This window comes from Ostrinia furnacalis, unplaced genomic scaffold (assembly GCF_004193835.3).
Source record: "Ostrinia furnacalis isolate ACB-3 unplaced genomic scaffold, ASM419383v2 OfSCF7119, whole genome shotgun sequence".
In the NCBI taxonomy this organism is placed as follows: domain Eukaryota; kingdom Metazoa; phylum Arthropoda; class Insecta; order Lepidoptera; family Crambidae; genus Ostrinia; species Ostrinia furnacalis.
This window is the reverse complement of record NW_021137358.1, coordinates 1-68,314: the sequence shown is the minus strand read 5'-3', so window position 1 is coordinate 68,314 and position 68,314 is coordinate 1. Positions and strand designations below refer to the sequence as shown.

At 36.8% G+C, this 68,314-nt stretch overlaps 10 protein-coding genes across 17 annotated transcripts in view; 7 read left to right on the top strand and 3 right to left on the bottom strand.

Annotated features, from left to right (window-relative positions):
- Positions 1-1,193, top strand: part of LOC114363418 (uncharacterized) — an 8,103-nt gene extending 6,910 nt beyond the window's left edge. For both annotated transcript variants that reach the window (XM_028319129.1, XM_028319128.1), the window contains exons 3-5: positions 58-93; positions 417-543; positions 973-1,193. In XM_028319129.1, coding sequence (XP_028174930.1) covers positions 58-93; positions 417-543; positions 973-1,097 — 288 coding nt within the window. In that variant the 3' untranslated portion in view covers positions 1,098-1,193. The remainder of the gene's footprint in view (positions 1-57; positions 94-416; positions 544-972) is intronic.
- Positions 1,194-2,177: 984 nt separating this feature from the next.
- Positions 2,178-3,269, bottom strand: AIMP3 (aaRS-interacting multifunctional protein 3). Its single transcript, XM_028319130.1, has 4 exons — positions 3,087-3,269; positions 2,818-3,006; positions 2,464-2,559; positions 2,178-2,385 (listed from the first exon to the last, which is right to left on the bottom strand). The coding sequence occupies exons 1-4, from the start codon at positions 3,171-3,173 to the stop codon at positions 2,236-2,238; spliced, it is 522 nt and encodes a 173-aa protein (XP_028174931.1). The 5' UTR covers positions 3,174-3,269; the 3' UTR covers positions 2,178-2,235.
- Positions 3,270-6,327: 3,058 nt separating this feature from the next.
- Positions 6,328-18,512, top strand: LOC114363433 (thiamine-repressible mitochondrial transport protein THI74). 2 transcript variants are annotated; one of them, XM_028319147.1, is made up of 10 exons: positions 6,328-6,708; positions 6,784-6,918; positions 7,211-7,276; positions 7,733-7,828; positions 8,216-8,368; positions 9,397-9,579; positions 10,420-10,567; positions 13,668-13,827; positions 15,961-16,179; positions 17,662-18,512. In XM_028319147.1, exons 1-10 carry the CDS (start codon positions 6,553-6,555, stop codon positions 17,729-17,731), a joined length of 1,386 nt encoding a protein of 461 aa, XP_028174948.1. In that variant the 5' UTR covers positions 6,328-6,552; the 3' UTR covers positions 17,732-18,512. The 2 variants fall into 2 exon arrangements, with proteins under 2 accessions (XP_028174948.1, XP_028174949.1); XM_028319148.1 differs by having other exon boundaries at positions 6,329-6,708; positions 7,736-7,828.
- Positions 18,513-22,729: 4,217 nt separating this feature from the next.
- On the top strand, positions 22,730-26,624 carry Nol8 (nucleolar protein 8). Of its 2 annotated transcripts, none has more exons than XM_028319134.1 (8): positions 22,730-23,015; positions 23,256-23,380; positions 23,470-23,787; positions 23,878-24,072; positions 24,164-24,393; positions 24,504-24,784; positions 24,955-25,200; positions 25,291-26,624. In XM_028319134.1, the coding sequence occupies exons 1-8, from the start codon at positions 22,826-22,828 to the stop codon at positions 25,464-25,466; spliced, it is 1,761 nt and encodes a 586-aa protein (XP_028174935.1). In that variant the 5' UTR covers positions 22,730-22,825; the 3' UTR covers positions 25,467-26,624. The 2 variants fall into 2 exon arrangements, with proteins under 2 accessions (XP_028174935.1, XP_028174936.1); XM_028319135.1 differs by having other exon boundaries at positions 24,958-25,200; positions 25,291-26,294.
- mRpS9 (mitochondrial ribosomal protein S9) lies at positions 25,507-26,896 on the bottom strand. The gene has a single exon (XM_028319136.1). It carries the CDS (start codon positions 26,761-26,763, stop codon positions 25,564-25,566), a length of 1,200 nt encoding a protein of 399 aa, XP_028174937.1. The 5' UTR covers positions 26,764-26,896; the 3' UTR covers positions 25,507-25,563.
- Positions 26,897-27,258: 362 nt separating this feature from the next.
- LOC114363421 (spindle pole body component 110) lies at positions 27,259-33,515 on the top strand. Its single transcript, XM_028319132.1, has 6 exons — positions 27,259-27,479; positions 27,605-27,899; positions 28,053-29,687; positions 29,771-29,920; positions 30,017-31,118; positions 32,681-33,515. Exons 1-6 carry the CDS (start codon positions 27,417-27,419, stop codon positions 32,685-32,687), a joined length of 3,252 nt encoding a protein of 1,083 aa, XP_028174933.1. The 5' UTR covers positions 27,259-27,416; the 3' UTR covers positions 32,688-33,515.
- Positions 33,143-40,890, bottom strand: Eb1 (microtubule-associated protein RP/EB family member 1). Of its 2 annotated transcripts, none has more exons than XM_028319137.1 (6): positions 40,749-40,890; positions 40,116-40,404; positions 38,424-38,655; positions 37,715-37,818; positions 35,344-35,499; positions 33,143-34,118 (listed from the first exon to the last, which is right to left on the bottom strand). In XM_028319137.1, exons 2-6 carry the CDS (start codon positions 40,380-40,382, stop codon positions 34,050-34,052), a joined length of 828 nt encoding a protein of 275 aa, XP_028174938.1. In that variant the 5' UTR covers positions 40,383-40,404; positions 40,749-40,890; the 3' UTR covers positions 33,143-34,049. The 2 variants fall into 2 exon arrangements, with proteins under 2 accessions (XP_028174938.1, XP_028174940.1); XM_028319139.1 differs by lacking the exon at positions 40,749-40,890 and adding an exon at positions 40,564-40,672.
- A 952-nt stretch (positions 40,891-41,842) lies between these two features.
- Positions 41,843-51,868, top strand: LOC114363411 (solute carrier family 46 member 3-like). The gene is made up of 7 exons (XM_028319119.1): positions 41,843-42,184; positions 42,295-42,555; positions 44,493-44,664; positions 45,171-45,348; positions 46,357-46,735; positions 48,309-48,549; positions 49,711-51,868. Exons 1-7 carry the CDS (start codon positions 42,025-42,027, stop codon positions 49,775-49,777), a joined length of 1,458 nt encoding a protein of 485 aa, XP_028174920.1. The 5' UTR covers positions 41,843-42,024; the 3' UTR covers positions 49,778-51,868.
- A 579-nt stretch (positions 51,869-52,447) lies between these two features.
- On the top strand, positions 52,448-61,174 carry LOC114363410 (proton-coupled folate transporter-like). 2 transcript variants are annotated; one of them, XM_028319118.1, is made up of 8 exons: positions 52,448-52,809; positions 53,228-53,506; positions 54,106-54,277; positions 55,543-55,720; positions 56,186-56,561; positions 58,336-58,576; positions 59,796-59,851; positions 60,424-60,702. In XM_028319118.1, exons 1-8 carry the CDS (start codon positions 52,695-52,697, stop codon positions 60,432-60,434), a joined length of 1,428 nt encoding a protein of 475 aa, XP_028174919.1. In that variant the 5' UTR covers positions 52,448-52,694; the 3' UTR covers positions 60,435-60,702. The 2 variants fall into 2 exon arrangements, with proteins under 2 accessions (XP_028174919.1, XP_028174917.1); XM_028319116.1 differs by lacking the exon at positions 60,424-60,702 and adding an exon at positions 60,709-61,174 and having other exon boundaries at positions 52,451-52,809.
- Positions 61,175-61,643: 469 nt separating this feature from the next.
- Positions 61,644-67,281, top strand: LOC114363437 (proton-coupled folate transporter-like). 3 transcript variants are annotated; one of them, XM_028319152.1, is made up of 6 exons: positions 61,644-61,832; positions 62,086-62,214; positions 62,893-63,087; positions 63,622-63,882; positions 66,245-66,419; positions 66,832-67,281. In XM_028319152.1, exons 3-6 carry the CDS (start codon positions 62,940-62,942, stop codon positions 67,085-67,087), a joined length of 840 nt encoding a protein of 279 aa, XP_028174953.1. In that variant the 5' UTR covers positions 61,644-61,832; positions 62,086-62,214; positions 62,893-62,939; the 3' UTR covers positions 67,088-67,281. The 3 variants fall into 3 exon arrangements, with proteins under 3 accessions (XP_028174953.1, XP_028174954.1, XP_028174955.1); XM_028319153.1 differs by lacking the exon at positions 62,086-62,214; XM_028319154.1 differs by lacking the exons at positions 61,644-61,832; positions 62,086-62,214 and having other exon boundaries at positions 62,817-63,087.
- Positions 67,282-68,314: the final 1,033 nt, after the last annotated feature.

Here is a 68,314-nt window from a genome sequence, read left to right as displayed (position 1 = left end):
TTTATTTAATTTTGCCTTGGAAAAACCGCTGATCGCAAAAATATTTTTTATTTACAGTGTCTGAGCCAATGCATATTTGCTAATCTGCAAGTGGTAAGTTATTAGCCTAAACCTACATTTTTTGCTTGTTCTAATCAATAAGTTTTCAAACTAGCTTTTGCCCGCGGCTTCACTCGCGTGAAATTTCGTTTGTCACAGATCGTCATAAATATGTAATATAATGTTATTCTGGGTTATAAACAATAATACTGTAAAGTATTATCAAAATCCGTTCAGTAGTTTTTGCGTGAAAGAGTAACAAACATCCAGACATCTAGACATCCAGACATCCAGACATCCAAACTTTCGCATTTTATAATATTAGTAGGATATTATTAGGAAGTAGGATTACTAATTAACAAGTATGGTGGTGACAGGTGGATTCTAGGGGAATCCCGCGGGAGGCAGAATTGTGGAATAAGGTCCAGTCGTCAGTGACGTCGCAGCAATCGCGGGCAGCTCTACGGGACCAGATAAGGGCTTGCTTCCAGGAGCTACAATCGGGTAAGCAAGACTTTATTTAGTAAATAATAAAAACTCACATACGTCTCCAAAGACCACTCACATACAATTGTGTCTCCAAAGACTAAGTGGTGGTACCCATGAGACCTAGTAGATCTGATTGGGGAATCTCTATTTAAGTAAATAAGAACAAAGGAAAATTTACATTACACATAGGGTCGCCGCACACGGGCTTCACGTCACATGCTACAAACGTCGCCACAAGAAGCTATAGGTATAGTAGCGACTACACAAATGTAGATAATATAGATTTTAATAGTCTTTACTTTTACTTAATCCGCTCAAAAGGTTTGTGAATTTTACACTAACACTGGTCTTCTAAGTTATGTACCTACTATAGGTACTTAAAGTTCTAAGAAGTAAGAACTAAGTTACTTATATTAAGTTTTTCAACTGAGTTTGTCCTTGCAGAGGCCGAAGACAACGGTTGTTCGTACTCCAACAAACTGGAACGGTGTCTGATGCTACGCTTTTCCGATCGCCTGAAGTCAGACGCCAGCAAGACTCAATCGAGCAACCAGAAAACAACAAACTAAAATGGGAAAAACTGGACTTAACTTGGAACACATTCAAACAAATGACATGAGTTACAACAATGGATGCTAATACGGTTAATTACTGACAAAAAATTATTTAAAAAATAGCTTTATAGAGTTTGTATGTTAGTCACTAGCGTTTACGATGCAAATCAGAATAAATCTGAACGTAAAATTGCCTTTAATTTTTCGGTAGGATTTCGGTCGAATAATCTATAGCAAGAATGTTTGTCTAACCGTATTAATTTTGCTACTAAGACGTAGGCAATAGTGAGACACGTACCTAGTAGCCCTTCAAGTCCAACGAATCGAGACACAATACCGCGGTCTCATGCGACCACCTAGGGTTCTAAGAGATATGTAAGACTTGGGAAAATATCTTACTGAATCATATTCACAAGGAATTTCCTACGTAGGTAGTTATTAAGTACCCTGGATTTAAGTTATTGGAGTAGGCATAATATTTAGTAGTTCCAAGACTTCCAAGAAATTAAAGTATTTATTTACTAAAAATTCTAGGTAACTCACAAAATCTCACAAGTACAAAATTACTGGATAGCCAGGATATGAGAAAGGTTGTGGATGATACACCAGAGGGCGCTCCAGACTTGCATTTTTTAATTCATGAGGATACAGCTGCTTAGGCAAAGGAATTGGAGACTTGGCTACCTGAAAATTGAGATATTTCAGCCACCTCTGTTAGACTTTGAATAGTAAAGAGAAATAAAATAGGTATTTTACCCACACAATCACAAACGAAAAACACTAACCAAATATAAAAAAACATGTTATCTTTCAATCAACTTTATGTTGTGTGTGCAACTTTTTTTACTGCGAATAAAATTGAGATTGAATACATAAAATAGCAATTATTTAAAATCAAATTTCCTAGCTTACATTGCTTTTCATTGCTGCCTTGCCTTTATCATTGATATAGGAATAGATTTCCTACCTACTATAAAATTGTTAAAAATATTTTTTAGTTTTGATGTTGCAATTTTATTAGTGTACAATGAAATATCCATAAAAGAAATACAAAAAGCTCACTGAAGCTTAGATGGGATCAACAAAACATAAATATAAATAATACAATTATTATTTAATAAATTAATGTCACATAATTTATAATTCAGTATATTCAATGCACCGCTGGTGCAAGCAGACACAATGTCAAAGTGTTCAATTGGAGAGGTGGTTTACTGGCACACACTCTTGGCTGAGCTTGAACGTGTTTGGACCATCGGCACAAATGCAGAAGAGATTCACGTTCCGACACTGATAAACGTTCCTGTAAATAAAAAATGGTTGAGAATTTTGCAGAAATTTTGTATCTTTCCCCATATAGTTATAATAGTTATATACATACCAGTATCGAATATAATACATAATAAGCTGCTATATCTGCTACTGTTAGGAACTGTCCAGTCAAATAAGTGTTTTTTTCTAGCGCCTTATTGATGTCCTGAAAACAAATTTGAAAAGGAAACTGAAAATTTTTGGAAGCATACATTTTTTAAAGTTAGTTCATTCCAGCCAAATGACGTCCATTGCTGGGAAAAATAGTGTGGGCAAGCCTCCCGCTAGGTGAACCGACGATCTAGTGAAGTTCGCGGGGGGTAGCTGGTCTCGGACAGCGCAGGACCGGTTGTTGTATAAATGCTTGGGGAAGGCCTTTGTCTAGCAGGTTTTATTTAAGTATAGTAAATAAAATAATAATAACCTGTAAGAAGTTTTTCGCGAACGTGGGGTTCGTGATCGCTTGGTTTGAATACATAGCAATGTGCTCCAACCATTGATAGCAGAGCAGCGTCTGATCTTGACTCATTGGACTTCCACTTTTTGATGCTAACCTCAACAAAATGCTAGCGAAACCTTCCACATTCTGCTTATCAAGAACCGTTGTTAGCACCTGCAAATGTGTAAGCTTTAATAATTTAGGACTTATAAAAATACAAAATTGAAAGTAATGAAAATAAAAAAATAGTAAACCTTATCGGTGTTATAACATATTGGGCCCACTGGTGTATTTAAATATTTTCCCACCAGTTTCACAACTTCAACGGTACATGCACACATATTTATTGATAAAATTGGCAGAAAAATATTGAAATTTCACACAAAGTTCAACTTCGTAAAATTAAATTACTCCTCATTGACCATCTGACAGCTGACTCTGTGTCTTTTTTTTTTTTTTTTCTGGCACGCACGGCTTGTGTGACTCCTGTGTCATTGACATTTCTATTCAATTCAATTTCATTCGTTCATTCATTCGATTTCATTGGCGCATTTTTTTTTCTTCTTCATGGTCAACCATAGTATAGTTCCAAAATACTGAACTGTCCTGTGCATGACATTGACAGTGGGGCGCTACCGTCAATACCGAATCGCTAGTTCCGATTTTTGCCATGTTGGAAACCATATAGTTGAACGATGGTAGCGCCCCCCTGTCATTGAGTTTGGCGGGACAGTTCAGCGTGGGTCATCTACAACAAAGGTAATGGTATACCTTGATTTTTTAGAATCCAGCAGAGATGTAAACAAACACTTTCATACACAATTACACCATAATCACTTACGTGTTCATAATATCATACACATTATTTAACAAGCCCATGAAACCAACTTTATTTTCACGTTTATACAAGTTTGAAATCAATCTTTGAAACAAATTATTTTAGCAAAATACGTGGACGATGAAAATTTGTGAGATTGTCAAATTGACTTGACGTTTAAAATCATGTGTTATCTCCATATTGTCTATGACTTGTCTCTGACACATCAGTGCCGTAACCTGTGAGTCATAGACAATAATCTGTAAATTTAATCGATATTATTGTAAGTATTCACTTATTCCGATTACTGATTAATTTTAAATAAAAAATATTATACGATACTTTGTTTAGTTTTCCAGCGATAACTTCGACAATATTGGAGATAACGTAAATTTATTCTTCTACTTTTAGTGTTTACTTTTTCGGAGTCAGTTTAAGTTTTAGTCGGTTTTATTTAAACGAAATTATTTTACTTTTTTATGCAATTATGCTTACGTATTGTTCCAAATGTTTATTTTTAAGAAAATAAACAACTTCTTTCAATGAGGGTTTTCGCGATTGAAACATCCGCCAGATGGCAATACGTAGACGCGAGGTCCAAATGCTGCATGATTGGTTATTTTTGACATGACCAAAATCCACCAATCACGCAGCAAGCAACAGAAGTTTAATAACTTTACGGAAATCATTGATTGTTTTACTGTCCAGTGTGTTTTTTGATTACATCTGTGTCATACAGTTTAAAAATAAAAATTCATAAAATTCATTTATTTTTGCAAATAGGCTTTAAAAAAGCGCTTTTACACGTCCCAATATTAACCCTACCACTGCTTCGGGACAATAAATGGGCCAGTGCTGAGAAGAAGCAGCGCAAGAAACTCAGTCACTATTGTCAGCCTCCTTTTCAAGGTTTTACAGTCTTTAAAATATACAAATTATAGTCATAAGTATTAATGCTTTGTTTCCTGTTCTCGAAAATTTCATAATCAGTTCACATTCAATGTTGCGACTTTGTTGCATATTTTTAGTATTTTGACGATCACCCGGCGATGATACGCAAGTACTACAACATTTCACTTCGCGATTAACGAGAGGTTTTGTCGCATCACTAGTTCACAGACTAAAAATATTTTTATGTCAGTTGGCCATATTTGATGACATTTCTGCTGATTTCTAAAAAATTAGACTGCCTTCCTTTCGTATACTAATTTATGCGTCAGTGTCAAGTCTGCGATTTTTATTCTTTGAAATTTTCGTAAAATGGCTGCCGCCGCGGTGACGCCTTGTAATTAACAAATTAAAATTAAATTAGTGTTTTAAAGTGCATAAATGTACAACTTAATGGTAAAAAGTCATTCCTTGATTTTTACTTAATATGTATCTGGAGTTATTTGAACAGTATTTTCGTCTATAGGATGGCATATTTCAAAAAACAAAACTGCACTCAAGCGTGTTGTCACAGCAACCGCTGAGCACATACTAATTGTATTTCGGTCCGTGGACCTATTTACATGCCAGAAACAGTCTAGTTGACATGTCTTCTCTAGTACGTAGTACATTATAACTCAATGGATTATCATGAGTTACGAGTCACCGCAATCATTTGACATTAGCAATGGGCTCATGAAACTTAGACAATTCGAATTTTCTGTCAAAATCATATTCATCATTCACTCATCGTATAAAATTACGATCAAATCGTTATCATATCGTTATCGTTTTATGAACTCCTTACACAATTAGAATTAGCCGTTTGACACATCATAACGTACGTTATGAACTGTCAAATGAATACGATTGCCTTAGACAATCGCACCACTGATTTGGTTAGTGAATTGGCTATTTCGAAGAATTCACAAGGAGATTTAAATCAGAAGATAGCAATACTACAATTCACACTAAAAAGAGAGGTAGGGCCGCAGAGAGCGAGATAGATATAAGTAGGTATTTGACTCAAGTTTTTGTTCCAACTCTGCCCTCCATTTTTATCTTTAGCTTCATGGGTAGTACGTGGTGTCCTGGAAGTGACATAAGATTCCACGCGTAAGTGTTTATTTCGTGATTTCCGACATTGGATCATTTTAAACTATTATGTTGCATTTTTTACTATAAAATTAAATATAAAATTAAAATAGATATTATTGCAATAAATCCCGTGAAGTGATAATTTTATTGGATCATTGTAAACATTTTTCACATTTTTTACAGTAATTTCTTCCTAAAACGTTTTACCAGTAATTACACTTATCATTTTTAATGATACCTATGTCAATAAATAAAGATTTTACATTGGTTTCATTGAATTTGAGCAATTTTATATTTTTTGTTTATTTAGAAAGAGCGAGTCTGCCCACAGAGAGCGAGATAGTGATACTTAGTTTGTGCTTCAAGTAGGTATTCGGAGTGTGGCCTCCATTTTTATCTGTAGCTTCATGTTAGCAGATACCGGTTATGAATTTTAATTAAAAAATTAACTTGTGCTGTTCCAAATTCTAATAGCGTTTTTTTGTATGCAGTAACATGCGAACGAACTTCTCAATGCGCAGTCTCAGGGTAGATGGCTCAAGTCAAGGAGCTAGCTAGATCCATAGAGTATAGTAACTAAATGACTAGAATCCAAAGCCACTAATGAAAATTTTAAAAAGTCTCAATGAGACCACAGATGAGACAGGGAATGAGACACCTGTCAGTCAATTGTCAAACTTAAAACTGTCAAATATTTTGTTACCATTTTTACGGTTCCTGTGCAAGTTTTACCATTTTCATGGTATAAATGCCAATGATTTAAGTGTTTTAATCGTTTAATAAAGCATTCTTAATAATATCTAATCAGTGCAAAAACATTGACATGCCACTGTTCGTATGAACAAAATTTAGCTCACTGGACTTCTTCATTCATCTTCATGTTGACTTTGTGCCATAACTATTTTCGTGTATTTCCTAATAATAAAAACAACAAGGAATCCACCCAGAATGTCAGCAAGAGAAAATTCGCTTTCGGTGTCTTTGTTTTATTTTTGGTGGTGGTTCTATGGGTCGCATCATCAGAACTGACAAAAGTAAGTAGAGGAGTTTCTATTTACGCTTTAATTCTTTGTTTACAGGTGATTACTATATGTTTTTATTTTTTACAGTTTATATATGTTGAAAAGAAATTGGACAGACCATTCCTTGTGACCTATGTGCGGAGTTCTATGTTATTTGTCTACCTATTGGTGCTGTGTTTTGCGCCTCCCACAAGGGACCCCTGTCGACCTGCCGACTACACTGTAAGTCTCAATTATTTAATGCTATAGAGCTCTTATAATATTAATAAAATTTATTAGCGAAAATACATGAATTGTCTATTAAAAAATATTTATGTACTGTACAAAAAACTAAAACCTCTGAGATTGTTATTTAAAAAAGTTCTATGGAAAGATTCACACTAAACTATGACAAAAAAATTGAGTGACTTAGAAGTAACTTATTAGGTTAGGTAATAATTTATTGCTTCATAAGGTATGTTCAAAAATGTGCCTGTTTATTCAGTAGGTACCTAACTTATTTTTGTAATTTCAGCAACTGTTAGAGCCGACAGCTGAAACAGACGATGAGAATTATTTCACCGAGTCTACTAATAGCTTGGTGAGTATACTTTAACTTTTTTTAAATACTCTGCGTTTTCTGGCAATTCCTTACATTATTTGTTATTATTTTATTGTGAGAGACACCAGTGTTGAATTGAAATACACCTAAATATCTATTTTTAAGAAATTAAATTGTATTGTGTGTTATTAAATTAAATCATTTATTTGCATTACATGTGTGGTTTGACCCTTGAAAAGGAGGCTGACAATAGTGACTGAGTTTCTTATGCTGCTTCTTCTCAGCATTGGCCCATTTATTGTCCCGAAGCAGTGGTAGGGTTAAAACTGGGACGTGTAAAGGTGCTTTTTAAAAGCCTGTTTGCAAAAATAAACGAGTTATGAGTTTTTTATGACATGTAGCAAATGGCATGATCACATGCACCCTGTTAGGGCACAGCAATAATAAAATAAACTTATACATTTTGCCTGTAATTAATAATATTTATCATTGTTGAAGGGGGACTCGACTTTTGTGCCCGTCAGAGCAGGGGAGACCACTGACAGTGACGATGCAGCGCCTAGAGCTGTTCGGTTCAACAAAGTGGCTGAGGTAACATTTATTATTTATGATTTATTCTAAGATAAATAAATCTTGTTTGTCATTATTTTATCTGGGTACTCTAATCTAAGGATATTTTTGCATGTATTTAAACATGTTGATTTCAGTTCATTAATATTACAATGAAGAAGTAAAAATCTATCTTCAATTTTTTTTATTGTTTTTTTTAAAGTGGTCATGACCATGTCCACCCTACAGTGCCAGCTTGTCGTTGAATTTTGGGACACGTTGTATATGTATTTATCTTGCCAGCGTCGATTGCAAAAACGAGGAAACAGGAATATTAGGAAAAGAAAAGGAAACGAAATTTGGAAATAATATTTATGATCAGGAAAATGATGAATTTACAGGAAATATTTATTATACACGTACATTTAGGTGCGAGTTATGTCCGCTGCGATGGCGGGCGAGGCGCTACTAGCGCGGCTATCGTGGGCGGCGTCAGTGCGCGCTACAGAATATGCGCAGCGCAGAGCAGCCGCCGCGGCTACACGGAGGCACCTCAAACTGGCTGTTTTGTTCTGTATACCAGTGAGTATTGAACTTGTCTCAAGAAAACAAAACACTATCAGTTGCGCTACTAGCGCGGCTATCGTGGGCGGCGTCAGTGCGCGCTACAGAGTATGCGCAGCGCAGAGCGGCTGCCGCGGCCACTCGCAGGCACCTCAAACTGGCTGTTTTGTTCTGTATACCAGTGAGTATTGAACTTGTCTCAAAGAAACAAAACACTATCAGTTGCGCTACTAGCGCGATTATAGTGGGCGGCGTCAGTGCGCTACAGAGTATGCGCAGCGCAGAGCGGCCGCCGCGGCCACTCGGAGGCACCTCAAGCTGGCTGTTTTGTTCTGTATACCAGTGAGTATTGAACTTGTCTCAAGGAAACAAAACACTATCAGTTGCGCTACTAGCGCGATTATCGTGGGCGGCGTCAGTGCGCGCTACAGAGTATGCGCAGCGCAGAGCAGCCGCCGCGGCCACACGGAGGCACCTCAAGCTGGCTGTTTTGTTCTGTATACCAGTGAGTATTGAACTTGTCTCAAGAAAACAAAACACTATCAGTTGCGCTACTAGCGCGGCTATTGTGGGCTGCTTCAGTGCGCGCTACAGAGTATGCGCAGCGCAGAGCAGCCGCCGCGGCCACACGAAGGCACCTCAAGCTGGCTGTTTTGTTCTGTATACCAGTGAGTATTGAACTTGTGCGTTTTATGTCAGGAGAGGCGATATTTGCATGTTTTTCATGGGCTGCGTCAAAACGCGCTACAGAATACTTGGACACAACAGAAGTTAGGCAGCTTTTTTAGGTTCTAATCTTTAGTCTCATAAAGACATAATTAGCATAAATACCTAATATCCAAAATATTATCATACTACTTTCCAAAAGTTTAGTGACTAAAAACTAATAATGTTATTAGACTATAAAACAATAGGTATGTAAAGGTTCCTTATCTATCCAGTATCCAGTTTACATATTGAGATAAGTCATGCCATTATATTTAAATCGATTAGCGTAACTGATTTGGCCTTGATCACACAATAACAATAGTATTTTATTGTTACAGTGGTTCATATCAAACTATTTGTACCGGCTGAGTATCTTGTACGGGCCGGCGAGTTCGGCCAATATCTACACTTCTACAACCGCATCACTAGCGCTGTCATTCGGCGCTGTGTTCGCACAAGCGCCCACTGACAGACTGTCGCTGTCAAAGTGCGTGTCAGTGCTGCTGACTGCCGCGGGACTGGTAAATTTGTTTAGCATCCATTTAAGGCTGAGTTGCACCAACTTACTTTAACCGTAACTATGAACCTTGGCGCCAGACCATCAATTTTTAGTTGGCCGATAGTTGGGCCCGATTTTAATTGTATGAAGAATCGGCCGATTGCAAATCGGTGTAATGTGCGCCTATACTGATTATCTGCCCTATTAAACTATCGGCCGACAAAAAGTTTGTGGTCTGCGCCTAGGCTAACAATGACCGATGTTTTTTGTATGGATTCTACCGATTTTTAATTTTTTTAAAGTTAAACAAACACAACAACTCAGCCTAATAGTGTATTTTGTTTTGTGATAGTATTTTCGTCAGACTAACAAAAATTGTTTTTAGTTGACATATAATTAGCGTTTAATACGTCTTTACTGTATTGCGGGAGCTCTAACACCTTTTTCGTATCTCCCTGTCACCGTCACTCGTATATGCATCTCGCTTTGAAAGAGGAGGATGGTTAAATTCTGAAGAGGTTAATTCTACGTGGCTGCTCCCTCCGTTTTGTAAAACGGTGCTAGACAATCTCGAAATTACGATTTCGGGATTGTCTGCCACAGACACACGTGGGACGTCTCCACAAGATGGACCGACGACATCATAAAGGTAGCAGGGAAGCTCAGGACGCAGGTCGCTACCAATCGATCAACATGGAAAGCATTGGGGGAGGCCTATGTTCAGCAGTGGACGTCCTATAGCTGAAATGATGATGATGAGAAGAGTAGAGTTAAAATTTTAGTTAGCAAGTGGCACTAATTTGGCCTCAGTTATGCTTTATTATAAAGTAAGGATATTCATACATCAATATCATTATTACAGGTAGTTTTGGGCATATCAGAGAGCCATACGAACAGCTGGAAGGCGGTGCTGGCTGCGCTGGGCTCAGCCGTGTTCTACGCCGTCCATTTGTTGCTCTTCCGACGGGAGCTCAGGAAAGGAGACGGGATCAATTCACCGCTACTTGTTGGTAAGTCTGTAATAGCTGTTATTTTACGCTAGAATTTATAAATACGTTGTTTGTGGGTGTAGTTGATTTGTCGTATTCGAATTCGCGCTTTGCAACGCTCCCCTCGCTTTGCAGAAAGTTTTCTTCGCGAAGGTATTTAATAAAATGAATGCTCAACGTCGTTAGCAATATGGTGTAATTTAGCTTGTCTCAAGAGTCGAGCACCATTTTGTTGACAAACGTCAGTGATCGGTACTGCGCCCATTAAGCCATAGGGCTGACTTCGGTAAAATGATGTGTGACGTGAGGAGCCAAACTGCAGAAAATGGCGGAGAAAATCTATACAGTGTGTCCGGGCATGTAGTGATCAAACTTTAAGGGCGTAATCTATGGACAATTTTATCGGTGAAAATACTTTAAATTTGGGGCTTGACCCATTTCTCGCATATTTACAAGGATTTAAGTATTTAATTTTAAGTTTTCACCTCTTCCTTCAAAAATAAGTGATAGCGTGGGTAGTTTAACATTAATAAGCAAAAATTTTATATCATGCGATAGCCAATAAAATTATCTATTAGTAGAAGTAGAAAACAGATACAAGTTTCATACATTTTAAGGATGTAAGAATGGATTTAATTAGAAATAAACATGAATTTTTTCACATCTTTTTCAGTTATTTCCCAACACAAGAAAAACCAGGTCGTTAAGGTATGTTTTATTTGCATTTTATTATTAGTATTTGAGCTATTCTACAAAACGAATGTAAATTTATTAGTCTACGTCTATTAGTTTCGACGTAATTATTGAACAAAGATACCTCTTCCCAGCGGTTTCCATAGGGCACGCGACATGCGAAAATGCACTGCCTGAAAGAATCACACAACCTATTCCGATTACTATGGAAACCGCTGGGAATGGGTATCTCTGTTTAACAATTACGTCGAAACTAATAGACGTAGACTAATAAATTTACATTCGTTTTGTAGAATAGCTCAAATACTAATAATAAAATGCAAATAAAACATACCTTAACGACCTGGTTTTTCTTGTGTTGGGAAATAACTGAAAAAGATGTGAAAAAAATCATGTTTATTTCTAATTAAATCCATTCTTACACCCTTAAAATGTATGAAACTTGTATCTGTTTTCTACTTCTACTAATAGATAATTTTATTGGCTATCGCATGATATAAAATTTTTGCTTATTAATGTTAAACTACCCACGCTATCACTTGTTTTTAAAGGAAGAGGTGAAAACTTAAAATTAAAACCTTAAATCCTTGTAAATATGTGAGAAATGGGTCAAGCCCCAAATTTAAAGTATTTTCACCGATAAAATTGTCCATAGATTACGCCCTTAAAGTTTGATCACTACATGCCCGGACACACTGTATATATAAAAATGAAACCCGTTTCGCGTTGTCACGGCATCACGTGTGAACGGCTGAACCGATTTCGATAATTCTTTTTTTTAAATGTTTGTGGAAGTCCAAGGATGGTTCTTACGGAAAAAAATATTAAGAAAATCTCTACGCTAAGGCGGTACGAAGTTCGCCGGGTCAGCTAGTACATGAATAAGCATGAATTATATTATGTGATTATATTATTATTCAGGCAGTTAAAATACTGCACAGTATTAATTACACCACCGTTTTTACATACATAGTTTAGTCTTTACAATGCAAATGGGTGAAGAATACACGTGCGTGCGTCAATGCTCGCTCGTGATTGTCCTGTAGGTTAAATATCTAAGGAGGTGCCGTCGCGCGTATTTTGTTTTCCACGCAAACTCGCTGAGATGAACAAGCCTGGTTTTAGTGTGGTTCATGGACAAGTTCCAAGAGTATTGTTTTTCTCATCAGGTCTAGTGGGGTGCGCGAGCGGCTGCCTCGTGTGGCTGCTAGGCGCATTCAATTACAGGCGCTAGTTTCCATTAATTTTTCGCAGTCGCGTTGCAACACTCCTTACCCCCGCGCATTGATTGATTGATATGGAGACGCGCACGAAACGGGCGGGGCGATTGCAATGCAATATTATTTCTCATCGCCGCCGCCGCGGCGGTATCTGCACTAAGCAAGTTTAGACAAGTTCCGAGAGTTCTGTTTTGCTCATCAGGTCTAGTGGGATGCGCGAGCGGCTGCCTCGTGTGGCTGCTGGTCGCTTTCAATTACAGCTGGTGCTAGTTTCCATTCGCCCCTCCGAGTCGTGTCGCCCTGCCAATTGCTCGGCCGTCGCCAGTTTCGTGCCCGCAGACTTAGTCCCAAGACAAAAAAGTAAAAAGTATTTATTTCTATAGTCTGGTCCGGGAGCACGTAGAATTTTGTCCAATGACCCCAAGCTACCCATCCTTATCGCTCGCGCGTAATTATGTTGCTATCGCACTCGCACACTCACTGCGGGCGCCCGTCGCACAGTATAATTACGCGCGAGCGATAAGGATGGGTAGCTTGGGATCATTGGACAAAATTCTACGTGCTCCCGGATCAGACTATAAAAGATGTCACATGTACAATTTTAATCTGGCGGTATCTGCACCAAGCAAGTTTAAACAAGTTCCAAGAGTATTGTTTTTCTCATCAGGTTTAGTGGGGTGCGCGAGCGGCTGCCTCGTGTGACTGCTAGGCGCGTTCAATGAGGGTTTTCGCGATTGAAAAATCCACCAGATGGCAATACGCGAGGTCCAAATGCTGCATGATTGGTTATTTTTGACATGACATTGACAGATATGTCAAAATTCACCAATCATCCTGAGATTGATAAACAACTAAAAATTGTAAAATAAAATTATAGTTAAAAAAACTACTACGTACGTAGTACAACTGCATCCCAACTAATATTATAAATGCGAAAGTAACTCTGTCTGTCTGTCTGTCTGTTACGCTTTTCCGCTTAAACCTCGCAACCGATTTTGATGAAATTTGGCATAGAGATAGTTTGAGTCCCGGGAAAGAACATAGGATAGTTTTTATCCCGGTTTTTGAAACAGGGACGCGCGCGATAAAGTTTTTCTGTGACAGACAAAATTCCACGCGGGCGAAGCCGCGGGCGGAAAGCTAGTTTCAGAATAAAGCTTGTTTTTATAAAAAAGTTTTTTTTTTAATTATAATTTTATTCTCATCAGGTCTAGTGGGGTGCGCGAGCGGCTGCCTCGTGTGGCTTTTAGGCGCGGCGCTGGCGGCGGGCGGGGCGGAGCGAGCGGAGCTACCGCCGGCGCGGCTGTGGAGCTGGCTGCTGCTCGACGCCGCGCTCGGCCCGCTGCTGCTCGAGTCGCTGTGGCTGCTGTGAGTGTGCTGATCTGTGACTTCCTATTAGGCCGAGGCCGCACTCATAGTCTCGTTTCTTCTCTATTTTTTCCTGAACATTCCAGATTCTCCAGAAAAGTGTGAAAGAGAAGCTATTTTGTGGAAGTGAGAGATCAGACAATGCAAGAAAGAGGCCTACCGAGTAAGCGAGAGAGCCTGACGGTTTTCGCTACGGTATTGCCTTTTTGACGAAAATTTCATGTTCATTTTCTTAATTACGAAACAGATTAATTAGTTAATTTGAACTAATTGACATGATGTTGCTAACATTAATCTTGACTATTCTTGACGTCGCTAACACATAGCGATAACATTCGGGCGACAACCGAGCGAAGTTCTTGCGACTATGCAAAATAGGACCGTATACGGGAATACTCGGCTACACACGTCGCGATAGCTCGAATCTTCGGGTTATCGCGATGAGTGCGGCCTGGGCCTTAGTGAACTGCCACACTGGCGGATTGCAAGCGTTTTCAAAGCGGAGCGGCGACGCCGCTGCTCCGTGGTGGAGACGTTGAGAATCCGCGGCGTTGTCGTCCGTGGCGTGAGTTTTTTCCCTGGCTAGTTCATACAAAACTAGGGAATGCAAAACCGGTTAATCGGAAACCGAAAAATCGGAAAAACCGCTCTTTTTCGACGAATTCTAAAACCGGTTTTAAAAATCGAAACCCGGATTTAAATCGGTTTTTCTATCTGTATACACGTAACAAATTCCATAAATAAGCAATATCATTTTAATATAATATAACCTGGGTATTTTGATATTTGACGAATATTTGGTTATTTTACAATTTATAACTTGGCAACATTGTCACTTGGTTACTCCGTCGTTTACCTTTGAACGGGGAATCCCCGATAATAATACTCGTACCGCCCGCGCCCGCCACCTGACATGACCCACCCCGCGATTCAGATAGTTGGTGATTATTGCAGTGAATAATTAACCTAATGTGTGAGTGAATTGAACAGTTTTTATTTCTGAATTGTTTTGAACATTGAATCTCATTTATTTGCGATATCTGCAGAAGCTTATTACTGTAAAACTTAGTGTATTGAAATTTGACAGAAATACCACCTAACGTTCACAAATAAAGCTTTTTACATTTTATTCTACTTTTTAATTTAAGATATTGCTTATATCAATCGTAATTGTAAACAAATACTAATCGTAATTATTGTAANGAAGGGATCCCGATCACATCCCCAAGCAGGCTCTGGATTGGAACCCCCAAGGAAAACGCAAACGTGGTCGCCCCAAGCAAACTTGGCGGCGCACTGCAGCAGACGAGGCGAAGAAGATCGGCAAGACTTGGAGCGAGATCAAACACATAGCTCAAGACCGAACGCGATGGAGGACTGTTGTGGACGCCCTCTGCCCTCTGCCTCTGCCTCTGCCTCTGGACGATCTAGGGGACATGGGACCATAAATAAGTCAAGTCATTATTCATTATGTGCCTATAATGCCTAATGAATAAGCTAAATTTATCAAAACTGTTATAACCCTCTCTTAAATAATGTAATCTAACACAAAACGGACAGGACGTAACAAATCGCTGTATGTAACTACTAGTTGATTGAAAAAAAAAATAGAACGATAATAACCGATTAAAAACCGAAAACCGGTTTTTTTTCTTGGAAACCGAAAAAAAAATCGGTTTTTGATAAACTTTCGGTTTTGCATACCCTATACAAAACGTCACAATTTGCACAATATCACGTTCACAGATAAAATAATTGGAGAAGAATGCCTTTTGACTAACTTGCAGAGAAGAAACACGACTTTTAGCACTATTCATAAGTATTAACACACGTAGAACGTTGATTAAAGCGTAGTGTTGTAACAGCTTCCCTAAACTTATACCTGACTAGCTTTCCGCCCGCGGCTTCGCGCGCGTGGACCCCTGAACCCCATTTTTTTCCAAAATAAAATGTAGCTTATGTTACTCGTGGATAATGTAGCTTTCGAATGGTGAAAGAATTTTTAAAAACGGTCCAGTATTTTTGAGCATATTCATTACAAACAAACAAACAAAATTTTCCTCTTTATAATATTAGTGTAGATGTAGATAGGAAAGTGATCAGCCTAGTAACGAAAGGCGCGTTTGTCAACAGTGGCCGGTCGTTCACCAGCACAGTGACAGCAACCAGCATGCTGGGCCTAGTTCTGCCGCTGGCGGTGTGCGTGGAGGCCTATAGCGGGCGCGGCTCCGTCTGGGCCGGCGCGGCGGCGGCTCTGGCGGCCGCTGGCTGGGCGGCAGCGGTGTTGGAACTACCGCGGCCGAGGCCTGTGAGCTGGCTGACGAACCGGTTGCGGGCCGCAGAGGGATTCTCGTAAGTTAGATACTTATGATGAATAGTGTACAGTGGACGCGGCTCCGTCTGGGCCGGTGGCTTTGGCGGCCACGGGCTGGGCAGCGGCGGTGTTAGAACTACAGCGGCCAAGACCTGTGAGCTGGCTTACGAACCGGTTGCGAGCCGCAGAAGGGTTCTCGTAAGTATCTATGGTGATTAGTATACAGCGGGCGCGGCGGCGGCGTTGGCGGCTGCTGGCTGGGCGGCGGCGGTGTTGGAACTACCGCGGCCGAGACCTGTGAGCTGGCTGACCAGCCGGTTGCGGGCCGCAGAAGGGTTCTCGTAAGTATCTATGATGATTAGTATACAGCGGGCGCGGCGGCGGCGCTGGCGGCTGCTGGCTGGGCGGCGGCGGTGTTGGAACTACCGCGGCCGAGGCCTGTGAGCTGGCTGACGAACCGGTTGCGGGCCGCAGAAGGGTTCTCGTAAGTATCTATGATGATTAGTATACAGCGGGCGCGGCGGCGGCGCTGGCGGCTGCTGGCTGGGCGGCGGCGGTGTTGGAACTACCGCGGCCGAGGCCTGTGAGCTGGCTGACGAACCGGTTGCGGGCCGCAGAAGGGTTCTCGTAAGTATCTAAATAAAGATGGGTTTAGGATTGTGTACTTATTGGATACCAACTTATGCGGCTGCCGCGCCCGTGGCCTGTCAGCTGGCTGACGAACAGACTGTGGGCCGCAGAGGCATTCTCGTAAGTATCTATAATGAATAGTGTACAGCGGGCGCGGCTCCGTCTGGCCGACTCAATGGAAACCTGTTATGTAGCTGGGGCGCCCGCGGCCGGTCAGCTAACTAATGAGAATTTCTCGTGAGTATCTATGATCCATGATGTGCTAGCGGGCGCGGCTCCGTCTGGGCCGGCGCGGCGAAGTTAGAACTAACGCGGCCGAGGCCTCTGAGCTGGCTGAAGAATCGACTACTGGTCGCAGAGGGATTCTCGTGAGTATCTATGATGATTAGTGTACAGTGGGCGCGGCTCCGTCTGGGCTAACGCCGCCGGCGGCTGTGTTTTAGCTACCGCGGCTGAGGCCTGTGAGCTGGCTGACCAACCGGTTGCGGGCCGCAGAGGGATTCTCGTGAGTTAGATACTTATGATGAATAGTGTACAACGGGCGTGGCTCCGTCTGGGCCGGCGCGGTAGCGGTGGCCGTGTTGAACTACCGCGGCCGAGACCTATGAGCTGGCTAACGAACCGGTTGCGGGCGGCAGAGGGATTCTCATGAGTATCTATGGCCTAAGGTGTACAGCGGGCGCGGCTCCGTCTGGGCCTTTTTCGGTTTCTGTTCTATTTATAAAAGTATTATGCGATAGACTGCAGTTTTCTTCTATTAAAGAGATATAATCTGGCACAACTTCCACTTGCACTTCGTGGTTTTTAATGTGTCAACAATTAATTATAACTTCTCTAGATGATGGTTCTCGTTAGGTACCAAATTAAGTTTTCCAACATTTCTATTACAGAGCAATAAGGAACATCTCCGACTTGGACGAGCAGTCAGAAGCGCTGATGTCATCAGACGAGCCGACGTAGCAACTGCGAACGCTCGCTCGGCTCGGTCTGACTCTGGTCTTAGTGTAAGGACTGTTAGTGCGCGCTCACGCCGCCGCGAACGTTCCGCGAGCGTTCGCGGCGTGTCACACCGTCACTTGATAGATGCACACGATTTTTTGTGGAATTACGTTACAATTTAGACGAAGAACAATTTGCACTGCTCGCTCACTTCCCGCTAATTTTGAATTAAAATGTCAATTTGATCGAAAGGTGAAACGTGATTGATCTTAGAATTAAAATCTCTCAACAACTAAAAATATGATTGAGAGAACTATTATGAGGCATGTGATTCAACAAATACTTTTAAAGTCCCTTAAATTATTTTACAAAATGACTTGAACACCTTTCGACACCAATTCCATAGAATATAGATGTAATTCTAGTAGAAAATTGTTAATTGCCGTGGCTTGCAAGCCTTTAGCAGCAACTTGTATTTATTGAAAACAATCATTCCTATAACACCGATTTAAATAAAATAACTTAAATAAATTAGAAATAAAGAGTTCGTGTAGTGTGACTTGTTTCAACGTTCTTCTACAAGTATTTTCAATACACTTTAAAACATCAAACAAAAATACCAATCACGTAGATAGAAGAGAATAGAAAACTTAATATAATTACCATTGGTAGTGTAATTGAAATAACTTAAAAGTACGTCCTTATGAAACTTCCTTTTGTTTTATTATCATGAAAGTTAACTTCTATCAGTAACCCTTAGGTCACACACATAGCTATAACATTCATAGACAGAGTAAATTCTTATGTCTATGCAAAAAAGCACCGAAATATAGTATGTCTTCAGTCAAATAAACTATGTATCATTATATGCGAATACTTGGCTACATACATAGCGATAGCACGAATCTTTTAGTTATCACGATGCGTGTGGCCAGGCCTGGCTCACTCCGCGCGGTACATCCGATAATTACCTACAGCGAAGCGCCCCGCCGGCGGGTATTATATCAGTCGAGTGTCACGCGCGCGCCCGTCAGGACGCTGGCGTGCGTTGTAGTACCTAATTCTATGATCGAAGTATTATTTAAAAATGGACATAAAGAGAAAGAAATATTATTGTGCGGCGTTCGGGTGTTTAAATTCGAAAAGAAATCTACCGGATTTATCTTTTTTTTCGCTTCCCAAAGATGCTGAAAGGTATGTTGGCCATGTAGGTAATCAATAATTCTTAGGATAGTATAGGAACCTAACCTACCATGACTACTGCTTAGAATGCGTTCGTTCGTTTCAGCCAAAAATGACGTCAACTGCTGGACAAAGGCCTCTCCCAAGGTTTTTCATAATGAATGCGTACTTACCTACATACGTACCTCATTCATTACAAATAAGTAGATTAATTATTTTTTTACTAGACACTACTAGACAGCAACCCTAACAGCGTAAGAAGAGTTCAGAGGCACGCGATAGAAAGAGACAAAACTTGTAGGTGAATAAAATTGTAGGTACGTAGTGCTGTGCGAGCTGAATTCCAATGTATCGCGTCGTAACAAGACTCGCATTTATTTAAATCGTCTTGCGGAGTAATCCTTCTGTACCTGTACTATTACTTATTCTGTGGTGTGGCCCAGGGGTAACGGAGGTCAGAATCTAAATTCTTTCAGATGTTATAAATCGTCTTAACTCAATAAGTCTGAAAAAGTAAATAACGTATTTTACACTCTATTACAACATAGCTAAGGGTCTATTAAAGAGATTTTGAGTTATTTCAATTACACAACGTAATTAAGCTTGTACAAATGTTATGAAAAGCTATATTTTTGCAGCAATAACTAAACTTCATTCAATGTAAAATAATAGAACTATTCGTGTGGTAACGTAAACGTGCACCTGTTTTAGCGTGTGGGCACTTTATTTTATTCCTAGTCTTACCATATTTGATTAGCATTTATAACTGTTAAGTAAAACCTATTTTGTTAACCATACAGTGTAGGAACCATCATTCCAGTTCTGTTACTCCTTACATTTATTATTTAAATTTAGTGCAATATGTGACAGGTAAGAGTATATGTAAATAAGATGGGTTATACATAGTTTTGTCACAACTAAATATTAGGGAATTTAATTTTAATTGCTTTTATTTATTAAAATTCAGACCCAAACAGTAATTAAATATGACTAAAAATTTCAAAAGATTTTACGTAAAATATCTGTTATTTATTTTCTGATATTTATTATGTTTTAGCTAGGAAACCATTGGGATTTCGATTCACTACTCGTATATAGTGTAATTAAAATTTTCTAATGTAATTCCTGTCATAGCTATAATGCTGGTTGTTCGTAACTAAACGCATCCAAGGTTTTTGTATATTTATTTATTTACATTAAACATATTTATAAAGTACATTATCTGTTTTCACAGCGTTTCTAAAAAGACAATACTTTTATCTTGAATACTTAGCGGTGCCTTTTCGTCACTAAGTTAGGATCTTGTACAAACAAAGTTTTCTACCGACAACTGTATACTAATATTTCAACGGGGTATTTGATTGTATAAATATTTTATTATAGCCTACAAACCTACTACTATTTTAAAACATAATATCTCAAAGAAAACGTAATATTTCTATCCCGCTTCAGTCAATGATTAAATAATTATGACGCAGTATGATATTAAATACCTTATATTTTGCAATTAAATTTAGATATAAAATAGGAACTCTGAAAGGTCAAATACCCCGGCTGTGCAATACCAATAAAGTATAATGTATATCATGTAATTATGTATTCTATCTACTTCTTGTTCATATAGTTACTGTATACAGATTAGTTGTAATGTAGACATTTTGTGTAAATAGATTGTATAGAATAACCATTTTAAAGTACACTTACATACTGGCACTGCTCTACGCAAAGTGCAATCCAAAAATCACGCTATAAGGTGCAATATTACCTGCAGAAGAAATTACTTTATCCTTTTTTAAAATTATAAATAACTTGAAAAAATCGAACTGCCTAAGGCGGGAATTGTGTCTGTATCAAATGTAACTGTATCCTGTTCGAAGTATGGGCAATATGGCTCAATCACTACAATAAAATGCACAATATATCTATAACAATAAACAAACGCGCATCACAAAAATGGTATTGATTTTACGCTTTTAATGTGATACTTTTTTAAAACGAGTCAGAAATTTGATGTAGGTACTGGTCTGTTTGTTTAACGTAAAATAATTTATTTGTAATAGAAAGTTTTATTAGATAATTTTTAAGCATCTGTGGGCTTAAGGCCTGGCTTCCACCAAATTGGAGCGGAGCAGAGAGAAGTGGAAATAATGAAATCTGATTGGTTATTCAAAACACTTCTCCGCTCTGCTCTGCCTTGTGGAAACGGCCTTATGATGGTTTAGCTTGATAAACCTTTTGTAAAACTCGATAAGGCCGAGTTACCAATAAAAGAATTAAATACAAGCTGTAAGTGTACCCGTAAAGATAATTATTTGCTTGTCACGTGGTTGTATACTAGTTTAATGTATTGCCCAACACAACATAATAATGCTTTGTCACTTTCTATCAAATGTAGATTCCAGTGTGATAAAAAGAGACAAATCATTCAAAGATACAAATAACAAACAACAAAGATAAAATGGTTCTCTACTGTTAGAATCTTTATGATTTTTTGGGTGACAGTATTACTATTTCCGTGTTACCTCGGCCTTACGATGTAAACATTAATTTAATATGACAAGCTTTTTATTATTGTTTAATATAGATCACAAACTGGGTCTTATTTAATTAGGCTGATTGACTGTCTATCTTTGTACTTATCTATTTAATACGCAAAAAAACTGACTATAGATTTTATTTCAATAATATATTGGTTGGGTGGGAATTTAGAAATTGGATACTGAAATCAAATACACTGATAAATTATGTTAACCTGTTATGTATTTGTAGAATATTTTTATAAACTGTCTGTGCTATCCTTATAATACACACATACCTCTGAATGACACTACATTGGTAATTAAGAGACACAGTATTATGAACAGGTTTGTGTTATGAGATTTGTGGCAATAGATTTTATATTACTTAAATCTTGTGTGATTTTATTTAACGTTCCCATATTTATTTTTTTATTCATAATCTAACTGCTAATTTAATCAAGTCCAGATGAGATAAAATGCCTGTAAGGTTCAAGGTTCGAAATTTGGAATCATGATCGGGTAGGGGATTTTACAAGGGGGTTTAAAATTACGATAGCAGAATCTTGAAGGGGGACAGGGACTGGCTGAATCAACATCCCAGGAATGCGGGTTCAAACCCTGTCGCCGTTTGACTATTGTGGTGAGCCTATTCGTTGACACAAGCATAACATTTAGCTTAATACGAGGGGACCTAACGAAACTCTTTAAAAAAAAAAGCCTGCTAAGAAAATACCCACCGTTCAATCGATACAAAAAGAATGCTTATTTAGTTGTCGGGTAAAATTTTTGCAAATAAATTACGAGTCTGAAATCGTACATACAAACCTCACGGGAAAACGACTCTCACTCCCACTAACCCGCACACCTACCCCCCTAGACAAAACGCACTTTTTGATCGAATCTAAAATCGAATCCGTCAAAACTCCATACAAAAAAGGGACTTTTCGACCACTTTTCGACTGGTTTGCGATTATAATTTGCTCTTTGTCTAGACCCACTGTTTTGTTCGACCCGTCCCCTGAGTGACGTCTCGGCTGCCAGGTGCGCAGTAATCTCAACCTGAGAACGCGCAACGAGAGTTGAGGCCATCAACACAAGCAAAGATTTATACGCTGGCCGCGCTAAGGATCCCTTCCATTCGTATGACGTTTTTAATTTTTCAGGCTAAAAATTTTGCAAATAGAGAACCGTCCGCCTCAACTTTTGTTGAGCGATCTATACTTTTATTGATACTTATTTATCTTTTTTGTTATCGGTAGCTCTCTGTCCAAAAGATACCGATAATGGACGTCACTATTTGACATAAATGTCAACGTCATATTGTCTGTGATTTAAAAACTAACCTAAAAATTTATCATGTGTATGTATTTACGTTTTTAAAATTTTATAAAAATACATTTAAATTCTGCAAACAATGTCTTCGCACACACGATTGTTTGTAGGAAACGTACCTGAAAATGCTACTCAGGATGATCTACTCAAAGCTTTTTCATCGTATGGACAAATAATCAATGTGGATCTTAAAAACAAGTCCAACACTGAAAGTGATCAAAAGAAATTTGCATTTATTACCCTATCTGCATCAAATTATGAAGTCGAGTCCTGTAAGTAAACGATTTTTTAATTTATACAAACCTTTATTTCAATAAATTTCAGTAGCAAGGGGTTTCAGATCTTTGGTTATTCATGTGGGCTTTTAATTTTCTAATATCCCTATTCTATTATCTAAAAGTTTACCATTGTAGTTTAAACTTACGTCTATTTGTTAGTTTCATCAGTGTAATTTTATCGCATAGATCATTGTCATTTTCATATTAATAATTTCTGAAATTGCAAATTCACAGGTATAAAGCATTTTTCTAATGAAGACTTTGGTGGCAGTCGACTTTATGTTACAAGAGCAAGAGAAAGTTTCTTGGAAAGGCTACAGAGAGAAAGAAGTGAAGCACAGAGAAAAGAAACTGAAAAGGTATTGATTGTTAATGATATTTGTTCCACTGAGTTATTTATAACATAAAAATATTGATAAGTTTTACATTTTACATCGTTTATTTGCAGCAAGATCAAGTAGAAGATCTACCAAAAAAGAATCCTGTTATAAAATTAGGTGACAAACTAAATCCAAGAAAAAGGAAATTGGATCACACATCAAGCGAAAATAACAAAGCATTAAAGGTATTAAAACCATTTGAGAAAAAAAAGAATCAAGTGCATGAAGACCTCCAAAATGGCGATAATACAATTAAAGATGGCAACATTGATGAAAATGACAAAAAGAAGAAAGATTCAGACAAGAAGAGGATGGAGTCACTCAAAAAGAAAAGACAAGAGTTCAAACAAAAACAAATGATAATAAAAACTGGCTTAATTGGAGTTGTAAGTCTTTTATATCCTATCAAATGCAGGTTTAACTTAATTAATCATTGCAATACAAGTTTATAAAGCTAATACATTTTATATTTTTAGGATAAAGCTCCCAACAAAAAAGTTATATTCTCAGATAATGAAGAAGAAACAGAATCCAAGATAGTAAATGGAAAAGAAAATATGAAGACTTCAAAATCAACTGACCAAAAGAATACATTATTTGATGACGATGACAGTGGAGATGAAGTTAACTTTGAGATTAAAAAACAGTTTGAGGGCAAAAAGGGACAAAAGGTATATTATTTACTGAAATTATATCTAAAGAATCTCATGCATCTAAAATTATCTTTGTAATTTACTTATTACACCCCACACAATGTTTAAGGTTTTAGATTTACAATCAAGATACAAATCTGATAAACGTTTCATCTTAGATGAGAGGTTCATTGAAGATGACCAATCGGAAGAGGAAGGCGGGCAAGGCAAACCAGACGAAGAAGAAAGGATAGATTTAAACAATGCAGATGAAAAAACAAAGCAGCTCAATATTTTACAAGATGTCCTTGGTGTCTCTATCAAAGCAAGACCAACTGATAATGATACACGTAAAATTAAGTATGTTTGTATTTAAAAATAACTTCACCATTTGTAAAGGATTGTCACAACTGTACTAGTTTACAATTCTAGGAAATTGTAAAAGTTTAAGTGTAATTTTTTTCTTGCAGAACAAAATTGGGAATGCTTCGTTTTGATCCATCTCAGCCTGAACATGCAAAATTCTTAGCACCTGTGGAAGAGACTAAAGAACCTGCAAAAAAATCGAAAAAGAAGTTAAAGGATAAACAGGAGGAGCAGAAAACAGAAACCGTTGAAACTGAAGTGGACAAAATTGAGGTGTCAAAGGAGCAGTTTTATAAAGTTACTGAGACCCTAAAAGAAGCTCTAGTTCAACCAACCACTTTCAGCTTACGTAGTTTATTTGGACAGAATGAAGAGACAGAGAAAGGTAAATTAATAAGTTGTACTACAAATATTTTTTTAATTTAGTTGCAAATGTCACTTCAAGGTAAACATGGGCATCTTGTTGATCTTGTGTAGAAGTAAAAGGTAGGTACTATTTTTCAATAGAAATGTAGGAATAGTGATTAAATTTAATTTTAAATTATTTATTTTCAGAAGCTCCTGATCAGAATACAGATTACATAGCAATAGAAAAACCAAAGGTACCAAAAGTAAAGAATCCTCTAGATCCAAGTGGCAAAAAGAATCCATTTGTATATGATTCTTCAGACTCTGAAGATGAGGAAGTTAGCAAAGACAAGAAACAGGAGACTTTACAAGAAACAAAAATAGAAACAGCAGAACCCAAAGCTGTTTGGAGAGAAAACCTGTTTTTCTCAACGTCTGATAGCAGATTGCAAGGTAAAATAGATTTATAGGATTTCAAAAAATAAGATTATTGTGTAATTAAATTATAGGTCCATAACTTTAATCATCAATTTGTTTTTACAGATGGTTTAGCATTCTTTAACAAAACAGAAACCAATGAACCTCATAAGGAAAGAAGGGAATTGAAATCAGTAATGAAGAAAAGAATATACAACAAAGAAAGGAAGAACCAAATGTTCCAGAAGAAAATTGGAGGAAGAAAGAAATCCCTTAAAAAGAGTTACAGGATAAAAAGCTAGCAAATGTGGGCTGATGCCTGATTTATAATAATAAAAAATGTATAGAGAACTATTGTTTTATTATTCCACAAGCATAAAATATATGGTTTGGACATAACTATCGCTTTTTCCATGTAGCCTTCTTCCTGGCACCAGGTTGACCAGGCTTCTTGCGTTCACGACGACGATGGTCACGAGTTAGCAACCCAGCTAACTGCATTTTCTCTAAGGTTTCTTTTTCTACGAAACTGCGCAATCCCCAAGCTATACCCCATCTGATGGCACCAGACTGTCCTGATGGGCCACCTCCTTCAATATTACATTCCACATCTACTCTGTCCTGCATGCCAGTAAATATCAAAGGGAACAGGACTTGTTCTCTGGACTGCACATCTTCAAAGTATGTAATATCTTTACCATTTATAGTGATCTTTCCAGTACCTGGTGATCTAATAGTGACATCACCTCTTGCTTTCTTCCTTAAGCACTCATAAGTTGTCACAAAGGCACGGCCATCATCATCGTAATTAGGTTTTGGGATTTCCAATGAAAATTTCTGTGCAGCCAAAGTCTTTCTGTACTTTTCAATAAATTCCTTGCTTCTGTAAGCATATGGCAAAGAAGTAAGTCTTTCCATGACGACTTTAAAGTTGTCATACTCAATGTCAAGGATTTTCTCTACTAAAATTTGTTCTAGTTGTTCTTTGGAGAGCCACATGCTTCCTTCTAAATTAAGGACGCCGTTGGGGTCAGGAGTGGCTTTCTTTCGGATGACTTTGTCTTCAAAGTTGTGGAGCTGTTTAATGTGATCTGCAGCATCATAAAGTAGTTTGAAAAAGTTTGGTTTGCCAGTGTAAAACAAGAAATGATGTGGTCGCCCTGCTTCATCAAATTCAGCGGCTTTGCGAGCAGGAAATAGTTCTTCTGGGGGTTTCATTAACGGGCGTGCAGCTGGATCATAAATACCACTAGGAAATAGGTATTCTATAGCTCTATCCACATCTTTCTGAGTGAAAGTTTCGGGATCCTCGCCCATCATATTAGCCAAATGTCGTTTCCCAATAGTAAATTCTTGTTGTTGTTTCTTCATAAATTCATCATGTTCTTGGGCCCGCTCTAGATAAGCTTTCATGGCTTTGCTAATCTTTTTCTTCTTACTCAAAGTCTCCCAGTCAGTCAAGTTATCAAGAACATTGCCAGAATTATTGTTAGTTGTTGTACTGCTGTACTTACAGAAATTATATGAAAAGTTTCCTCGAAAGTAGCATTTTGTAGCAGGCAGTAAATGCTTGAGGCTAAAGTTTATTACATGCGACATTTTCGTAAAGGTTTGATCAGATTTAACACATCTTATAAATATTTACTTTTCTTCATCAATTTTCTGAAAATCTAACCTCAAAATTTGTTTTTTTTTATAAAAGATGAGGAGGCGGCTCTCATTGCCCACGACTTTAATGTATAGTTCCAAAATACTGGACTGTCCTGTCGATGACATTGACAGTGGGGCGCCACCGTCAATACCGAATCGCTGGTTCAGATTTTTGCCATGTTGCAAACCATATAGTTGAACGATAGTAGCGCCCCCTTGTCATTGAGTTTGGTGGGACAGTTCAGCGTGGGTCATCTATACTCGTAGTTTCATTGATATGTTCCTTCCTAGGACACGCAGCGGTATTGTAAAGGGCGGCTCCATCGTCGCCGTGTTATCTCTTGGCATTTCATTATTTAATTTGTACCGGTTTTTTTATTTGCCGTGTTTCCCAACACTAAAATCAGAGACAACCACCCAAGCTTGAAGTTTATCATAGACAAAACCTTCCGTCTGTCACCCAAACAAACTTCAATTTCATTCAAGTGAATCGGCGGTTACGTTTTACGATTGGGTTTATTTTGGTCGTAATGGAGAGATTTATTTAAAGTTTTCCATTGCAAGAACAAAACTAAGTTTGTGAGAGACTTTGTGTTCATAAAATGTCGGACAGTGAAAGTGACTTATTGCCCAGTAATGTGTTTACCTTTCAGAATGAGAACACGGTTAGTACTTGCACTAAAATAAATCAACTGATTATAAATGAAATATTCTTTAAATCTCCTTGTCTATCTAAGTAATGCAAAAACAAGAAGAAAACTACATTTTTAAATAATTGTGATTGTTTCAGACTGTGTGTGCAAGGGGCCCTAACATAAACAATGCCAATATTACAAATTTGAGTTTTCGAAACAACGTTATGACCTCAACCATGCATATGTCCCGAAATTTCGGAAGACAGCGCTATGGCGAACCCAGTTTTGACCAGAGGAGTATGTACAGCAGGAGAGAGACATCACCTATGTCTATGTACAGTGGATCGGACATGCGAGGACGAAATCAGTCGTACTACCACGGCGGGGTGAGCTCTCAGCGGTCCATGTACAATGGCAGAAGTGGATCTCCCATGTCAATGAGAAGTTTAGGTAAGTGTCTTTATTAATTAATATTAATAACTTGTTTTGTATTTCTTTCCTGTCCTGCACTGTCTTATTATCATTTTAATGACAAAGGCTACCTGATGTGCATAGGAGAGCCCTTTCCCAATTAATGTTTCAATATTTTTATTGTTTTTTCAGATTCTAATGCCACTGTGAGTGCTGTAGATATTGCATTAGCAATAAAAAATAATAACTTCAATATAAATGATTTGAAATTGATCAAAGAAGCTTACGACAAGTTCATGAAAAAGCGAATAAGGAAAAAAATTGAGAAAAGAAGAAACATTAAATTATTTCTGAAGGGATATCGGCGTAAATCTGGTTACGACTCTGGAGAACTAGGCAGTGACTCTTCCATTAGTAGTGACGACTGTAAATCAACCGCATCAGCCATGTACAGAGATAATATGTCTAGTTGTAGATCAACACGGACAGACATGACTGATTTTAGAAAGAAAATTAATGAAAGCAACATGTATAAAGATTGTACAGATAATTTCAAACAAAATGCAATGAAGAAAATGTTTTCCGTGCCTTCTGTGAATGCAAGAGATAGATTCAATACATCAAATGCTTGCCCAAGTATGCAAAATCTACCAGGACCAACCCCAAAAGATAAATACAATACCTCAAATGCTTTGCCATCTATGCAAAATCTACCAATACAAACTCAGAAAGATAGATTCAACACCTCAAATGTTCAGAGCACTATGCACAATCAACTCACTCAGAGAGATAGATTCAAAAATGGCTTCCTACTACCATCTCAAAGGTTCAATAAATCAGTTGCATCAATACCTATTCCAGAAAGAGATAAATCACAGGGTAAACCTAAAAATCACACAAGTAATAAATATAACACACAAGAAAATAATGAAACTGACAGTGATCATGAAGAAATATTCAAACAAGCTAATGGTACCATTATTAAGGAACCTAATGTGCAAGTATTAGTAAACGAAGACAATGTTAGTGAAGCACAGAAAAATAATAATGACTTTGAGTTCATTAAACCTCAATTACCAGTAAAGAAGGCTGGACCAGGCAAAATCAAAGAAAAACTAATTTCAAAGTCTGCCCCACCTTTAACAGATGCTATACTACCTCTTAGTGTACCACAAACAGAACCGACTGATGAAGAGAAGCAAGTAACAGCTGAAGAACAACCAAATACAACTCAACACTCGACTAGTGATGTATCAATGAGACCTAGTTTCATCAAGAGAAAGTTATTCAGCCAAAAAATGGATGTCACTGAAAGAAAAAATATGAGCAATGATGCTATAAATGTAAATAGTCCTCAGACTAATGTTTACAGTGCCATACAACAAGAGAAACATAAAGCAAGGAAACTGGTTACGAACCAGTCGTGTCTTAGTCGAGATGTGGCTAAAGAGGACAATAACTTGCTGGATTTGATTCATAAGATAGTCCCGCCGGACCGCATGAACGCGACAAATGTTACAAACAAAACTAGTATAAGTAGCATAGGCAGCAAAAATCAGCAACTCGATGAAGATGACAAGTGGGATGTGACTTCAGTAATTTCGACATGCAATAATGACGATGTAAGCGACACCTACACAGATGAAGAAATATTTGCAACGGATGAGAACAAGCAAGAACCAAAAGCTAAGACTATTAAGAATAATGTCATTAACTCTAAGAAAATTAATGATTGTAAAGTCCTAGTTGAGAAAATGCCTAAAAATGTTATGGCATCTGCCATTCCAGATGTTGAAGTTAACAAAGCCCTTGTTCCGGAAGATAATGGTAATAACTTTTTCATAGTTTTGTACTATTTTATTCATATTTTTCGTACCAAACATTTGACGGGCTATTTTCTTTTATTCCAGATAAGCATAAGAAAAATGTGTACAACTGTGTCAAATCATTTTGGGATGCTGACTTTGAAAGTGACATAGAAACTTCTATGCCTAAGCAGAGGATATCTGCTGTTAAAGAAAACCATATAGCTGCAAAGGAAAATCTGGCTCAATCAAAAAGTATGATAATAATATTGAATTTACATGCAAATTAACATTACTCCTTTTTTTACTTGTAATAGCAATTACTTATATTATTTATGTTTTTGTTTACAGGTATCATCACAGAAGCTAACAAAACTGTCAAGAACCAAAATCCACTTAACATAAGTCTTGTATCAGTTTCAGGAAGCATAAAATCTAAAACAATGCCCACTAATAACATGGGAAAACTAAAGTTTAATGTTAGCAAAAATCTTAGCATCAGATCCTTTTTGTCACCCATACATAAAAAAACAAAATTGAAAGAACAAAAAATAGAAGTAAATCCGAAAACATTAGATTACAAATCTCCCAATGTAGAACCAGAGGTCAAAAATACCAAAAAATCTAATAAACAGAGTACCACTACTAAAACAAAAAGTAAAGACACAAATAGCAAGAAAGAAGTAAAGAAACCAAATAAGAGTATAGATACTGCCAAAAACAATAAAACAACTCCATCCCCTGACAAAACCAAAAATAACAAAACAACAAGTAAAACTAATAAAAAACCAACTCCAGTTAAAAGTAAACAAAACAATAAAGTGACGCAATCTGTAAATAAAAATATTAAAAAACCAGTATTATCGCCAAATAAAACCAAAAATAATAATAAAAAAACTCAATCTCCAAATGAAATTAAGAACAAAGAAAACAATCAGCAAAGTAGTAATTCTACTGATAAAACTGTTGCTAATAGAAGCATATCTTCTAGATCTATCAGGACGCCTAAAAGAAAAGCCTGCTGTGACGACGCCGTTGAACACGACAAATCAACTAAATCGAATGGGAATCCCAGTAAAAAACCCAAGTTGGTAGAGAGTATTCCTGATAAAAGCAAACCTACAAAGAATATAAGTGATAACAAAAAGAATGTGTCTAGGAAAAAAGCCCAACCTGTAGCGGACCTTTCTCTAATTTACGAAAACGAAAGCCCCAATATGACATTACGGTCAAAAAGGCGTGTAGATTTGTCCAGCTCTATAAACAGTTCTACGGAACTCGCTACATTGAAGCTTAGAAATCTGAGGACGAGGCGAGTCGATTTATCGTCATCATTAAAAAACTCTTCGCTCGATGATAATGTAACAATTATAAAGAATTCTCGAACTAAAACACAAGTAAAGAAATCAACCGCGAAACCCAGCCATGCGGAATTACTCGATAAAAGACAAAGGTTAGTAACGAAATAGTGTCTTAAAATATGAAAAATAGGTCTAACTGTATTGTTTTGAGATTAACTTCTATAAATGCATTAACTACGTATTATTATATCAATTAATTATTACGTAAGTGCTCTTAATAAGTTGGTTGGTTGAATATTTATGTAAGTTGCATTTGTATAGATATTCGGTGTCGAATTTTCTCCAATTGCTTTGAACCTATATAGTCCAGTAGAATTAGCTTTTAAATCGGAAATAATTCCTACAAAAGATTTTATTGTTTTAATGGCTTCATTGGTTGCCCATTAAGACTCTCCTAAGTTTTCGACTTCGACGGAGTTGTGCTTAAGTGGTGGGGGCCCCCGAAAGAGGCATTTTTTCGGTTTTCCGGTTATACCGCGTAAAGGACTTACCCTATCAAAAAGTGGTCTTCATGACGGTTGAAGGGCACTTAATCCTGCATTGAATAAGACCAAATTCATATGTTTTGGACAAACCGTTCTCGCGCTAATGTTCGGCAAAGTAGAAAATATACGTATAATTAATTACCCTCTCCACGTCCAATGGTTTCTTACCCACAGGCTACCAAGTCTTGAAAAGGGCCACCTCAACCAGTGTAACCCTATCAAGGCTTACGAGCTTGATGCGCCTATCCTTGTTCGTCCCAGCCGTTCCTTAACTGCGGTTGCTGAAGACCACTTTTCGATAGGGTAAGTCCTTTACGCGGTATAACCGGAAAACCGAAAAAACGCCGCTTTCGGGGGCCCCCCACCACTTAAGCACAACTCCGTCGAAGTCGAAAACTTAGGAGAGTCTTAATGGGCAACCAATGAAGCCATTAAAGCAAAAAAATCTTTTGTAGGAATTATTTCCGATTTAATCAATTTTTGTGTTTAATTCTACTGGCCTAATAGTCATAAGCACCAGAAAAAACCAGCAACTAAATTTTCAGGTTCATGTTAAAGTATTCCGATTGACGTACCAAGAAAATAAGTTACATAAACTTGCTACTACAACTATAGGTGTTCACTTGTTTGTACTTATTGTATAAAATTGATAATTATGTATCATGTTAAAAATACATTTTGTATTTAATATATTATTAAGATCTATAAGATTTATTAGAAATAGTTTGCGCGTTTTTTCGATGACTTATTTTAATGTGTGTTTGTAATGTAATATAGATTGTAATTATAGGATAGAGTAGATGATATTTTTGTGATGGACAGCCTATCACTGAACGAATGTATTGAGTTATCAACAATATTATCGCACGTTACAAATCAACTTGTATTTGCTAATATTTACTGCTGTACTGTGTACTACATACAGTACAATATTTGAAGCGGATTATTTGTAAATTTCAGCGTCCAATCGACACCATCGTCCAGCGTCCAAAATACTTATACAGGGTGTAACAATAAGCAGTTCTTTTTACACGTATCTGATGTTGAGAACTTTTGTTTTATCAGTGTAAAGAATTGCTTCGTTTATAGTACACCCTGTTAATAGATTAACAAATTAGAATTTTTAAAATAAATGGGTAATTTTAAATGTCTTCTGTTATCTTTTGTAGGCGCTGAACGATGGGTCCGCTAGTCGGGTGCTGAAATTCGTCGTGAAACCGCTGGCTTACGGCAGTGAAAGTATTTTATTATTTTATGTACTTTTAAATTATGATTATGGAATTTAAGAGACATGTAAAATAAATATTTGTTTGTAATATATTCTGATTTCTTTTATATTTATTCCCTGGATACCAATAAGGTTTTCTTTTCATTGGCGTATCTGTTTAGACGAACACTACACTCATCATTTAGAGGTGTACTTTTGATGAATAAGGGGTTTCATTTGCTAATACAACATAGCATTTATTTATTTGTGAGTTTTGTGACTAAATTAAAACACATTTTTTAATAAAGTTATTATTTATTTGATAAGACATTCACAATCTGAAAACCAGAGGCAATTAATATCTGCTGTTAAGGCAATTTATGAATGCTAAAGTAAATAAATTAATTATCTATTTTATCTTAACCAGCGAATAACATCTTCCGGCCAACAAGTCGTTAGTTGTCCCGCGAGGAACTGCCCTGCTCTAAATACATTTAAAATTATTCTGAATTAGTATACTCCTATAGTTAGTTATTAGTGCAAACATTGTCAAGTCTTGTAATGATTAACCTAAAATTGTGGTCATGTAAATATCACAACTACATGGAACCGTTTACCGACTGTCAGGTTCAACAATATCAGTGAAAGTTACGTAAATACATAATTTTAATACAAAGCGTATTGTCCAAATACTTTCAGATCTTGCTTCACTCGAGACTGCTAATTTAGTATTAATATAATTTTAGCCAAATGCAATACTATTAACAGAATTAAACAAGTAACAGTAAACCTCTCCAACAATGTAACAACCTATTAAATGCATGCCCGGGCGGCAGTGGCCCGAAAATGATAATATACACGGTGTGATCAAGACAAATACATAGAAGCACTCTTTTTGCACCACATTGCACAATACGACCAACCTCCCAATATATTTCAACACAATATCATATAAGAAACGGATTATTCCACAGATATAACATTCAGAATTAGAAGTAAATTCAGTCAAGAAATCACGCCCCCAAATTATGGAATGTACTTAGATATAACACAGCCACTCGTATAAAGATTTTATTTGTTTAGATTATACAGGTGTTGTGATGTCACATTTACATTGCGTCTGTATGTACAAGATTCGTAACAAATTCACGTAAGCTCGAGCCATTTTGGGGCCACTGTTCCAAGTGATTATAAACTATCATAATATTAAATGACGACTCATTGGCTGTGAAATACTAAGCACTCGATATTGTTGATGATTGTTAAGCGAGATAATTTCGAGTTGATAATATACAAAGAGCACTATGATACGCGTCGATGTTACGTTTATTTCAATATTCGTCTTCCTCCGGCGGGTGTGGGTTGTCGCCGTCTATCTCCTCCGGAGGCGCGAATCCGTCCTGTGAACAAAACAAATACATTTTTAAGTTTATTTATTATTACTTAACACTGAGGGCCGGTTAAGGCACGCGCGGTTTCTGGGTGGTTCTTATTGGCGAGGCATTGAGGACCGCGCGGTCTGATATGCAAATGTATGAGAACTTCCCAGCAAAAACCTCGCGGTAATCGCGCATGGCGCAACCAGGCCTAAAGATTTTATAAAAATCTCGAACAATTGGCGGGAGTGTGCTTGTTTTTGTAAAAACTAGACTCAAACTCGAGCATACTTAGATCGTTTTCACATTAAAATTAGTCAACAGCACTACGCGTTCTTAGCTTCAATTAAATTTGGTGGTTGGTACAATAACACTTTTGATAACAATTTACAATCAATGCTTGAATATGAAACTAGTTTTGCCAAGTAGCCAAGATGACCAACAAAAGTTCGGTCTGGTATTTCATGCATTTGGTATGTGCCAGTCATATTAAACGAGAAATTTCTGAGATAGCTGCGCGATTCGTAAAATCCGATTCGAAATACTAGACAGTGGCGCCGCCTGGTGGTATTTAGAAGAAGCTTTATATGCTAAACTGCATTTACCGTAAAAAGCGGTCATACAAAAATCCGTCAGTAAAACTCTAGCCTTGTATGTTCGTACAGTATAAGCGACATTGGTCTTTTCAGCATTGAGTAAGGTCATTCTCTCTTTACTTATTGCGTAAGGCTATCATCAGATATACCAGTAGTCAATTAACACCTTAAAATATTTGCCACACTTACGAAATATAAAAAACTTGCATTGAAGCTCAATTGTCACTTTGGAAATAATTTTCGTATGCTATCTCAGGAACTGCCTAGTTTAAAATGAAGGCCTTTTAAAAAATAATTTACTGGGTAGCCTATTGGGCAAGAAAACTCACTAATCTTCAATAAGCATGTGTGAGTTTTGACCCAGTCCCCAGACTTGCGGGGAGCCCTCCTCAATAGGCTGAGAAAAGAGACATAGAAATATACCTTCCAAATCTTATTTTGAACCAGGATGTACTATCGCAAGCAAATAAATTAATTTAGGCTGGGTTGCACCATCTTATTTTAACTATAACAAACATCAACTGGCAAACACTATACAAAGACTCTGGTTATCTTTATAGTAATGGTTAAAGTTAGGTGGTGCAACTCAGCCTTAGACATTGAAATGTAGTAATAGATTTCAAAATTCAATATCAGTGGTTATTTATACGGACCTCAGTTGCATATAAAATGTCCAAAATCTTCTGAACAATTGGAGCGTTTTGCTGTTCCTCCATCTCTTGACAGATCACTTCTATATCCCGGAGTTTGCCAAAATAGAAGTCCCGTTCCTTCTCTAGGCCGTCAACTGTCGCTTTGAGTTCGTTTACCTGTTAGAAAGTTAAAAAAAGTATTATGTAAAGTTAAATATGCGGTAATAACGATCTAAAAATTTGTGCTGTTTTTTTGTTTCTTATTATGTTAGACGCTTTATTATAATACATACAGAGATGTCTAAAAAAAATTATTTATTACTTTTTTTTTAGTTTCATGATTTTATTTTTGTTTTAGAATTTACGAGGTATAAGAGGAATTTTGCGATGTGGTGGGCGTTCCCCAACATAAACCACCCGACACTCTCAGAGACAATTTAGAAGTTCATTTAAGAATTACGGTTAGCGTACCGAATACGCCAGCTCTGATTGCGGGTTTAAATCCCATCGGGATCAAATGTTATTTGTATGAAGAGGATCAGCATTTATTCTCTAACTTATACAGCCGAAAATACTTTTAATTTTATCATTTTGATATGACAGGAGCTGTAGCCTAACTTACAATGCACCTAGATTTGAGAATATATTTTGTAATTTTATATGAAATAGGTACTAATGTTTGTAAGCTGTGTTTCAAGTCCTTACGAAGTGAGATGATAATAATATGATTTTCGCATTCTATTACATCTTGTCATCATTGACGTAAAGATAAGAAGCGACGCAATACTGTTGATAACAATCAGACGAATATAAGTGCTTTAACCCATTAACGCCCGCCGTACTATAAATTGTACACAACTTTAAGTTACGATAAATCTGATTTAGTGGGTATTTTAAGTCTGGAAATAATTCCAATCGGTAAACAAAGGTCTATGCATTACATCCTGAGATGAAACAGAACATAATTATAAAATCTGAAGGGGGTATTTTGCGATTTCGTTTCAGTGATTTTTTCGTATCTCCTGGTGGATAGTTGACAATTTTTTATACAAGGTTTAAGTTACACAAAATACCGAATAAGTTGTTAGTGTATTAGCTAACAACATATCCTAATAAAAAATACATAAAAAAGTTCATTTCATGGAAAGTTTTTTATGCTATAACTCCCAAAGTGATGCTGTACTAACTTTTGTACAATGGGCGCTTGACATGTTACGTAAAATAGTAAAAAAATGACATTATTATTAGAGTGTTTACTTATTTCTTCATAGTTCTTATATGTAATCATTGTTTTCTTTTTCCAATAACATGGCTCTTTATTTATGGGGTTACAGACAACAAAAATAAACATTTTGTTTTCCCAATTATGACCTGTTTGTCGACCTAAAGAGACTTAGTTACATAGTTTTTGGAACCATACGTGACAACAGAACCAAACGGTATCCTTTGATTACTTATAAAGATTTTCACAAAAAGCCTAGAGACAGATTCGACAAGGCAAACATAATTTTATTAGTATCGATTGAAAGATAATAATGTAGGTACTATTGGAACAAATTTTGATGCTTTAGAACCATTGGGAAAGGTCATTATATGGGGTCTCTTGATAAAAAAAAGTAGTGTTAGGCACCACTGGGTGTCCAGCTCCAGTATAATAAAAAGATTAGTGGGTTAGATCAGATGGATAGTCTATGGAACTTTACCAAACTGAGGTAAAAAGAAAAAAGCGGTGGATGGGTCTTGTTCGCTTATATGGTGGACATGCCAATTTCAAATGCATGCAGACTGCACTGCATAGTAAACTCATATAGTCGCTTAGATCAGCTAGCATTCCGCAAATATTATAGTAGCGCACATATTTGACCTATAAAAGATAAATAATAGTAGGTAATCGTGCTCTAGTTGATGGAGAAGAAATATGAAATAATGGTTATAGTCAAAATAAACCAGCAAGCAAGCTGATTTGACAGCTTAAAATTACTGTGTGTTTCAATAGAGTCAAAACATCTTATGGCAAGTGCCTGAAAACACTGAGCCAGTATGGAGGAGGCTTTGCTCAACATGACTCATAAGCGCCCATTGTACTAAACTTAGTACACCCCTGAAAACCTAACTTCTGATTTTGTTTTTGGTTTTCTTTCTGTTTAGTATTATTTCTGAAGTATTTTTATAAAGAAAATAAACATTGGCTATGTGAAATTGATCGTAGTTTTCATTTGGGCGTTAATGGGTTAAGATAGGTTTAAAGGAATTATTGTTGTCACAAATGTTTTGGGCAGAATAATTTGCATTTTTCTTCATATAAATTGGTTTCTGAAACTGTACAGAGGTAGAGGTACTTGGACATGGCGATAAAAATTGGCAGCCTTGTCAGTTGATATTACAATATTACCTGATGGTTAAGTTCATCAAGAACTTTAGAATCTCCTTTCGCACTTTGATTTAATCGTGACAAGTTCACTGGAGGAGACCTCACTGTGCTGTTAGCTTTTCCAACTGCAAAAACGACATTCATATCAATATTCTGTCCATTTGTCCATTATAATAAGATGTGTTAGTGTGTTATTTAGATAATACATTTTTACATAAGATACTTTATGCTTCAGTCTACGCGAATAAAAGTTAAATATAATACATAACAGGTAAGAATACTGTTTATTCGAAAACTCAGTCAATATATTAAATTATTCATAAGGATAAATAGAAATATTACATGCTGAATAAATATAGACACATTAGTATGTAAGTAGGTGAACAGAAGTGCAACAGCTAAGTATGGTACAGTTGGAAGGAGGATATAATACTTGGAATTTTATATGCATAAACAGATGTATACATTTTATGTACATGATTTTAAATTTTATCAAATGTGCAATGGTTCCAAATAGTTTCCTCGTACTAACAAACATTGTTCAACAGGTAAATAATAGCCATCTTTTAGTTTTCTTCGGCCAAATGTTAAATTAACACTTGAACAGTGTATCAACAAATGATGAACAATGCAATGTTTATTAGCGAGGAATTTATGTAATTTTGTCCCACAAAGCGAACAAAAAAGGTACAAGCAACATGTAATATGTAAGAAAACAAAATGTAAGTACTGGTTTGGGGTCTGGCCGCGACTTTGGCGACGGGCGCGGCGGGCTTCTTGACCGCGCCGGCGGCCGAGCGGGGCGCCGCCGCGCCGCCGTGGCCCATGGGCAGCCCCTCGCGCTGCGCCACCGCGTCATATTCCGTGCCTCCATAGTTGGCATCAAAGAATTTCTTGAACCATTGCAAAAACTCAAAGTTATCTTGGAAACGACCCTTCACCAGTTTGTCAATGGGAACTATCTACAAAAGAAAAAAAGTGGAGTAAAATAAAAAGAATCGACAATTCTACGGTGCGGATAAATGTGGGTTTGTTCCACGTAATTGAGGGTTCGATGTTAATGAGTATGAGTATGAAAGGGGTTAGGATAGTGATGTGGGTGTCGTGGGGTGCTTAAGGCTTCCACAGACCAAACGCGGGTCAGTTGCAGCGCGGCTGAGGTACACTGAAAGCAGCGCAGTTTCAAAGCAGTTGCAACGCGGGCGGTTGTCAAAAATTTAAATATTCAAAAACCGCTTTCAACGCGCTGCTACCGCCCTGCGTCCGGTGTGTCATGCTAATATGACCGCCATAGTAATACAACAGCGCGGGCCCGCGTTCGCGCCGCTTCTGTCCCGCACCCGCGCCGCCTCGTTTGTATTTCGGGGCGGTTGGAGCGCGGGCCCGCGTTCAAATTTGGTGTGACACACTTCAAAGAGTTTCTTGTACTACATGCGCGGCCCCGCATTCAAACTGCGCTGCTACCGCCCTGCGTTTGGTCTGCCCAAGGCTAGTGTTGTGGGATGCGTACTGCCGGAGTGGTGTGTGGGGACGGCACGGCGACGCGGCGGGGGCGCGACGGCGGCGGCGCACAGAGGCACCCCAGAATCGCACGCCCCCGATCCAATCGTGAGCCCGCCGCGCGCGTCGAACGCATCATACTCGCGACCGTCATAGTTAGCATCGAAAAACTTTTTAAACCACTGTAAGAACTCAAAGTTATCCTGGAATCTCCCTTTTATCAGCTTGTCCACTGGTATTACCTAGAACATGGCATAGTTTTAAGACCTATTCAACAATAATTTGTTCGTTCGTTTCAGCCGAAAGACGTCCACTGCTGGACAAAGGCCTCACAAATAATTATGTAGCACTAAACTTGTTATTTAGAAAGTTTATAAAATTGATATTAACATGAGAGATTTTTATGCATTACAAACTAAAATATTCTTAGAAAGTTTTTATCAAACACATTATTTAATGCAATATGTTTGTATTGCAATAAATAGAGATACAATAGTACATTTGTAATTACATGAATAAAAACTTAACATACTGTATGGCCAGCTCAGATTCACAGTTAGGCCATTTCTGTATTGACATTCATTATTCTACTATCCATTATGGATATGACCATGGTTTATGCCATTGACAAGGCAAGAGCAATAGAATTCTTTTATAAAATCATGTCTACCTTGAAACCAGTGTATGATGGTGAACACAAATTATCATAGGCTTAGCGCTAAAATCCAATTATGTCAGAGGTGAACAAACTCTAAATATAGCTGTTAATGTCACATCTATTTTGCCTTTGGTTATCACTAAACATGATATCATAATAAATCATGACTAATAAATTACTCAGCCATGAATCTATATCATGAACCAATAATATTACAAACGGAAGGTATGTTGTCAAAATATTGAAAAAATTCAAAAGCCTTACTTTGTCAACTCCCATTTTTTTGAATGCTGCTTGTAATATTTTGAAGTTCTGTATGTACTCATGTTCTAAGTTTGTCTTGAATTTGATTCGTTTCATGGGAACACTGCCAGGGAACAGCATATCCATGAACTGGCAGTATGCAGCTCCTGTACATAATTCCTCTATTTTGGCGAAATTAGACTGCAAGCAGTCGTTCACCCACGCCAGCATGTCATGCCGCGACAAATTGTCCGAAGTCACATTAGTGGAGTACACGTTTACCGCCATATCGACACTTTTACACCTTCACCTAAAAAATAATTCACATTGAATCACTGGAATGCACAGACACCGGCTAATATCAGAACGCAATGCGGCTCGAAAAGAAAGCCAGTCTAAAAATAGGTCGTGGCATATCCACGATGATTTACGAATTACACGTCCACTATAAACGGAAAACTTTTAAAACCTTGTCAAAACTTTTGCCACCTGCTCCGATCTCGAACACAGTAGCAATTATTAACAAAAAATAACAGTAAACGATTCCAACGGCGGATGTGGTTACAATATGACAGGGGGAGAGGCGACTCATCAAATCTTGAAGGATGAGTCGGCTTACCCTCTATTGTACATAGTCCCCGTTTTATAGCTTACCTTAACTAAATAATCACTGATAATTATCTTTTCTTTATTTTCGCACAATTTTATTGAGCAAAGTAGTCAGAAACGTAAGATTTTTTGTCAAAAACGCTTGCCTTTTTCATTTGCCTTTTATTCATAGACAAAGACTTTTTTTTCTAGTTGTCGGTTGGCGGTGTCAAAGTGATGGGACAATCGGTACAATCGACTGATGACTGCAAGGAACGGTAAAACTAAAAACAAATTTACCCGACTACGCCAGAAGGAGGGTTATTTTTACAAAATTTGACAGCCGCGGCGGCGAAGCGTGGAGCGGAGCGGATACAGGCGGAAACGAGAAGTGCATTATTAAAATTTGATTGAATAGTCAAGTCAACACATTTCTCTGCTCCGCTCAGCTGTGGTGGAAACCAAAACAGCTGACGTACGCTATTGAACGACCAATCGTATTGCAGAATCGAGAAGCGTGTCTGCGCCCCGATTACGGTAATTTTTAACGTCAACAATCCAGACACGCTTCTCGATTCTGCGATACGATTGGTCGTTCAACAGCGTACGTCAGCTGTTTTGACCAATCGTATTGCAGAATCAGAAACGCGTCTGGATTGTAGACGTTAAAAGTTACCGTAATCGGGGCTCTGGATTGGAGACGTTAAAAATTACTGTAATCGGGGCTCTGGCCTAAATCGACACTCTTTGATTTAAGGGGGAATTATATCATAACTTATACAATCTTTGACATACATGAAAAAAAAAATCTGACATTGACTGACATTCAATACATTCGTTCTTGTTCTTTTGTTTATGACCATTCACTCACTTGCTTTGCTTGAGTTTTACGCGGGAAAAGAAACAAAAAGAGAAGGATGGTGGATTTTGTTTATTTAATTGTGTTGTTATTGATTAACGCGGAATAGAATATGCCAGTAATGTACGGAACCCACCATTTAATTCAATGATAAGATAGATTTGCTTTTGTTTCAGTTAGTATCACAGACTGTATGGAGGAGAAAATATCCAAAACCCCAAAACCATATTACTTTTCTCTATGCCCAAAACTTTCAATAATTATTCATTCATTTCACTCTCGAACACTGAAACTTCACTCACTCGTTCAATTATCTTTTCTTCTTTTGTTTTATTTTGATATACAGCTGATTAGTCGTTAAACTTGTGTTCTTTGATCGGCATCCACGATTTGTTTTAAATTACTACTGCGAAGTTTATACCGCAGAAATAGTATACTTAGGATTATTAATTGAATACCCGCAAGTTACAAAAATTTAACAAAATGGCACAAGATACTGAAAATTCAGCTGAAAATGAAAATGAAGTTACAGAAAGTACTTCTAATGCTTCTAATAGAGTCATCAGTGAATTACCGGGAAGGCCATTTGCTATAACCATGGAGGTACCATTATTTTTAACTCTGTTAGCTGTATCTCTTTCAGGTAAGTTGATGAAACGCTACCTACAAATAAAAATAATTTAAGACTTCCTTAAATTACATTCCATTATAAAATGTAACAGACATCAACTGCTTTGTTACTTTTTATTTCAGGGACAGCAATTAGTAATATTATTTTATATCGGACCTGTGTTTACTCCCTAAACCACAGTTTAGATGAATGCAAAATTTTTCTAACTCCTGAAAAATCCAATGTGACACATAAGTTAGAGGAAGAAGTGCAGAAGTATGCTACATTCATACAGACAGTTAAAACAGTATTAGAGTCTATCAGCCCGGCCATACTTTCCATGTTTCTTGGTGTTTGGTCTGACACTCATGGCAGAAAACCCCTCATAGTATGGTCTTTACTTGGTAAGTGCTTATGATCACTATAATAGCATAGCATTTTTATTACACTAAAAACTTTTTTGTAGTTCCATTATTTAGGCATATTATAAATTAAAATGTAGATTTGGTTTGGAAAAAAAAAATTTGGCACAACACATTAAAATTACAAATTAAAACTTAAATAAAACTAAAAATAAAATTGTACCAAACAATTATAAAATATATTTACAAACCATTCTACTATATTAGCACAAGCTGTATGTATTAATGATATGATATTATCACCATTATCATGTTTCTTTGTGCTAATATAGGGTCATTCCATGACAAATGTTACCGAGGGTGAAAAACTAAATATGTTCTTTTCGCATTTAATCTGATGAATTTTGAAAGTAAACATTCCAAATTATAATGTGCAACAAAAAAAATCTGAAAGAAACAAGTAATTTTTAAGTTATTAGTCTTCAAAGTCTATACTTAAGTCAACTTTCTGAATGATCCTTTTCTCTCTAATTATTGGTAATACAATTTTAAAAAAACTATCAATCTGTGAAACGTTTTGCCACTATATGATTCGAGGGTATTTATCATAGTATTGGTAGATAGCGTCATAGTCCCAAAAAAATTGATAATCATCAAGTTTTAAGTGTGTTTTCTTGTTACTTCGGCGATGTAACACCCGAAACAGAAAAACAGGTATTTGTTTTATTATTGTACCTTACACATGGATTAGGGTAACAATATTTGGCAAAAGTAAGGGCATGGTAGTAATGATTTCAAATACTAACTAATATCTGAGCATGATACTAATTTAGTATGTTTTTTTCTTGATTAAAAACTGTAACACCCGAAACGTTTCGGGCATTACATTTTTATTTATATGTCGATAATGTGTGTATATTGCTTGGAGAAGTGAAAAAGTATTACTGTGAGGGTCCTTTGACCTCCCACTAACGCTGACATCGGAAAAGGAGTCATATTTCTCAATTTAAGACTTTTTTGAAATGTCAACTTAACACTAAAATTAAGGTATTGCTAAAAAGTGTTGATGTTTGACATTTCCAATAAATATCGTAATTAGAAATTAAAGTAATGCTATTTCAAGCCAAAAACAATAGAAAAAGCTATATTCTGAGGAAAAATTAAACTTGAACTTTATTTATTTTTTAAAAAAAGCTGCTTTGTAATTTCAAACCAGAATTCGCTCTATTTGTGTTTATTTGTTGTACTCCTTATTTCGTAGTACCTAGAGACTAATAAAACACCGATTTTATCGATAAAACGCGTTGCATTTTCGTACTCGTAACACCCGAAACAGAACCATTGTAACACCCGAAACAAAGAAAAAATTTATAAAAAAATAGTAAAACGTTTTATTTATCAGTGATTGTATGTTACATGGTTTGTAAATTTCATACTTTAGAAGTCCTGTAAGTTTTAGGTATGATTCCTTAAGAAAATTCGCTAAATTTCGAGTAAATGCGGCAACAGTCAGAACATAGAGGCAAAATCTCGTAACGCCCGAAACGCACACTTTTCGACTTATATTTTCGTTATCCTACAGTCTAAGCTGTACAAACTTATTATTTAGATAAAACAACTAAAAACGGACAGATTAAGGCACTAACATTATTAAAATACTATTTCAAAATACATGAAATTGTTGAATATGTGTGTACGAACGTAACACCCGAAACGATGGAATGACCCTATAATAATTTTAGACATAAAAACTATTTTTTGCTTTTTTATTATTAATATCACATTCTTATTATCAATCTAAAACTTAAAATCAGTTCAATAAAATTAAAAGGAGAAAAAGGATATAGGTAGACTGCTAATTAAAAACGTTGGCATCTTTATGAAGCCATGAAAGAAAAAAAATACAAATGTACAGGTAAAGTAGAATGGTCTGAGCCGGACCATTTCCTAATTAAATAAACCTAAAATCATTATTTTAGGTATCACAATGTCTTCCATGTTGGTCGTCATCTACAGCATGATGCACCTTGGACCATGGTGGTATGTTCTCACCTCCATACCCTTCGCATTCACTGGAGGGATCAGTGTAATCTTTACTGGGGCCTACTGCTACATAGCTGATATCACGACAAAATCGACGAGATCGCTCAGGTATGAACAATGCCCTTTTGCCAATATTATTTCACAATCATGGGTAATACTTAATTTTGATAAATTACTGTTCATTGTTTGGACATTCTGAAAAAAGTGTGTGTATTTTTTAAAATGCGAAAAAAAATGTGTGGACTAGGCACATAGCTCGTAGAGCCGTTGGCCGCTGGAGCAGGAAAGTTCTTGAGTGGCGACCACGAGCCGGAAGACGCAGGCCTCCCACTAGGTGGACCGACGATCTGGTGAAGGTCACGGGAGGTGCCTGGATGCGAGCGGCGCAGGACCGGTCGTGGTGGAAATCCTTGGGGGAGGCCTTTGTCCAGCCGTGGACGTCTTTCGGCTGAAACGAACAAACAAAAAAAAAACTCTTAAATAGGTACTAAAACAATGCTCTATAGATTCGGTTTGATTTTTTTGGCTGTTTGGTGTGTACTTAGTGGTTAGCTTAATATCTAGTATCAAGCACCCATAGGACAAGCTTTGCTTACTTTAGTCATTTATTGTAGAATAACAATATTAGGAGCAGCGGTGTCAGCTGGGAGCGTGATGGGATCGCTGCTGAGCGCATACCTGATCAAGGCGGTGGGAAACGTCTATCTTCTGCTGATAGTGACGGCTTTGTACGTCATAGCGTACGCATTCACTAACATCCATCTGAAGGAGTCCCTGAATGGGGCTATACCGGTAAATATGTTTGTCATTTGTTTTTAATCTTGCTCTGTATTAGTGTGTTTTAAAGATAACAGATGGCGCTGTACGCAGTTTAAATCGCGCTAATGTTAATTTTGATTCAAGATAGAGACCAAAATCCAATCTATAATTTATTTATTTACACAAAAGCTATATTTTGTAACATGTCGTACTACGATTAAACTTACTTCCGTCTGGTTTTTTATCAATCTCTTTGCAACATACAAGCTTTATTAATCTAAGCATACAAGATAATTTTTAAATTACATTTAAATCAGAATCTTGACTTTGTTAATAATCCGTGGCTGCACTTAATTGCATTCTGCGAATCCACAACAAACCTTTTGCGGCCGACTCGTCGCATAATTTAAAGCAACCTTGGAATTTTATGTTCGTTTTTGCGTGTCTGATTCCATTAAAAGGTTCTGTAAACTAAAATCGGTGAAGCAAAAATACAAGACGAAATAAAGCATGTTTGTTTAAAACTTTTATCCATTTTGTTTGGTATTTGGTATCGAAAGTGTGCGCTGCTTTTTGAACCCATATTTATATCTCTGTTGACCCGAATTGTTATCGGTGTTCATTGTGTTTGTTCATTATTTTAGTAAATAAATGTAGGGATGACACAGCACATGAAGCTAAACACAGGGCGTCTTATCTTGTAGGTAATAAAGGCTATTTTGTAATAAAAATGCATAGTTTGATGTGCTGTCGACTGTACTTTTTGCTTTGACAGTATTTAACTTTATGCTTTCTTCTACTTACTGGACATACTTATTATCTCTGCTTGACCTGTGGTTGACTGGTAGAAAATGCCACTCGGCATCAAGTCCGCCAGTGAAAAAGTTTAGAAATATAAAAAGTATTAAGCATATTACTAGGTACCCTGCAGTTTCTCGTCATAGTGCTTAAAAACCTCAACCTTTCTTTAAAAAGCATAGAAAATGACGTGACCCTTATTAAAGTTATATTTATTTTGATAAATTGATTCTTGCTTTTCAGGGTGGTCTTATGTCAGTTCTGGACTGGTTACTCGTGAAGGAAATGTTCAGAGATTGTTTCAAGCGGCGTCCAAACTACTTAAGAGCTCAGCTGCTTCTGCTAACATTTGCCAACAGCTTGTCAGTATTCATGCTCTATGGCCTCTACGGACTGAGCTACATGTATACCAGAGAGAAACTCCACTGGGCTCTGAAAGACTACACGCAGTTCTCAGCTGTGGATACTACTATATCCTTCGCGGGGTCATTTTTTGGAGTAGGAGTGCTCCAGAAATACCTACCTATTGGAGACATGGCCCTTTCAATCGTGGCGCTGGTGACGGCTGCAATCTCGTATATGATCAGGGGATTTGCTACGACTACATGGCATTTCTATTTGGGTAAGAAAACTATTTCAACCTTATTACACACAATTAGATAGGTATTCGCTGGGTGCGAAGTACTAGGTGGGGGAAACATAATCGATCGCAGCGCTCATGGTGGTCAAAAGTAGAAATAATGTAAGCTCTGTCATCAGATGTATCTGTCAATGGCAAAGCGATTCTACTTATTACATTTTAATATCATTAATTAATCACATGAAAAGGGTCCTACTGGGAACTTAAATAAAAGAGTGGACTGTATTTCAATAGGACTGGTTTAATAGCCGTTTACAATTTGGAAATAACTAAACTATACAACGTGGTTGTACAAAAATGAGTCACAGTAGTTGTTGTGCACAGATGTTTGCCTTATGATGAGAGCGTGAATTATTGAACTCTGCCCTTGTTTTGTTCTTAATTCTTCTACATCTCGGACTTGTCCAGCCAATACCAACAACTTTCCTTTAAATACGGTTTGTGGTTGGATTTTGATATTGTAACACTCACAAACCCGGTCTTCAAAAGAATACTAATTTCGATCTGAAAACGATATTTAATTTATTACTAGCGATACAGGAACATTTAATTATATTTACTGTTATATAATTAAACCGTTAAAGTAGCTTTTTCTTTTTGTTTTACTGTAAAACTACAACTATAAATGAAGTAAACAAACCCTAACACAATCAAAATTCAACACAATTTTTGGACTTACCTCATTTGATTTGAATGACCAAAATGATTTCAAAACCTTTTTTCCACCCAAATCGTTGTATTCACAACAATTTATTAGTCGAAAATATTTGTTATTTTTTCATTTCGATATTTTTCACAAATATACGACCTAAATGTCAATGTGACAGAGCCCTCAAAGTTGTGGACGCTAGTTGGCGCTGTAATCGTGCACGGAGCCAATATCAGAGTACAAAAGGCGAACTTAAGGACATAAAATATACTTCTCTTCCTCAACTTTTTATGAACTTTTTTTTTGTCAGTTATAAGTTGCAGTTTTTCGAAATCGGTTCAAGTATGATTTCACCAGCATAATAGTGAGTTTGTGAAACAATATTTTCTTTTAAACACTAAGGTATACCTTTATTTTCGAACAAAGAAACCGTATAAATAACCACCTGTTTGTGAATTCAGGTCATAACTACATATAATTACATTGTTATTTACAATAGAGTTGAGTACCAAGAATTTACATAACATACCATCAGGTTCTGACCGCCAAATCCAGGTTGCTGGCAACTTACATACCGGGTTCTGACCACCACAATCAGGATTCTGACAAATTACATACCAGGTTTTGACAACCAAATTCAGGTTGAGCTGGCAAATTACGTACCAGTTTCTGACTACTAAATTCTGGTTGCTGGCAAATAACATACCTACCACGTTCTGACCACCAAATTCAGGTTGCTGGCAAATTACATACCATACTCTGACCACTAAATTCAGATTGCTGGCAAATTACATACTAGGTTCTGACCACCAAATTCAGGTTGCTGCCAAATTACATACCATATTCTGACATCCAAATTCAGGTTGCTGGCTTTAATACCAGTTTCTGATCATAAAATTTTTTCAGCTGCTGTCGTTAACGTATTCAGTGGGCTCTCGTCGCCGCTGATAAGATCCTACCTATCCAAGGTCATGCCGATGGAGGATATTGCCAAAGTATTCGCTCTGATGGGCGCCATAGAAGACGTTGCCCCGATAATTTCTCCAGTGTTATACAACGCCTTATACGAGTTCACGATCAGTTCGTTCCCTGGAGCTATTATGTTGTTGACCAGCGGATTTTGTTTGGTCTGCGCTACGATGCTGAGGTGAGATTTTTAATAATTTTCACGAATTTACTTCTATATTTTGATGAAATAAATTGAGATTTTAACAGTTTCGGTCTTATATCGGCCTTTTTTTTAACTAGTAAAATTATATTTATATGTAGCACTATTAAGCAAAGCAATTAAACATGATTTATTTGAGTTTACAAGTAAATATTGAACTTTATCCTACTCCATAATGTTACATTTTTGCACATCTAAATTCTAAATATAGCCTCATTCAATGATATTATATAAAAACAATATCATTGGCCTCATTCCATTCAGTGGTTGTCGAACAACCCTGACATTTTATGTCTTTCAATAAGGGCGCACGAGATTAAAAGGGCATTTCTTGTTATTTTTAGATTCTACCAGTTTTTTACCTCCGATCGCTTCGACATTTAGTAAAGCTGGCGACTGACTTGTGATATTTGAACCTAATTAATATGCTGCAATAAGAGCATTAAAAAACTTAATTTAATATGCTACAAATTGACGATTCGTTTTTTACCGCTGAACCTGTTACGGAAATGCACCCGCTCTGCCCTGTTCATGGTTTCTCAGCAAATAACCATACATATAGCGCCACACTCGTAGCGAATGTTACGTTACAATTTAATACTATAGTCAGTCGCCAGCTTAATATGCGAGGTGATATGATACTCTATTTGGCGCTAATCTTGTTTTGCAGATTGCGGTTTTATCGCACCGTGTTGTTTAAATAAAAATAAATTATGTTTATTTACGAGATCAGCTTCGAAGGATTTTATTGTTTCCATTAAGTACTTGGGTATAAAAAGCCTTTCAGTTTTATGGTTACTGGTAATACTGGTCAAACCTTTTTATGATTTTGCGTTTTTTTATGTGTTTTTCGTGCGAAATGCTTATATTAAACAAAAAAATTTCCCAGCAATGAAACTAAATAATTAATTAGTTTGAATTTACTAGCCAGAAAAAGTTTAAACTACCTATGTAGTTAGAAAATAAATACATAACACAACTTTTGTGCCTTAGGCTTTGACCAACTACATTGTATCTATGCAATTTATGTATTTATTTTTGTAATTTGTAAACTGTTTGTTTTCTGAATAAAACAAAATAAAAATAAAATTAATAAAATTCATAGAATGGATCATTTTAACTTTTTTTTTGTTGTTTCAGTACCGCTGTTTACTACAGATGGCGTGCCAGCGTGCCAAACTACCAGCCATTGGAAATAAACTCGTAGATAAATAATAATATCAAACAGCTGTTATATTGTGATAAAATACGTAAGTATAAGACTGCAAGATACGCAATAATAGGTGCTTAAAAAAGGTCAATCATTTGAAATGTGTTCTGCCATGCTTAGCAATATTTTACAAGAACAATGTTAATAATAGGTATTTTAGCAAGTTACTCATACATATTATTCTGAACAGAAAACATAATTTAATAAGTAATAATTCTATTAACGTTTTTTGCACCGTTTGCATGATGTATTAATAGGAGTAAATTTTTATTTTTATTTTACTAGGACTAGTCTAGAGGTGACTCCCATACTCATAGACTAGTGAGACTACTAACATTTTAGCTGAACATTTTTTATCTAGTTTAATCATCAAGACTGGTATCACAGTTATTTTATGAAAAAAGGTGTTGTAATTATTTAATAAAAAGAATTTTATTAATTACAAAAGACACATAAAGGTGACTCACATAGACTCGTGAGACTAGTAACATTTTAGTTAATGCTTTTTTATCTAGTTTAGTCATCGTAACTAGTGTCACAGTAATTTTGTATAAAAAGGTGTTTTAAAATGTTAATAAAAAGATTTTGATTAATTAATTACAAGAGACATAGAGATAAATCACATAGAATCGTGGGACTAGTAACATTTTTGATTAAGCCTTTTTTATCAAGTTTACTCGCCGAGACTGTAATAAATGTCACAGTTAATTCAATGAAAAAAGGTGTTGTAATTTACATAATGATAAATGTGTGTCTTGTTGGTTCATCTTAATAGGTTTTTAAAGTTTAATTTTGATCAAACTAACATAAATATTATATTATGAGCAACTAAGTGTACTTACATGAATAGTAGAGGTATTTTATTTAATTAGTATCCATAGTAAATTACACAGGGTGTACAAGATTGAGCAGTACTTGAAACTACGTAGTCAGATGCTGTTATGATTAGTACACAGCTGCACAGAGGAGCATGAAAACATTATGAAATCGTCCTAATTCCCAGTGAAGTAATGACGTTTTGACTTTGAATATTTAGATTTGCATTTTTGAATCTGAATTATATCACGGTTTCGTCGTATTTCCCTTAAATTTGATCACGTAGGTTCAAGTAATAACTGCTTTTTTTTCTTATTAGCACATTACATATACGTTTAGTGATGATTTTAAGATTTTCGTCTTCTTTCTTTTCGCGAAAAAGTGGATACTTTTGTCGTGCAACTATTGATTACAATTGAAGTGCCTTTTGTTTTGGTACATCCTGTATAAGTACAATAAAATAATTTAATTAGCTGATTTTTTTATATATAATATGTTGAATGCTTTAGACTGTGATAACTAAATTGTAAATACTAAAAAATGCAATATTGGAAATGAATTAACTGTAAAAAGTTTATTTAAATTTTTGATGAAATTTACTAGCTACTGATAAAGTTTATTGTGAAAAAAAGACCAAATCATTAACACTTAAACAAATTATTATTGTTGTTATTATAAAATTTAGATAATACTTTACTATCATATTATTGTGATAAGAAAAGATAAGTACCAGTGAGTTTTATAATTAGATAGTAAGTTGACCTTTGTGATATAGTTTTTACAATTTCTGCTTGCTTGCTTTATGGTAATAAAAATAAATTTTGTAAGTCTTATAATAAAATCATTATTTTTCGCAAAAATTGGCGACATTAAACGTAACGTTCAGTCGAAGATATAGATAAGAAATGCATAGCGATTTCTCTTTCTTCCACTCTCTCAAACTCTCAACTCAAATATGTGGAAATTACGTTAGGAAAATAGAGAGCAGCTCTAACTTCATATAAATATTTTTTACTGATTTCCTTTTACCGCTTGTCGTCTTTCTGAGACACCCTGTATTATAAATTCATAGAGCACGCCACTTCAAGGCGAGTCCGCCAATCTACTGCCACGGTAATACTGTGCTACTGCTGTTCATTGCTTAGCTAAAGTTGTCTAAACCGTTTAGACTGTTTAGACTAAACGGTAATTTTAGCCTTAAGTGTACCTGCACTAGTCTTCACATTAACTGTGTAGGTATTAAGACTTATCATTAAAGGATTTTTACACTTATCTTTTCTTTTATTCGGGCACATTATGATTCACCTACTACCTGTTACCTATGACAACATAACAACGCGTCATAGATGAGTCACATGTTTTGAACCCATTTGGGTGAAATATTTACATCAGTCCGAGTTCGCTGATATTCATTCAGTTGTGTTTGAAGTGCAATTCAATTACAATATTAGACGTTATTAACCCAGTGTAATAAGGTCGCCTTGCATATCCTTCTACCTATTTTAAGTATTGCTCACAGAACTCATTCGTTTGACCTTTGATTTTATACGTAAAGAGAATCCGTCGGCAGCGCTAGTGCGTATTCATGTCTAGCGAGCGGCCATCATATTATTGTTTCAAGGACGCTTGAGATAAAATGCGTACTGAATCCATTGTGCTAATGTTTTGTGCACAGATCCACTGTACAAAGTAACTTAATTATGTGAACTAATGTAATAATGATATCACTATTAATTTAATGTGTCATAATAACACTTGTCTGCCTTTTCTTTGTTAGCTTTGTTACTAAGTTATAGCTGTGGTTATAGGTACTCTTAATTCTTTATTAGCATGTTTTGATTGTGCTTTGTCATCCTAAAATAGCTTTTTTAATTCATGCTAGTCATGCTTAATTTTGTTTTTGATTTGCTTAAGCCGCTTACGTATGGCCGTCTGTCTTATCGCACGTTATCTAGGTATCTAGTTTTGTGATAGTAACATGCGATTGTCGGTTTATAAACAGTGTTGGATAAATGCTTTGAAGAGTGTTGTGAATTTTGTTGATATTTTGCGGGTTAATAATAATAATACGGGTTGTCTGAAGGTTGAAAAATAAACCATGGGTGATATTGACTATGAGATCATCAGTGAGGAAGCGAGTCCAAAAAGATACAAGATATCGAACGCTATTGAAGTCCCGATTCTTCTTATGATGATCGGTTTTGCTGTGTCTGGTAAGTAAAAATCTATGATAATAGTTATGTATGTCTTATGTTTAGAATAAGCAAACCAAAATCGAAAAAGTGCCGAAGACAAAAAAAAAATAAAAATAATAAGTAATTCTAAATTAATTCTAGACTTTTTAAACTGTCCGATGACGTAGTATGTGATCGCCTTGAATGATCATGGTCGCTGGTTCGATTCTCGGCTTGAACAAACAGTTGCTTTTAACATAATAATCTCGTCTCCTCTCAGCTTGGTAGAAAACGGGCCACTTAGTCGGTATTTTAAATTTATCATAGATTAATTAATGTTGTTGATTTGATTTCGAGTTTAGTTCTTTGAAATCAATGGAGGTAGTTATGTCACTTCGAATATGTCGACGAAAGTTAACCATATAATTTATGTTCAACAAAATCTCCTTTCAAACAGGAATCCAAATAAGCAACCTCATCATGCACCGGACTTGCGTTCACGAACTGAACCGCACCGCCTCCGAGTGCCAACATTTCCTCTCTCCTGAGATGACCTCCACCTCCGAAGAACTAAGCCAAAGGCAGGAGTTGGAACGAGAAGTGCAGGAATATGCCAACAAGGTTATGACGGCCAAGGCGGTGTTAGAGTCAGCGGGGCCAGCAGTGCTCTCGTTGTTTGTAGGAGCATGGTCTGACAAGCACGGCAGGAAACCTCTTATTGTCTGGAACCTTTTAGGTAAGTTCAAAATTAGTATGTAACATTTCTGTAAGCGAAGGCAGGAGTTGGAGCGAGAGGTGCAAGAGTATGCGAATAAGGTCATGACGGCTAAATCGGTGTTAGAGTCAGCGGGGCCAGCAGTGCTCTCGTTGTTTGTAGGAGCATGGTCTGACAAGCACGGCAGGAAACCTCTTATTGTCTTATTAAGCTTCTGGGTAAGTTCAAAATTAAAATAGGTTCTAGATATCTCTCTGCTTGTGGCTATAGCAAAATGTTTGCCACTGCCGGTAGCTGAGTCATAGGCAGGAGTGGTATCGAAGAGTGCAGAAGTACGCCAATAACCAGTCTTGACGGCTTAGTCATTTCTGGACAATTTGGCACATTAGGTGTGAATCAACTACTTACCTACGAATTTCGCTGATTTTGAGCCCCGTGCGACAGAAATAAGCATTTTAGCAAATGAGTAAAAAACGTTGAATGAGAGACAACGGTTAATAAATTTAAACTACCCGTCCGATGATGTTTCCCAAGCCTTATTTACTTTGCCCATTTTTTTTATCATAGCTCAAAAATGTTTTTTTTTTCATAGCTCAAAAATGTTTTTTTTTTAATTCCAGCAATGACGTTGGGCTCCATGGCGCTAGTAGTATACAGCATGGTGTCCCTCAGCCCGTGGTGGCTGGTGGCTTGCAGCGTGTTCTTCTCGCTGACTGGCGGGATGAGCGTCGTTATCACTGGCGCTATGTGCTTCGTTAGTGACGTCACTGACAATAGAAATAGGACTTTTAGGTGAGAGTCGGTCGAATCGAATCTTTTTAAGCGAAGACTTCAGCATATTCCATAAGATCACTTGCTGGTTCCAAGAATAGAATTGATTCGGTTCAGCATAATAAAATCACGCTTGCGGCAGATCGATTTACACTTATAAATATGTACTTACCTATGATGAATGTATCTTAATCAGTGAATTTTGCCGATTAAACCTGTTATCAAACTTGCCAAACAAATTATTTTGTTAAACTTTTTCTTGGTGATTCACGATGAAGATAAATAAAAAAAAGTCTGATCTCAGAATGTTATTCACCAAGTTGTTAATTTACATCTTGAGTCAGATTAGTAAGACATTAGGCGGTTATCACACTGCGCCACGCACCCGCCGCGGAGCGCGTGATTTCATATAAAAAATCCCGCGCGCAGACGCGTTGTCAGTGTGAAGTGCCGCGCGTGTTTTCTATAAAAACTGAGGTACTTGCATACAATGATTAAATCTGTCGTCCCGCGTACCGCGGCGGAACGCGGCGCAGTGTGATAACCGCCTTATAGTAGCAAATAGTTGTTGTACTGGTAAGTATACCTGCTCGTAGCTATGTTTAAGAAGGAATACAAACTAAAATTACATTCTATTCTATCCTCCTTTTCAATCGAAAGTCTCTACTGAAAAAAGGCCCCCCCCAAATACATCCACAATGCGCTGCCTGCATCCCTGTTCACACGCTTCCTGGAATCTTGAGCAGTAATATAAATCCCAACTAATATTATAAATGCGAAAGTAACTCTGTCTGTCTGTCTGTCTGTTACGCTTTCCCGCTTAAACCTCGCAACCGATTTTGATGAAATTTGGCATAGAGATAGTTTGAGTCCCGGGAAAGAACATAGGATAGTTTTTATCCCGGTTTTTGAAACAGGGACGCGCGCGATAAAGTTTTTCTGTGACAGACAAAATTCCACGCGGGCGAAGCCGCGGGCGGAAAGCTAGTAAATAAATAAATCTTTGGACAATTTCACACAGCGCCAGCTAGCCCCAAAGTAAGCAACTTAATGCTTGTGTTATGGGTGCTAGCTTAACGGATATACTACTTATATACTTTTTTTTTAAAATACATAAATATTATACATAGTCACAACCAGACCCGTCACAGAAATTAAAATTCATCATTTCAATTTCTGCCCGGCCGGGAATCGAACCCGGGACCTCTCGGCATAGTAGTCCGTTCTGAACCACTACACCAAACGGCCGACAATAAGCCTCAAAGTTGAATATTATTTGCTTCCAGATTAGTAATGGTCCAGATGAGCCTAGTGATTGGCATAGCGGGAGGTTCTATGGTCAGCCCATTCCTGCTCAGAGCAGTGGGCAGCGTCTACTCGTTGCTCATAGTGGCTGCTCTCTATGCGTGCGCGTACGCATTCTCCGCTGTCGCCATTCAAGAGTCTTTGACGAATATTGAAGAGGTAAGAAGAGAAGTGTGCTTGATAACATCTATCGTATCGTTGTTTTCTAAAAAAAAGTCTTTTAAAAAGTGTTTTTACACGTCCCGCTATCACTTTAACCATTTAGCTATTATAGAGAGAGGAGAGTACTGGCGCTCTGTAGTACAGGCTGTACAGGCTTCTCGCCTAGTTCAGACTGCAGTTCTCTCACAATCTTACCTTGTTCAAATAGTGCATAGCAATTTGTGTATTACATTGGATTGTGAAAGAGAGAAATAAATGCTTATTATTATTATTATTTAAGCGTACGGCCGCTTGTATACATCCATTTTGACAACAAACAAAGGATAATCCGTTTATTGACGGTCCGTCGCCGATGGAAAAACGGATTTCTACAAACGGCCTACCACTGCTTTGGGATAATAAATGGGACAATATTTTTGTTTGTTTTTTATTTCGTCTAGGTACATCTTATGTTTCTTTCAGGGCAGTATATTTTCCGTGCTAGATTTTTCGCACGTTAAGGACATGCTAACGGAAAGTTTCAAGGAAAAACCAAACTACGGCAGAGCGAAGCTGCTTCTTACAGTCGGCGCGTCTAGCCTTAACGCATTCGCTATGTTGGGAACAATGGGTCTTATGTACTTGTACACAAGGAACAAACTGCAATGGACGATGAAAGATTTCACGACTTTTTCGGCTTTAAGCACCGTTTGGAGTTTGGGAGGGTTCTTTGGGGTAGCATTGATACAGAAAATGTTCCATATAAGCGATCTGAGTTTCGCTACGATAGCTGTCTTCTCTTGTGTCGTAGAGAACATTATAAAAGCTGGAGCAGTTGATACATGGGAGATGTATCTTGGTGAGTTCCTTTTTAAATTGATACGATCGTAGACGTATCGTCTTCTAAATAATTTTCATTTTAAAAATATTGATAACGTAAAACTAAATATCTTGAGTATTTATTTTTTTCTTGTTTTGTGTGGAGTGCAATCCTACTAATATCCCTTCATTTGGCAAGACACAAATTGTTTGATTTTTTCAATAAAATCTATTTAGACCTAATTGTTACTATCAAATAAAGTTAAGAAAAATAGTAAAAAAAAATATTTGGTTGGTATTTTCGCGAAAAACGATTGTTGCTTATTTACCACATTGCCAAATAGGGGTACTTAAATAAAACATTGAGATATATTATAGAATTTTTTTTTTATATGAAAATCTTAAAAAAATCAATCGTATTTCACATTTTATGCATTAAACTTTTTTTTGGGCATTTTCGCAAAGTCGACAATGACCTTTTTCTCCAACATTTGATAGATGACGTATGTCATCATACTTCACGATCAATATGCCGAGCCAATGTTGGCTTTTTATTTTCTCTTTAGCTTCTGAAACTGGTATGTTACCGTTATCTGCTATAGTTGTTGACTTAAACGCAAGAAAAATGTGTTTATCATTTAAATCAGTTCAGCGGTATAAGTGTGAAGACAGACAACACAGAGACAGACAGCAAATTCTTCCTCTCTCCTAAATGCTGTGCCCGACAGGGTCCATAATTGCATCAAAACATGGCATCAAAAGTAATTACTATACCATCTCTATAACATTATTCATGTAATACATGATTGATTCATTGTGTATTGACACTCTTTTGTATTAACAAAAAGCTAAACCTATTTTGTTAGATGTTTGGCACTGTTGCTTCTAGGCAACGTCGAGGTTCGGAAGCATGTCATGTATTAGAAAACACAGTTTCTACGCCAAATATTGCTTTATATGATTAGTTTGATTTATAATTAATAAAATTTTGACAAAACAAAAACAATTAGAGATAATAAAATAGTACAAAATCATAAAACTTCCGTCTTTGTTATTCTCATTGCGCGTCATCTTGGCGTCTGACAGAAATATGGATATGAAATCACTCAAAACTCAGTCGACGACCTATTTACTAGTGTTTTGCTGAACTAAGCTTCGTAACAAAATCGAATTATTTGCACAAAACTTATTATTTGGTGCTGTAGAAATATTCAAAGTGGTTGTTGCTTAAAAGCATCACTGCCAAATGAAGGGATATTATAAAAGCGAAAGTTTGGATTTCTGGATGTTTGTTACTCTTTCACGCAAAAACTACTGAACGTATTTTGTTGAAACTTTACAGTGTTATTGTTTATAACCCAGATTAACATATAGGCTATAATTTATGACGATATGTGACAAATTTTCAATACATAAATAAGACGTCTAAAAAGCGCCATCTATCAACATGATATCTAACGGGGGTAAAACGAGGTCCACGCGTACTTTTGAGTCATTTTAATCACATATGAATGCGAATAAATTTTCCGAAGACCCCATGTCCAGTTAAAGGGTTGGTAAAGCCTGGTTCGTGAGCACGTAGAATTTTGTCCAATGATCCCAAGCTACCCATCCTTATCGCTCGCGCGTAATTATATTGCTATCGCGACTGTGCGACGCGCGCCCGCAGTGAGTGTGCGAGCGTGACAGCAACATAATTACGCGCGAGCGATAAGGATGGGTAGCTAGGGGTCATTGGACAAAATTCTACGTGCTCACGGACCAGGCTTTAGTTACGATTGGTTCTGTAAATAATCTCAGTCGTCCCATTTCAGGTTCAGCCGCAGCTGTCTTCGGGACAGTCTCCGGGCCGTTAATCCGGTCGTACTTGTCCCAGACGTTACCCAGTCAAGACATAGCAAAGGTCTTCGGCCTGATGGGCTCGGCCGAGTCTTTCAGCCCGCTGCTAGCGCCACTGGTGTACAACGCGTTGTATGCTTACACGCTCGCAAGTTTTCCTGGAGCATTTTTAGTGCTCACCGCTGCTATTTCTACTGTGTCACTAGTGTTCTTGCTGTGAGTATGAATCTTTGTTACTGTATTACCTGTGGGAATGTTTCATAGACGACTTATTAATTCTTAATTCCAAACGTCACGCTCTTGTTTACTATGCTTGTCAAAACGTGTCAAGTGACAAGCCCCGCCCACCAACTTGATAGAAAAATCAAGTAAAAATTTAGTTATAATACTTACATATCATGTGTAAATCAGCCATTAGGGCTCTTCACAAAGCACGATACGACGCACTATGGATGAAAAATAAGATTTATGGACATAGCGATTTTTTTGATAATTTCTATTATTAAAAATTTCCAATCGATAGGTTACGTCATTCTGATGAATAAATGTTACTAAAGTTTTTCTCTAAAAGTGATATTGGCTGGAAAAAATATTTTCCATTATCGTTGTATGGAATGAAACATAATGTGGTCGATTTTGACTAAGTCTTGACAGATCTTGCTTTAAAACTACTTGAGCCTTGTTCTATGGCTTGTTGACTATAATCCTACTCTATCAGCGCGTGCCTAAACTTGCCCGCTCAGAAGTTATGAGGTTTCGAAAATTAAAAATAAAAGTAAGTAAAAGTGACTTTTTTGGGATATTTTTAAAGATTTATATAAAATATAAAGATTGAAAAAAAAAAGTAAGTTCAACTGACTTTTCTTAAGATCAGACGTCATCTTTCTCAAAATCGACCACTTTATGTATCATTCCATACAACGAAAATGGAAAATATTTTTTTCCAGCCAAACTATCACTTTTAGAGAAAAACTTTTGTCATTTATTCACCAGAATGACGTAACCTATCGATTGGTAATTTTTAATAATAGAAATTATCAAAAAAATCGCTATGTCCAAAAATCTCATTTTCGATCCATAGTGCGACGTCACACGGCATCGTTCAAAAGTCGCCTTATATGTCAGTGAAGGTTGATGTCCTGCCTGCTTGATCAGGATTAGATAGGCATGAAAGTTATTCATCTTTAATATCTACTTACGTAAATAAAGTAGATACCGTTCCACTGATCAATTTAATCGTCCCACAGTGCGGACATAAGGTGTAATAAATGTTTGACGAAAGCATTCAAAATAAAGAAATAACGTAAGCTATATTGTGACCGCTAGGAGCGACTCTCGTGTAAAGACCATTATAGAGTCTCGAAATAAAGAAAAATGAAGGATATATTTCAGAATGGTTAACCAGGCATTACAGAAGTATGTTTATTTGTTGCAGGATCGTGAAATGTCTCATAGTAAAGAGTCCTTCAGTGCCATATCAGTTAGTTGAGGGTAAGTTGGAAAACGTAGTTTATTTTATTAAAGTACCTACCCAAGCAAGTATGTTTCATAGTAAAGTAGTATGAAAAAGCTAGGCTTTTGCTGGAATTAGACAAACACTTCAAGTTCTTTTAGTACATTTTGTAAAAAAGCCGAGCTTGCGGTCAAAAAATTGCGAGAATGAGTTCGTTAAGACGATGCTCAAGTAGGTACAATCCGATCGAGGTAACTGCGTACCTCGCTGGAATGCCACTCTCACTCGCACTTACCCGCACACGTGCCCGCGTTCGTCCCGTCCAGTACCTCTAGTACGAAAAACTTTCGAGTTCGTTTCGTTGCGTATTCAAAGTGTCATCGAAAAATTTTGTATGAAAAATTAAACAGCGCCCCCTATATTATAGCCGCCCTAGGCCCGCACTTTGAATACGCAACGAAACGAACTCGAAAGTTTTTCGTACTAGAGGTACAGAGCTTCGATGTGACGTCACGGCCGCCAGGTGCCAGTTAACTCGATCGGATTGTTAATACTTATTTTTAAGGCTAGACTACAAAATAGACATGAAGCCAGACTGTCTGAATTTTAGGTAATATTTAACCACAGAGTTGAATACTTGAAGTGTTATCAGCGTCATTTTAGAATCTTCGTCATCATTGTACCATCGGCAACAGTGTTAAAGAATCACCGTTTGATGAGAGCGAAAACAAAAACGGAAATCAGTGTGGCCGTGTGCATGAAAAGCAAAGGTCCCAGAAATTGTTGTGTTACTTAATTTTTAGAAGATTATTAGAAAATATCACACCTATTAATTATTGTATTATGTACAATAGAGATTTTGACCATTCTTATCCGGTTTTTTTTAATATTGCAGAAACAGATCAACACATCGAATCACACTCTGACACAGATTCGCGCCACAGTAAAACGGAATAGTCAGTAAATAAATTTTCGTCTTTAGTGCCTATTCTACTGTCTTGTCTTTTCATGGTCAAAATTAGCATAAATTCCGATGATGTGATATAGTATTATTAATTAACTAAAACCCGCTTCCGATTGCAATCATTGTAAATAAAAGGCTCGAAACTGTTATTTTATGTAGATTAGAAAGATAAGAAAAATGTGAAATGTGTTTTATTTACTCGTATGTTAAGTATTTAATTTTGTATGTGAATCAAGTGGCGCCAATCGTTATTACCAGTGAGATTGACAGCTAGGTTATTTTTTGAGTGAAATGTTTATATATTTTTTGTGTAAAATTTTCAAGTATTTTTAGCAATATTTATGTTAATATGTTCTCCTGTAGTGTTATGTACTGTGTAAATAAATAATTAATATTATTCGTTTTTGTCATTCATATGCCGTTAATTAACCCCCTTTTTTGAGATGACAGAAAGCTCTGTACTTGTAAGATTTGTACGTCTCAGCACACTGCCGTGCTGGCGATATCAGCAGTAACTCCAGTTTTTGGCTAAACTATAATGAGCTCTATTCAGATGAGCTGACAGGAGATTTTTTAACAGCAAAATATTGGAGTTACTGCTGATAATTGCTAGCGCGGCGGCACAGGTCTCAGTCTAAACATTTATGCTGCAAAGTAGCATCTGAGCTATTACAACTGAATAAGACAATAACATCGTTTAAAGTTAGCAGTGTGCGATTCGTATACGGATTAAAATTCCATTGCCTGAAAAATACGTCATTTTCATTTGTTATCTTTGAATAACATTGAGTGTTACTGAGAAATCTTATAAGAATAAAGGATATACACTCTCGGATCCTAATCAGTGTATTAATATCTTTTATCTGTCTGTACCTATATTACTATACTGCAATAGACACTATGAATCACTGCTCAAAATCTCCAAGAAAGTCCCTATCGTTGTCAGTCTTTTTAACCAAGTGTCAGTCGCTTCACACCGGGCTGTCTGTCGGTTCTCTGTCGCAGACTCACGCGCATGTTTTGAAGTTTAGCAACGGATGCGCCGATAAGTGGAGGTAAGTGGCTTATCTTTATTTCTTAGCAACTATTAAGGCGGCTATAGTTTAAACACAATTTTTCCTTCTGTAAAAAAAATCGCACAAAAGATACGTTTCCTGGCAAGAGTTAATTACTTTCAGAGTATATTGGCCGCCGACAACATGACCTCAAAACATTTTTTTAATCAAGTATTTTTTAAGCTACTTAGGTAAGTACAAATCTAGGTAGATTTGTCTGTTGTCAGTAAACAATTTTTTAATTTTATTCTAGGCTCTAGCGAAAGGAGCCTATCTATTCTATGCAGGAGTCCCAGATGCCAAGAGAAGAGTTATCTAAAAACAAACGCTGCTTCTGGAATCTGGATCCTCCAAGATAAAAGTTTTGGGCCCAAACCTGACCGTAAAAGACATCAAATTAGGGCTAGGACCTGGACCAGTATTCAATAGTAGTCTTTTCTTTGGCTAGGACAGGCGCATGGGGGCAGTGCATTTTGCAATCGCCTTAGTAATCACCTACTGACATTATCTCACACTATACCTACATTGAGATACCACAATCTTTCCGTTGACGTGCATTCGAATTTCGTCAATGAATTATCCTGTAAATGTGCAAATTGTGAAATAAGATTACTACACACTGCGTTAATCATTAACAAACTTTTCGGTAAGTTGGTAGTGATAACACGCACGATGAGCTTTAGTAAATTAATCGCAACGCACAAGGTGACTACCGGGTGGCGACCACATGTCTGTTATATTTTTCTTACATTTGCATTCACGAGCGGTCGATCATTACTGTAATTAACCATATTTACTGTACTTTTTGTTGTTTTAGGCTTTGCAGTTCCTTTTCAGACTAATACATTCGGTAGTCTATAGGAATTAACTAAATTTTAGGTATTTAACTTCAAAGCTACGGGCATTCTTGTCATACAGTGACCGCAGTGTGTAGATTAAACGTTAGTCCTTCTAAAAGTCAGCAACATTACTCACAATTACAGATAAAAGTTAGTATAACATTAGCCCGCTGAAAGGCAAGCTCGCGTCGTGTCGCAAATTGTTTTCGTATTATTTTCAGAGTGGACGTGTTTTTCGAAAATGTTTGCTGAATAACAAAAAAATAATATGGAACCTCAAGAAACTGATCAGCTATTAGGAGCTGGTGATACCCCAGCAGGACCTGAAGATGCTCTTGCGCATTTAAAAGGGTTTAAATTAAAAAACACGATTGAAATTCCTCTGTTTATGATATTATTTGGACTCTATTTGTCAGGTAAGTTCATAAATTGCCGTTTGCGGTTATTTTATATTCAAAAAGGTTTTTATTTTAAGGGTCATTTCAAATATAAACAAAGTATATCCCCTTGAATATTTTGAATGTGAACCTACATAAAATATAGACATAAAAGACTTGCAATATTATGGTAAAGTTGTAAGTAATGAAACATTCGTAAACAAGGGGCCGATTCAGTTACACATTACTTAGTTTTTTATACATAGAAAGATAGAAACGTTTATTGGAAACAAAGTAAACAAATAAGACTTGTAGTTTTAAAAGATAACATTGACATAAACTGTACCTAACATTGTAACATTTTTCGTTCGTTCGTTCGTTTCAGCCAAATGACGTCCACTGCTGGACAAAGGCCTCCTCCAAGGCTTTCCACAATGCACGGTCCTGCGCTGCCCGCATCCAGGCTCTTCCCGCGACCTTTACGAGATCGTCGGTCCACCTAGTAGGAGGCCTGCCCACGCTACGTCTTCCAGCCCGACATTTTTAACAATTTACTTTTTTATTCCTAACCAGGTGCACCTATAAGCAATCTAAACATGTATCGTACATGCGTTCACTCATTAAACTACACGGTCGCAGATTGCAAGTCGTTCTTAGACCCAGAGAAGATAAACCACACACAGGAGCTGGAGAAAGAGGTCCAAGAATATGTCACTCTCGTGAATACGGTTAATTCTGTGCTGGAAGCAATAGTTCCAGCAGTTCTGTCATTATTCCTGGGCGTGTGGTCTGATAAGCATGGACGGAAGCCGCTTATCGCCTGGACACTCTTTGGTAAGTCTTAGCCTAGGCGCAGACCATTTTTAGTTGGCCTATAGTTGGACCCGATTCTAATTTGTATGAAGAATCGGCTGATATCAAATCAGTGTAGTTAATGTGCGCATTTTACAGACATGCCCATACTGATTAGTTAACTGTGGTAGTTTTGGTAAAATGTGCTGACGACTGCAAAATCAAGAATTTATAGGGACTTTCTATCTCGCGCCATAACATGGATAGTTTCGCAAAAAGACTAAACTATTATGTACCCCACTACTTTCTGCCGCAAGTTGACATAATAAACAACTTTACCACATTAATTAAGTTATTATTACCATAACGCGTAATCTACCATTCCTATTTTATTTGTCTGTGGTTTTACAAAATGTTACTTAAAAATAATACAATTGAACTCCGTGGTGACCACAGGGAATTCCCTCCAACGCGGGTAACCTTGGCGTGCCTAGACGGACCCCGCCGTCTTACTCATTCAATAATAATTATGAGAACTTTTTTTTAGATATTTAGGCGAGGTCGAACCATGTTATTTTAACATTAACAAACGTCAAAAATCTTTCAAACTCCATACAAAAAGCAAAAATAGTGATATCAATTTCATTTACATGGATGGCAAAATCAAAATTATTTTAAAAGTAACTTAGGTAACTACTTATTGAACCAATTTTGATAAAATTTAAATGGGACCAACTTGGGATTATACAATAGTTGATAGCTGTACCGAGTATCTATTTACGAATAATAAAAAACTTAATACTTCTAATATTGTTTGGCTGGCATACATTTAGTATGGAGGCTGAAAACATTTAATTTTCGGATAGATCCCGTTAATTCTGTGACCTATTATTGGTACCGTTAGATAGAGCTCGTGAAGCACTTTCAGGATCAGTAACCAGTTTGTCGATATCTTGTATAGTTTAGAAATAACCGAATGAGATCACTTATCGTTTCCACCCTGTATAGTTCGAAGAAAATTGCGAAAACAAACTGCAGTGATAGATTAGATAGTAGCTTTTGTTGTCAATGTTACGGCTAAAGATAGATGTGAACATAAACTTAAGATTAGCCGGCTAAACTTAAGTTTATCTTCGACGAGGTGTTAATGTTAGTTTCTTCTATCTTTAGCCGGCTAAACTTAAGTGTAACCGCAGGCCTTTGGCTAAAAATGTAGAAGGAAATGGAAAAGGAAACAGTGTAATAATGTTTACTATTTTGACACGAAAACTTTATTAAAAAATAATCACTTTCATTACACATACTTTTATGTACCTATGTAGGTATTCAAAATTACAATTATTACAATAACAAAATATTAATTACTTAAAACAATATCTAACCTAATCATTAAAATAAAATAATAAGGAACCATTTGGTCATTACAGAATCTTCTGTAGGTAGGTATTTAAAATTACAAAATAAAACTTCTTCAGTGTTAATTACTTAAAACAATATCTAGTCACAATTGTTAAATAATATGGAGCTATTCGTTGTCTCCCCACCGCCCCCTCAAGCCCTCCGCCGGCCTGGCGCGCCCATCGAATACATTTTTAGCCGTATCGTTTTGGCTAATGTGCACATTAGCCGGCTAAAGATGGAATATCATGACGCAAACTAACATGTTATCGAACTTTAGCTGCTTCTCGAAGCTAAACTTAAGTTTAGCCGGCTAATCTTAAGTTTATATAGATATTTTATGTAATTGAATAATTCACTGTGTTTAAACGAGCAAATCAAAGTCTAAATTAGTGACCGCCATCTATCGACGTGCTTTTGACGGTCGTTAACATTCATGAGAGCGAAGCCGTGAAAAGTATCATTAAAATTTTATGTAATTGAATCATTCACTGTGTTTAAACGATCAAATAGTATTCAAACATTTAGATAATAACGTTAAAAACCATTTAAAAATCCTATGAGAACTTTTTCGACTTCTACACGGACGAAGTCGCGGGCAAAAGCTATTTGTAAAATCATCATCATCATCATTTAATTTTCAGCCATAGGACGTCCACTGCTGAACATAGGCCTTTGTAAAATAATTAGACTAAATTATTAAAAGTGCCTACCCAAAGTCATTAGTCCACGCGGACGAAGTCGCGGGCACAGCTAGTTCATAATAAAGACAATTAAGCTTGATAGTAGGAAAGTCCTACTTGAATTTAAGTTTAACGTACTGACGACAGCACATAAAGTTTAAACATTATGGCGTCTTATCTCATTTTAATAAAGACTATTTTGCATCGAAAATGTTTAATCTGATATCATAGTAGCCGTTGACTATACCTAACCCATTTTTAAGCAGTTAGGTAAACAACAATCCGAAAACTCCAAGAATTCTAAACATTTTTTAAAATTTCAGGTCTGACTTTCAGCGCAATCCTGACCGTGGTATACGGCTTAATGGAGGAGCTCGGGCCCTGGTGGTACATCATCAGTTGCCTGCCTTTCTCTCTGACGGGGGGATACAAAGTGCTGATGATCGGGGCCATTTGCTTCATCAGTGACGTCACCAGCAACGAGAACAGATCTTTTAGGTTCTGCTAAAGTATATTATGTACAGTCTAGCTCAGCTATATGTAACATTGTACGGATGCCTGACTCAATTCGCGCTCTGGCTGGCGGGCATTACAAGGCCGTCAATTGAAAGTTCAATAAGTAATTCGTAATTCTCAAATGGAAAAAATACCCAATAGTTTTATAAAATCCTATACTCCACACTATGGAAATTTTGTGCATTATACGTTCTATTCGTGATTTCTACTGTTATGGTTTGGACTTTTGGAGTTACATACCATAGCGATTGGATAAAAACGGAATAAACATATTTTGAGCTGTGGTTCCAGGTTCAAATGCGGACCACAGCACAAAAACACAGGCGATGATTTTCAGCAACTTATAATCCTAGCTATGCATAAGTAACATAGTAGCTAAATGTGTGTTTTTCAGGTTAATGATAATCCAGTTGACTTTCGCATTGGGTCATACAGCGGGCGCAATGCTAAGTCCCTACACAGTAAAGGGAATAGGTAACTTATACCTGCTTCTTCTAGTCGCCAGTTTGTACACATTTGCGTACGCCTTTACAATGATCTTCATCGAGGAGTCCTTGGTCAACATAAGTCAGGTAGGCGTAATACTTGCAAATCATATCTGTCACTATAAATTAAACCATATTGTGATAAAACTGCATGGTGTTAACTGATAAGTACAGGAAAGCCCCGGAGTCCTACGGGTTTAAAGCGATAAGAATAAGTCGGATTCGTAGAAGTTTACCTACAAATAGCTTGGAGTGGTCAATCGTGTTGCAACGAATGCTTGTATCAACGATCTCTTTCACTTGATTCTTCAAACTTTGTATCCGTTTGTTCCTGTAGTTTTATACATTATGGGTATTTTGTATATGTCGGCGCGCGGGGCGCAATAAATTAAATAACTTAATGTTATAGTTCTCACAACACTTTCAATGTGTTAGCTAGTTTATTGCTATGGAATTTTAAGCAGCGCCAAAGCTCTTATGCCAGAGTTAAGTGCGCGCCTGGGAACGAAGGTGACATAAATCTCCATGTTGCCTGACGTAGTTGTGGACCCGTTCAAGTGCAGTATTGATGGATTAATAGCTTTACAAAAACTTCAGGTACAGAGCCCTGGAACGTAGAGATTTTGGGACTCAGTGTTAGAGTCATTGCACATTCGGGTTTTGAACGTGGTGGTGACTGGGCGTGGTTCACAAATTCGTCAATCGCTCCCAATTTATTAAGTCTAGGCGTCTCTAGCTTTGTTAAAGTAATTCAATGCCAAAATAGTATGGTGTAGTTCAACAATTTCTTGATTCAATTACATTTTTATCAGTTGTCGCTCTCAAAAAAACTGATAGGTTTTTATGAGCAGTACCTATCTAAAGTTTGGGTGCAAGTATTAAACTTTCTGATTCCTTTCTATTTTTAATTTTGATTTGATTTTAATTCAATTTTGGTTCAGATTAAATTTTAATTAAATTTTGATTAAATTTTAAATTTTGATTTTAATTACATTTTGACTTTGATTAAATTATGATCTTGATCAGATTTTGATTTTGATTAAATTTTGATTTTATCTAAATTTTGAATTAGAATTTTGATGATTTTTTTTTATTAGAGTCTGTTTTATTTTGATTTTAGTCTAGGACTGGTCGTCTTTGAATTATTTTTAATGACAACATACCACACGGTTAGTGACGCCTTACAACCTATGTAAGTAATGTGTGATCTTTATGTACGAGTACTTATATTATGTAATAAAATTATTTAATTTGTTTTGATTTGAGATAATGACCGATGTGATTTTAAAATCATTAGTCAGTTGTTTATAGAACTTGTAAATGTGCTTACGATTTCTATCTAGTGATGCTGAAATGTTACGTCCCCACAGAACGAAAAATAGTCAGGTTTAA

What these genes read in the sequence shown, in the direction of transcription:
- mRpS9 (XM_028319136.1), bottom strand. Translation starts at nt 26,763, where the DNA reads ATGTCGCATGTAATAAACTTTAGCCTCAAGCATTTACTGCCTGCTACA.
- LOC114363433 (XM_028319147.1), top strand. Translation starts at nt 6,553, where the DNA reads ATGTTGACTTTGTGCCATAACTATTTTCGTGTATTTCCTAATAATAAA. An exon ending in TGCTGACTGCCGCGGGACTG is followed by an intron (nt 9,580 to 10,419) that starts GTAAATTTGTTT and finishes TCATTATTACAG; the next exon opens with GTAGTTTTGGGCATATCAGA. An exon ending in CTCGAGTCGCTGTGGCTGCT is followed by an intron (nt 13,828 to 15,960) that starts GTGAGTGTGCTG and finishes GTTTGTCAACAG; the next exon opens with TGGCCGGTCGTTCACCAGCA.
- AIMP3 (XM_028319130.1), bottom strand. Translation starts at nt 3,173, where the DNA reads ATGTGTGCATGTACCGTTGAAGTTGTGAAACTGGTGGGAAAATATTTA. An exon ending in TATGTTATAACACCGATAAG is followed by an intron (nt 3,007 to 3,086) that starts GTTTACTATTTT and finishes ACACATTTGCAG; the next exon opens with GTGCTAACAACGGTTCTTGA. An exon ending in ATGTATTATATTCGATACTG is followed by an intron (nt 2,386 to 2,463) that starts GTATGTATATAA and finishes TTTTATTTACAG; the next exon opens with GAACGTTTATCAGTGTCGGA.
- LOC114363411 (XM_028319119.1), top strand. Translation starts at nt 42,025, where the DNA reads ATGGCACAAGATACTGAAAATTCAGCTGAAAATGAAAATGAAGTTACA. An exon ending in CCCTGAATGGGGCTATACCG is followed by an intron (nt 45,349 to 46,356) that starts GTAAATATGTTT and finishes CTTGCTTTTCAG; the next exon opens with GGTGGTCTTATGTCAGTTCT. An exon ending in TACATGGCATTTCTATTTGG is followed by an intron (nt 46,736 to 48,308) that starts GTAAGAAAACTA and finishes AAATTTTTTCAG; the next exon opens with CTGCTGTCGTTAACGTATTC.
- LOC114363421 (XM_028319132.1), top strand. Translation starts at nt 27,417, where the DNA reads ATGTCGGACAGTGAAAGTGACTTATTGCCCAGTAATGTGTTTACCTTT. An exon ending in CCTTTCAGAATGAGAACACG is followed by an intron (nt 27,480 to 27,604) that starts GTTAGTACTTGC and finishes TGATTGTTTCAG; the next exon opens with ACTGTGTGTGCAAGGGGCCC. An exon ending in CATGTCAATGAGAAGTTTAG is followed by an intron (nt 27,900 to 28,052) that starts GTAAGTGTCTTT and finishes TTGTTTTTTCAG; the next exon opens with ATTCTAATGCCACTGTGAGT.
- LOC114363437 (XM_028319153.1), top strand. Translation starts at nt 62,940, where the DNA reads ATGGAACCTCAAGAAACTGATCAGCTATTAGGAGCTGGTGATACCCCA. An exon ending in ATTTGGACTCTATTTGTCAG is followed by an intron (nt 63,088 to 63,621) that starts GTAAGTTCATAA and finishes ATTCCTAACCAG; the next exon opens with GTGCACCTATAAGCAATCTA. An exon ending in TATCGCCTGGACACTCTTTG is followed by an intron (nt 63,883 to 66,244) that starts GTAAGTCTTAGC and finishes TTAAAATTTCAG; the next exon opens with GTCTGACTTTCAGCGCAATC.
- LOC114363410 (XM_028319116.1), top strand. Translation starts at nt 52,695, where the DNA reads ATGGGTGATATTGACTATGAGATCATCAGTGAGGAAGCGAGTCCAAAA. An exon ending in TATTGTCTGGAACCTTTTAG is followed by an intron (nt 53,507 to 54,105) that starts GTAAGTTCAAAA and finishes TTTTAATTCCAG; the next exon opens with CAATGACGTTGGGCTCCATG. An exon ending in TACATGGGAGATGTATCTTG is followed by an intron (nt 56,562 to 58,335) that starts GTGAGTTCCTTT and finishes GTCCCATTTCAG; the next exon opens with GTTCAGCCGCAGCTGTCTTC.
- Nol8 (XM_028319134.1), top strand. Translation starts at nt 22,826, where the DNA reads ATGTCTTCGCACACACGATTGTTTGTAGGAAACGTACCTGAAAATGCT. An exon ending in AAACTGGCTTAATTGGAGTT is followed by an intron (nt 23,788 to 23,877) that starts GTAAGTCTTTTA and finishes TTATATTTTTAG; the next exon opens with GATAAAGCTCCCAACAAAAA. An exon ending in AGGGCAAAAAGGGACAAAAG is followed by an intron (nt 24,073 to 24,163) that starts GTATATTATTTA and finishes ACAATGTTTAAG; the next exon opens with GTTTTAGATTTACAATCAAG.
- Eb1 (XM_028319137.1), bottom strand. Translation starts at nt 40,382, where the DNA reads ATGGCGGTAAACGTGTACTCCACTAATGTGACTTCGGACAATTTGTCG. An exon ending in AAAAAATGGGAGTTGACAAA is followed by an intron (nt 38,656 to 40,115) that starts GTAAGGCTTTTG and finishes TTTCTTTTGTAG; the next exon opens with ATAGTTCCCATTGACAAACT. An exon ending in TTGATGAACTTAACCATCAG is followed by an intron (nt 35,500 to 37,714) that starts GTAATATTGTAA and finishes ACTTTCTAACAG; the next exon opens with GTAAACGAACTCAAAGCGAC.